Raw genomic sequence first — 72,089 nt, 5'->3', positions numbered from 1 at the left:
AGTGCACCTGCGTATGAATGGTGTCTATTCCATGTGCCTCATCATAAAATCCATCGTCCACCATCCTGGAACAGTCTGCAGTAGTTTGAAATGAATGAAGTCGTACAAAACTTCCTAATTGTAATAGTGAACTGAAATCCAGTTGTGCTGCATTGTTGAGTTCAAGAAGCTCCATTACTGCTTGTGAGGAGGTATCAGCTGGAACCAAAGCAAGAGGAAGGGAGTCTCCATCATCCATATTCTGAATAGGAGAGTAGGAGAGAGAGAGATGGAGATGGGCATTGGAGGCCATCTGAGAGAGAGAGAGAGAAAGGGAGAGAGAGGGAGAGGTCCACGCGTGCTAACCGTTCCATGTATTTCAATCTGAGTACGTAGTGGATTCGTGAAGTCAGTTATCTTACCTATATTCTTTTAAAAATTATTGACTTAAAAGCCCAGCTATGGTGCCATCCATAGCATCATACTTGGTGTCCATGGACACCAAGTATTTAGACACCATTCTATGCTTTCACCCTTAACACTAATCAATGATTCATTCTCTCGCACTATGCTTATCTCTTACTTCTTATGATTTCCTATGATGCTTAGATTAACTAGATCTTAAATAATCAATGGTTAATACCTCTCTAATCTTGTGTGATTTCCCTCTTTTTCTTGTGTGTGCATATAGGTTTGATTGGAGTGTGGTGCTTGATAGATCTATGTGTGTGCACTTGTGATTAGTGTGTTGCATGATAGGATTAGTGTTGTGTACGTCTTGCAATCGTAGTGTGTGTGATTGGGTTGATTAGAGGTGAAGAGAAGTGGATATGGAAATTGCCCTTCATTGTGGCTGAGCTCCTCTCCATTGGCCAAGAAGCTCATCTCGTAGAGTTAACCATTTGTGTTTCCATAATTAGCTCACTAACCGTGTGAGTGTTTCCATGCCCTAGCCGGGTAGCTCATCCCTCCGGATTGATAAGTTTGTTGTTCATTGCAGCTATTGCAATGATGGAAACCCCAACATTTGGATCCGTTGCCGGGGATGATGACCTACGCTCGTGTAATTGTGGCATAAACGAATGCGTTTCCTCACTAATTTCACTTGTGTGTTTATGTTTTTGTGGATTTTGAATGTGTGTGCATGAAGCATTGTGTTCATAATTCCCTAATGTGTTACCATATCTTGCGAATTGTGTGTTTACACACTCTAATTTCACACTAACCCCTTGCTAATTTGACTAATTTTTGCTAACTTACTAATGTGCTATGAAAGATTGGAGCATTCGACCATTCAATTGATCTTCAATTGAAAGGTAATTAACGTGGTATTCTCAACCTCCCTAGAATCTAAGGATGTGTAGAATTGTGTAGAGATCCCACCATGATGCAATGTAATGCTATGCTATGTTGATGCAATGCAATGTGATGTTAGGGATTGAAAATTTTATGATTATTCATTTTCACGCCGTCGTAATACCGAAATTTTTAAGAATTGGTGGCGTATGATTTGACAAGTTTCAATGGCTAATTGGTGAATTTGTGTTGCTAATTGGATGCTTAATTGAGTTAATTGCATGCTTGGATGGTCAGTTTCAAATGTGTGTGCACTAAAATCAAGTGTGTGTGCATTCTAAATGAGTGTGTGTATGCCTAATTTTAGGTGTGTGCACTATTTTGCCGATGTTTGAGCACCTAGAAATCAATGTGTACGTTATGATTTTTCAATTGTGATGATTGATGTGTGTTGTGCTCATGCCCAACTAATGATTTGTGAAGTTACATTGCAAATCTGACAAGTTTAAGACATTTGTGTGCGCACCTAAAGAATGCCAATTTTTTAGTGTGTATGTGTGCGTAAAAAAGTATTTAATTGCATGGTTAATTCAATGTTTTGATTGCATAAATGATGTGTGTAATGATTAAATGTTGCGTTTTTGTGCTCAAAACAGTGATTTACACACTCTAATTGCGTCAAGTTTTGACCTAATTTTGTCGATAATTTTGCCGGTTTAATTGCCCAGTCTTCATTTTATTGATAAAAGTTTTGGCAATTGAATTGATCTTATTTTGGCAATTTTATTTGGCTGCACTATTCCCCAAAGTGTGGAGAATTTTTATAATCTTTTTGAGCATTTTTCGGATAAGTTTTGTAATTTTTGGTAATGTTTTGCTAATTTTTGTATTAATTTTTGGTTAATTCCTTTTTGATTGTGAACCCATGCTTAGTTAGGAGAATGATTGGGAACAAATGCTTAGTTAGGAAAATGACTCTTAGAATAGTTAGTGATTGAATCAAGAAGGCATGCAGGGCTCCAAAACTCACTTACCCACAAATAAAGTGAAATTTTTGGAAAAAAATTTATATACATTTAATCCCTAATGTAATCTAAAAACACTAAATCTTGATAAAATTATACCAATCCTAACTAAATTATATAAATTAGTAATTATCTCATGAATTTTATGATATAAATAAATAAATAAAAAATAGCTATTTTTTTGTCAACCAATAATATTTTAAATAAATAGAAATCTAATACTAATGTATATTTCTGTAATAAATAATTAAATAAAAATATAATTATTTTATATAAAGTGATACATAAATAATCAAATATTGATTTTTTATTTATTTAAATTATTTTTTAAAAAGTTTACAAATGACGTGGCTATGCATGGATGACATAGTCGTCTATGTGGCAAAGGTGGTGTGGATGGTTGATGACATGGAGTGCATAGGTGGAAAGATGATGTGGTGGATGAGATCCTCTCATTTGTCATGTCATATGATGATGTGTCAAAATGATGACATGGAATGATTAGGTGGAAAAAAGGTAGATGATCAATTGGAGAGATGGTGATATGGCATGCTTGGTGGTGACGGGAGCAAAGCGAACCCCGAACCCCGACGGCCTCTAAAACACCGGGGACCGAATAGCGCGCCTCGAGCCTGTCATGGTAAAGAAAACAGGGGGCACCACCTAGCTTCAGCGGCTAGGACGCAAACAACACACCACCATAACAAAGTTTTCATCCAAGAGAGATGGATGCTTGGGAGTAATGATGAAGAGGAAAGGGAATGAGATCAAGTGAGAGAGAGAGAGAGAGAGAGAGAGAGAGAGAGAGAGAGAGAGAGAGAGAGGGAGGGGGTATAGCGGCTTAGTACTTAGGCACCACAAAAGGATGGCGAATCCACACATCCTTCACACATACACAAGCTCACTCCAAAACACAAGACTAGGTGGCGATTCCGCACACCTCACATGGGCAAAACATTGCAAGAAAACATACTCACAAAACCTCAAGCTTTATTTACAGAATAAGGCGATGAAATGGGGAGCATAGGCTAGGGGAATGAGAAGGGAGAGAGTGGTAGAGAACATGGCGGATAGGTGGGAGTTGATGGCGAAGACTCGCACGAGGATTATGGCCATCATCCTTCATTTAGTTTCCCTTCATCTTCCATAGCCAAGGGTGTAGAGGTCATGCTCAAGCATGGTGATTGCGGTGATGGTGATGGTGTGTGTGTGTGTGTGCACTAGGCACACACAGTGCATAGTGTGTTCTTTGGTGATGTTGTGTGTGTCTTGTGTGATGGTGACCCCTCTTTATATAGGGGAGGAGGGGGGGAGAAATTCTAGAATTTAGAAATGAAGAAATCATTATCTACATAGGCCATGTGACTATGGGCCCCACTTGTCTGGCTGTGTGTATATGTGCCAGAACTGCAGTCTCATGAGAGAGACTAAGAGAGAGAGATGGGTTGATGAAAAAAAAGTGAGAGGTGACATGGAGAATAAAGTAATTACAAGAGGGGAGAGAGGGGAGTGTGTTCAGAGGTGAATCTGTGTGTGAACACAAGAAAAATTAGGTAACCACCGGGTGGGGATGGGTCAATGGGCACCTTTTTCAGTGAAACTGTGTGTGTGTGAGTGTGAGTGTGGGGGAGGTTATTTAGCTACAAGACAAGAGACATAGCGCCCTTTAGAGAGAGAGGGGGATATTTGGGTCATGGGATATGATAGGAGAGAGAAAGAGGGGGTGGGGTATACTATTTTGGAAGATAGGGTAAGTTGCATGTGAGTTAGGGTGCATTATTGGTGAGTTATAATGCATTATTGGTGAGAGGTGGGGTAGCTTGAGGGGAGAGAGAAAGGAGAAAGGACAAAGGGAAGAGAGAGGGGGTTGACCTTTTGAATGGAGGAGAGGAGAAGGGACACCCAACGGGGCAACAGTGAAGAAAAAGGAGGCAAGGTGGGGATGGTCTACCCCGTAGGCATGAGGTGGCCTATTTTACCTTTCTTATATATTTACATAATCATACTTTATTTTTTCTTACTTTTTCCAATGCCTTTTATCACTCCCTCCATAAGAGGGGGTTTCCATGGGGTGGGGATGAGAGAAGAGGGGTATGGGAGCTTGGCTTGTGAAAAGCCCCCATCATTAGCCCTCCCCTTTTGGCTAGAGGTATTCATGTCTCTAGCTCATCTGTTTGATCATTATCGTCGGAGGTGGCGGCTGATGGTGTGTCCTCATCTGGAATGTCAATAGGCGGAGCCTGGTCAAATCGAAGAAAATAAGGTTTAAGTCGCCAACCATTTACCCTGGTTTTATGAAGTTTTCCATCAGCCTCCATAAGCTGGTAGCTTCCATTGGCATACTTTTTCCTGACGATGAAAGGACCTTTCCATCGGAGTAGGAGTTTCTTATCCTTGCGCGTGTCGAAGCGATTGTCGTAGCGGAGCACCAACATTCCTTTCTTCAATTCTTTTTTCTGGAGATGCTCGTTAAAGCTAAGCCGTCTATGCTCTGTTTGTGCTGCATAATAATTTATTGCTTCTTCTCTGTCCAACTGCAGTCTTTCCAAGTTGATGATGTGATCTCTCAAATGCATGTTGGGTTGTTGAACCTGGCTTGCCATTACTCTGAGACTTTGTAGTTGCACTTCAATGGGCAAGATTGCTTCCTTACCAAATACTAGATGATACGGTGTGAATCCCAAGGATGTACGAAATGAAGTTCTGTAGGCCCATAAAGCTGGTAGTAGATACTTATCCCAGTCTCCAGGATGATTGTTTACCTGCTTGGTAATAATTTTAGAAACCATTCCATTTACCTTTTCAACTAGGCCATTACATTGAGGGTAATATGGTGAAGAGTGCCTCCTTGTAATGCCCAGTTTCTACATTAATTCTCCTACCAAGTCTGCTCTGAAACCTGGACCTCTATCAGAGATGATCTCTAAAGGTGTGCCAAACCTACAACATATGTGCTCGTAGATAAATTTAGCTACCTCTACCGCTGTGATTCTAGTGGTGGCTGTAGCCTCTGCCCATCTAGTCATGTAGTCGACCCCCATGATAATGTAGAATTTTCCTGAGTTGGCCCTAGGTAATGGCCCAATGGCATCGATACCCCATTTTTCAAATGGGCCATATGAGAGAATAGGTGTCTGTGGTTCAGGCATAAGTGACCTAGTGCCGGCCTTTTGACACAACTTACATGTTTTGCACCAGTGGTGTACATCACGGTTGAGGCTAGGCCATATGAAGCCTGCTTGCAAGATTTTCCTACTTGTTATGTCTAGGGCAAAGTGACCACCACAAACCCCGTCGTGACAGCTAGCAATTACTCCCGTGATTTCCTGAGAGAGAGGGACCTTCCTGAGTATTTGGTCCTTACCCTTACAATACAAACCGTCATTGATGAGTCGATACCTTGTGGCCTTCCGCGTCAGCCATTGCTTCTGTCCCTTTGTTAAATCTGATGGGCATTCCCCTGTTTCCAAAAAATGCATGATGTCAGGCAAGGCATCACTGCCTTGAAATAGAGGGAGCATTAGTTTTATTGCTCCAACCACCACTTCCTGTAGTCTTTCACTTGCTAGGGCATCTGCTTCTTGGTTTTGAGCCCTTGGGATATGGTGTATTTGAACTTCTTCAAACTTACCCAACAAGGTTTTTACACCACTTAAGTGAGTCCTTAAACTAGGATTCTTGCATGTCCATGCTCCATTTACTTGCCTTACCAGAAATAGAGCATCCCCAAATACATTAAGGCGTTGTACACCTTGCGAGACGCACCATTGTAGACCCTTGGTTAGTGCTGCATACTCAGCTTCATTGTTAGAATGTGAATCTAACAATTGGCCCAACGAAAATACCTTTGTCCCTTTAATTTGTCATCAAAGACCACTATGCCTGCAGCTGCTTTGTCGGACGCTCGCTTGTAGGCTCCATCAAAGTAGAGAGAGTATGCTCCTTCTACCATCGGTGGTACTGGAGGTAATCGGACTTCTCCTTCCTTAGATTGCTTCTCCTTCCCTTAAAAGACTTGGTAGGTCATGAGTCCCCCCAAACTTGCCCTTGTCGTGCTTTCTACCTGTACCGTGTAGTCAAACTCTTGCAGACGAACTAGCCATTTAGTAATTCTACCAGACACATCCGTGTGTTGTACAACATAGGGAAATATTTCATCCGTGGTTAGAATCACAAATTGCTTAGGCAGCAAATATGACCTAAACTTTGTAGTTGCAAATCTAAGAGCTAGGACTAAGTGTTCCACATGGGTGAAACCTTTCTCTCCTGCTGTCATCATTCGACTAGAGAAGTAGATTGGCCTCATGAAAGATGTCGTCGTATCCTTTTGGAGTAGCACAGCCCCCAATGAGTCATCACCAACACTTGAGGTGACATAGAATTTTTCATCCCACTTAGGTGGTGAAATAGTTGGCAGAGTGGCTAAGACCTCCTTTACCTTGTTGTAGTGATGTTCACTTTCCTCGTCCCAAGCGAAAGTTGATCTTTGAGTGAGTTGTTGCAGTGGTAGAACAAGTTGTGATAGTAGATGTATGAATCTACTTAAGTACCTCACCTTCTGTAGAAAAGAGACCAGTTGACGTGCGGTCGTTGGTGAAGGTAGGGCTATGAGTTCGGACACCTTACCTGGGTCGGCGTTAATACCTTTTGCTGAAATTTCATGGCCTAGTAGAATGACTTTACTCTCCCCAATGTGGAATTTATCCACATTTAATTGCCCACCTAGGCTCTGCAACGTGGACAAACCTTCAGTTACCTTTTCTAAATGTGAAATAAGGGAGCTATATATACAAAAATCATCAATGAACACTCTTATGGATGTTCCAAAGAACGGTTGAAAAACATATGTGACATATCTTTGGAATGTGGCAGGTGCATTTGTGAGACCAAATGGCATAACCCTGTATGCAAAACAACCCCATGGCATGATACAAGTGGTTTTTAGATGATCTTCCAAGGCTATGCGTATTTGAAAGTATCCTGAATAACCATCATAGACGGTATAGCATTCAAAACCCGCTACTTCATTCAGAATTTCATCCAAGAAAGGGAGAGGAAAGTGGTCTCTCTTTGTAGCTGCATTTAGTGGTTTGTAGTCAACACAGACCCTCCACTTACCATTCTTTTTAGGCATCACCACTACGGGTGACACCCATTCTGAGTTTTCTACAGGATAGATGAATCCCGCCTCCAACAGTTTCCTTACCTCAGCCAAGAGTGCCTTTTCTTGTATGATCCCCAGTCGTCGTAGCTTTTGCACAACTAGTTTTACCCCTTCCTTCAGCTTAATATGATGTTCACCACTGTAATGCCTGTGATTCTTTCATAGTTGTCAATGAACAGGTTAGGAAATCCCATCAACATTTACAAAAAACTATCTTTCTCCTCAAGTGTTAATTCCGTAGACAACATACCCTTCAACCTACTTCCTCCTAGGCCAGGTGATTTGCTCTCCTCTTCATTGGGTTGCCCTTTTGGTGATGGATCACCAGTTGTGCTTACCCTTTGTGGATCCTTCATAATGATACCCATCACATCAATGGAACTGTCACTTTCGTCGGTGGATGTGGTCTCCTCCTCAGAACTGGAAGATTCGCTAGTGGTTTCATCTGCCGATGTTTCCAGATTCATTTGCTTCTGCTTGCCAATCCTCATGTCGTAGTAGATTGTCTCCCCTTTCTTACCGGTCATGCGTAGAAGGCCAGTACCCCAGTCCTATTTTGCCTTCATGGCCATCAACCATGGCCTTCCCAAAATTAGTGGATAGCCCTCCCCCTTAGTAGGCATTACAAAAACATCTACCTCTACCTCAGTGTTGAAAGCTTTGATTTTCACGGCACTTACCACACCCACACACTTTACTTTTGCATTGTTTGCCATCTTTGCCTTGCATGGAGAAGGCCTGTCAACCTCGAGCCCTAATCGAAGCATCATAGCTTCGCTCATTACACAGATTTGTGCACCTCCATCAATGTAGGTGTTTCCAACCCTCTTTCCTTTTATGTTTACGTCGACAATTGGAAGGATGTCATCCATGTTGCATCCCGAAATTGCTCCGGCTACCTTTGTTTTGGAGCGTCTTGTACTTACCATTTTAGACCATTGTTGCCTTACTTTTGGTGCAAGATGTAGCAGCTGTGGCCATGTAATCTTTGGTCCTTGCTCTGCCACATCCAATGTTAGATCATAGGGCTTAGAACTTTCCCCTAGCTGGAAGTCGGTGATGCCCAATTTCCATCGTGGCCTGGATGGCCTCTTGCTAGTTTCTCCTCTCATGCTTCTCTCATCATCTGATTGTGTAGCTTTCTCCCTCCTAGATTTTTTCACAGTCATGGCTTCAAGTGGTTCTAAAAAGGTTACCTTCTCCTTACCCTTGTCCCTCTCCTTTTCTCTGGGTGGATCCACTACTACGGCTTTTCCTTTGTCTTCTAGCCTTATGATGTTTACAGGGCGATCAGGTGGTGGGGCTGGTGGAAGAGGTGGGATGGATGCTTGTAGTGGTGTCTGGGGTGGACGTAGAATTTGTGTTGGTGGGGGTGGTGCTCGGGGTGGGGGTGTTCTTTCTCTAGGGGGTGACAATTGGTTCCTCCTACCTCCTCTATTATAGTTTTGTCGTGGTTTGGGACAGTAGTACATACCGTGACCGTCTTCTCCGCAGTTGTAGATTTGATACTCCCTGTTTTGTCGTCGTGCTCTTCCAGGGTGTTGATCTCTTTCTTGACTCCTCCCTTGTTGTATTAAGTGGACAGACAATTTCTACAGTTGGTCAGTAATATGGGCCAACATATCTTGTTGGTCATCTCTTACCCCAAGAGCCGGTGGTGGTGGTGGAATGGTGGTTGTTGTAGTTGCTGGTCGACGCGATGTTCCTGATTCTGTTGACTCGGTTTCTTTGGCTTTCATTCGCAGATTCTTGTCTTTAAGGCGAGCAATCCCAACGGCTAACTCGTACGTAGCCGGGAATCTACCTTTCACCTTCTCCTTGAGAAGCGGCCATAAGCCATGCGTGAACCATTTTTTTTTTAGGAAATCGGGTGCAACTTCCCCCCTAGCCAGTGACTCAACCCACCGTTCCCACAAATCCACAAATTTGGACTCATAGGTGGCATATTCTAAAAGACCCTCCTGCTTCAAGTCTCTCAACTTGTCCCACAACTTTTCTGAAGTGTTACCTCCCCCAAAGCGCCTCTTAAAAGCGGTTTTTAAGGGTTCCCAGTCATCCTTGGTTGCTTGTGGAAGTGCATTGTACCATGATCTAGCTTCTAGCTTCATGAGATGCTTAGAGATTCTAACCCGGGATTCATCCGTATCTTTGTTGCTCACTACACATGCTACTTCAAAGTCATCTAGGAAGTCTGTTACCAAATCCTCCCCCTTCTTTCCTTTAAATGTTGGAAATGCTACACTTGCCATGATTACTGAGAGAGAGCTAGAAAGACACACTGCTTAACTTGCAAAAGTTTTTTTCTTCTTTACAAGGAGGCATGTATACCCTCTTATACTAGGACATAGATTAAAACTTCAAAGGGTACATTGCCTTGTACCAAAGGTAAGACAAATGGTTGCTCTGATGCCAGAACCTCAAAAAATCGCTCCCCACCCAGCATGGTGTCAATGACGTGCTGGTAGTGAGCCTTCAAATCCAGTATTACCTTGATTGAGCGTACATGTGTTGGTATGTGTGATTTGTCTTGAGGTAGGTTGTACTGATTCATGTGAAGCTTAGAGGTGCTTAGTCACTGTCCAAGCTTGTGGGAGAGGGTGGTGTTCTTTCCTGAAACAAACTCAGTAGATCCCTAGTTTCTCTAGTGAGAGTGTGAGCCAATGCTTCCGTTATCTGTGCTGCAGCATCAGGTGCGACTTGAAAACTGACTGTGGTAATTACCTCGGTGAATTGAGTTACCCGATTCTCAAATTAGAATAGTGTTGATTCTCTATTTTGTAGAGCTCCTTCTATTTTGTTGTTGTGGGTTGGTTGTAGGTTGCGGACATGGTTTCGACCTTCTCCTTCTTCTTCTTGGCACTTGGCCTATGTATATCCACTGGGTTTGGCGTGTTGGTTGACTCTCCCACTGCAAATCGATTACCGTTACGCCTGGCACTCGAGCTTCGATGGAGATGCGGAGTTCGTCTAGTTGTGCTTGGAGCTCTTCTTCTTCTGTCATCCAATTAGCAAATCCTGCTAGCCATTCATCCATTCACAATAGTTTAGGGGTTTCAGTCTTGTAAACCGAAGGGTTTCATGAAAAGATCCTAAGTGGGGGCACCAAATGACGGGAGCAAAGCAAACCTCGAACCCCGATGGCCTCTAAAACACCGGGGACCGAATGGCGCGCCTCTAGCCTGTCATGGTAAAGAAAACAGGGGGCACCACCTAGCTTCAGCAGCTAGGACGTAAACAACACACCACCATAACAAAGTTTTCATCCAAGAGAGATGGATGCTTGGGAGTAATGATGAAGAGGAAACGGAATGAGATCAAGTGAGAGAGAGAGAGAGAGAGAGAGAGAGAGAGAGAGAGAGAGAGAGAGAGAGTGAGGGATGGGGTATAGAGGCTTAGTACTTAGGCACCACAAAAGGATGGCGAATCCGCACACCCTTCACACATACACAAGCTCACTCCAAAACACAAGACTAGGTGGCGATTCCGCATTCCTCTAACTCATTGACTCTTGCTTGCATGTGCAGATTCTTGTCTTTAAGGTGGTCTACTTCCACTACCAACTCATATGTTGCAGGGAATCTCCCCTTCACCTTCTCTTTACGCGGCGACCACAGGCCAGCAATGAAATGGTCCTTCTTCAAGAAATTAGGTGCTCCTTCACCTTTCTCTAGTGAGGCAACCCATCTCTCCTACAAATCCACAAACTTGGATTTGTATGTGGCATACTCTAGCATACCTCTTTTCTTTAACTCTGTCTAAATGGCTCCCATAACTTTTTTGAGGTTGTGCCTCCACCAAACCTCTTCACAAAGGCAGCACGCAGTAAGTTCCATGCATCCTTGGTAGCTTGGGGCAAAGAATTGTACCAAGACTTGGCCTCTACTTTAATCAGTAGAGGAAATATTTTTAGTCGTGAGGCGTCATCATCCTTGTTGGAAACCACACAAGTGATGTCAAGGTTATCCAAAAAATCAAGGTGATGTCTTCTCCCTTCTTTCCACTAAAGTGGGAAAAGAGATACTTGCCATGGTAGTAAATAAATGAGCAGACAATTACAAAATCTTTTTCTTTTTTTGGGAATGAATTAGTGATTCATAAAGGTTTATACATGGCTAGGAAACAGGAGTTGGAGCTAAGAAGAGCACAAGGCTAGAATAGAACATAGATGCTTACATCAAAAGAGTGGTAGTAATCAAGAATGGTCAAGATGATGGGATGCAAGAATCTAAGGATTTCATCAAGCAACTCTGCTCCAAATAGGAAAACAATCTTTTTCTGGTAGAGTATCTTTCTATCAATGTACACGTTTACATGCATGTGTTGTAAGAAGGGAAAAGGAAAAACTTCTAGCCTATTTTTATTATCCATGTTGGGTGTAGGGCAAGGCTTTGACCACTAGAGTTGCATTCCTTAAGTGTTGACAAGGTGAGACCTTCACCACAGGCCTCTACCTCTTGTTGAAGTCCACATAATCCTCCATATTGGGTTCAAAACAGACTGGGCGAGAATAGTCTACCTCAATCGGCTTTCCATTTTGCATGTGGTGACGATGCTTGGGCGGTCGTACTTGACTTGGACCCACTTGCTTCCACGAAATGCTTTAGGCTTTGTCTCTTGGACTTTATGGTTGATGTAGTTGACAACTTTTTTCTGACCGTTGGAGAAAAAACACTTAGTGCTACACAAAATCTGACTAATGTGAGAGTGCTGATGTGGTTCTCAAAAACAATACTCATCATTCTTTCTTCACCTCCTCTGTCAGAACTCATTGGTTGACACCAATGATGACATTTCGTATCCCTCCCTCTTGATGCTCTTGATTTTCTATTAGCACGAGCAATGCAAGATGTAGAGCTTACCTCGTGGATATCGACAACGCAACAACTTGGCAGTAGCACTTCGAGAGTCTTCTTTCTTTAAAAAAACTCCTTTGATTATGATAAATGTACCCTTTATAACTCAAGTCAAGTCCCTCTTGAGAAATTGATATTAACTTAGTATGTCACTAAAACTTTTACACACATAATTTGAGTTATTATCGTTACTCTTTTGGAAAATAAAGTTAGCTCCAAAAACAATTCCATTACTTAGTTGCCCTTGATTTATGGCATGTCCTTTATAAGAGTAATTCAGCTAAGAGATTAAAATTAACTTAAAAATCAATAAAAAGGTTTACATGGGAGAGTAAGGGATAATTAAGGATAAAAGTCACCATTCAATCATGCATACTATTTAAGTAAATATGATCTCTAGCCACCTATGGTTAAAGAGAGTGCTTTCTACTCTCTCTACGCCATTTTAGTATGGTAATCTAAGAAACTTGAAATAATGGAACTTGAAATAACAACGGGTCAGTGGTTAGCAACATGGTTAGTAAATATTAGAAAGGAGAAACAAATATAAGAAGTTATGTCTTCTTCCTGAGCAAAAAGGCTTGCTTATAGAAATGTGAGAGCTTAAGCATGAATTTAAGTACGCATTGAGAGGCGGAGGTGCAAAACACACCAGGTGGCCTCTACACCAAGACTATGCACAATGGCCTCATCATGGTAGGTACACAATAGGGGCACCACCTAGAAACATATGTGGCTAGGATGCATACATATACACAATCAGACATGCCATGGAAAACAATTTCAAGATCCATGCCCAAGAGTGGTGGGATGGGGTGGTCGGAAAACAAGATGATAGGGATGGTGAGTGAGTGAGAATGGGCTTGATACTTGTGCATGTAGTAAGGGAAGATAGTGAGGTAAGGGAAACATGCAAGTATTCTCACTTCTCATACCAGAGGTGGCAAATCCACACACCTTAAGATGAAAGTAGCAAGATGATAGGAATATGAGAGAGAGAGAAAGAGAGTGTGTATGGGGGCAAATCCGCACACCTCAACATAAGCAAAATGGAAAGAACAAGCATAAATCATACTCACAACGCACTGTATCCCAAACGACACAAGGTGTGGCACCAAGATGGAGTGTGTTGATTGCTTGCAAAAGATCAATACAATAGGTAGCATAGAGCAAGAAGATGAGAAGTAGACAAGACCGTAGGATGCATAATGGAGGGATGGGATTTGATGGCAAGGAATATCATGAGTGTAGCCATCATTCTTCTTCTTGAAATCATGCCTTCAACCCTTCATTTTACAAGTGTATGGAGATATGGTTCTCATTTTGTGCATGGTGATAGTGATGGTGATGGTGATGGTGTTGTCATTCTGTGATTAGGATTCATGCTACTAGCATGTAGCACAAGGGTGTGTATGTGTAGGTGTGTGGGAATGTGGGTATGGAATAGTGTGCATATGGGGTTGTGTGTGTGTGTGTGTGTGTGTGTGTACTGTGTGTAGTATATGCAAAAGAGGAGTCCTCCTTTTATAGGCCAAGAGAGTGATTATGGAAGAGATTATGAGCCAAAGGAGTTATTACAAAGTAACTTCAGTTAGAGGCATTCCCCCAATGGGAGAGATCCATGTGCCCTGTTTATTAACCAATTTCCTCCTAATTACCTTCATCATGGCGAGCTTTGTCTCCATGCCACCTTCCATAGCTCGAGTCCAAGAGCTTCCTTATAATATTGAGAGAATGTTGATAAAATAAGAGAAAATATAGCAATGACGGAGAGAAACCTATAAGAAATTGTGTGTGTGGAGTTGGATAATCGTGACTTCTTTCCATGTGGACATATAGGCTACACCATTTTGGCCATAACTCCCAAACCATAAATGCAAAAATTATAAAAAGATCAGCTCGACGTCTACAACTTTGCTGTTGAAAACTTTTTCCAATTCGAAATGGAGAAAATAGAGAAAAATCCCATAAAAATATGTGTCTGTCTTTTCCTTTCCAAAGTCTTCCAAGTGGTCTCCTCTTGACTCCATGTGCAAGCCTTGTTTCCACAAGTGAATTATGCTTGAATTTAATAATTTTTTGTTGAATCCAACTCAATAATGCATAAGATTCTCCTGCCTTTCACTATTGACTCTTATTCTTCACATGTAGTGACCATCAGGTAGAATCAACATCCCTTGAATTTTTTGTTTTCATAGGGTTTGTTCCTACCTCTCTTATTTTCGGGATCCAAATGTGTCGAAACCATAGCTATGTACAAAATAAATACATAGTTTTTTTTTGTGATTTTCATGCATCAGGTCCTTCCTCCTCTTAGGGTCCTTCAAGCCTTGCCACCAAGTGCATACCAAAAGAGAGGTGGAGAAAAATTTGAAAAGTGGCCCTCAACATGAAAGTAAATCACTTTCACGAAAGTGGAATAGCAAAAAACCATTACCTTAGTGTGTGTATGGTAGAGTCTTCTCCTCGCTTTGGAAGAGTAACGAAGAAGTGTGTTGATGTAGCCGGTTCTTTTCCGCTTCACTTTGCTGAAAGACCACCAATTTGGCTACTTGGAATGAGAGAATGGCAAGAAACAAAGGGAATTGATTCTTGAAGCTATGGAAAGCTTGAGAATTTGGAGAGAGAGGGGAGGGATAGTGTAATAGGAAGTTGGTTGGGGTTTAGGCCATGGCTTCTCTTGGAGAGGTGTGTGTGAAAGAGGTTTAGCTATGGCTGCACCGAGCTTATTCTCAAGTTTGCACTTCCAAAATGAGAAGAGAAGTGTTGAGCGAGTAGGGAAGCTTTGTTTTTATGCGTATTTTGACAAAGGCCTTGGCTTATCTTGATAGCTTTTCTTCTTTATCAAAAAAGCGTTTTTACTTGCCTTGATAACGTTTTCTCTTTTTCAAAGCTTCTTCAACAAGCTAATTACTCACCGGTATCCGTATCCTTATCTTCTCTTTCTTTTCTTCTTTTTTTGCTAATTTCCTTGAGAGGAGAAGTTAATTTCTCATGCATTGGTTATGACCCTATCCCCATGGCATAAGCCGTGTGAGGTCCCCATCCCGCCGTTTCCAACGGCGGATCTGATGGTGAACCCGGTGGCCACTAGATCTATTGCGGAAGCAAACAAAATGGTTCAGGGTTCGACTAGCGGACGATCTCTCATCACAAAGTGAGTCGAGTTCGAGCCTACTAGCAGGGAGATCTAGCTCCACCTCGCAGGGGAAGCCTACTTGAACTATCTAGCGATCCTAAGACCCACCTTCCAAGAGGAGAGAATCCTCGAGTGCCTTTTTCCCCATGTTTCAAAGGCATGTACTCTCGAGAATTCCCCACTCTAGGGTCAATGAGCATTACTAATATCGAGTAAGCACTATGGGGACAGAGAGTTCCCGACCAATCGGGACCACCCATCTCGTAGGCATTGGCAACCTGAGTCAAGCCCCCACTTTCCACCCCCACACTCACACTTCCTCATGTGACCTAATTACTAGCACAAAGGTTGTTCAACGTAGATATTCCTTGTTTAATTCCTAATCACATGGTTCGTTAAGACAGTCCTTCAACCAGTATTGCAAAAAACACCAAGACAGAATTCTAGTAAAAATTCTACTCAAACTTATTCATAAAAGTTCCAATGTTCTGGAGGTACAACATCCCCCCTCCAGCGAGAGTTCACTCCTCCCGTTGTCGCCTAGCTGCCCATACAACTAGGTATGTCCACCGCATAGAAAGCACGTCATGGACACTCCCACCGCATAGAAAGCAAGACGTTGGTTCCCACCGCATAGAAAGAAAGTCATGGATTCAAGAGCCCTAACGAGGAACTCTACCCCCTGTGATCAGTAGGGGGGTCAGGACTGATTCAACATTGGAAATAAAATGAACATGCCGAGCTAAATTTTCCCTAGCAGACATTCTTTCCTACTCCAAACAACATACCCATCAATCATTTCTTTCCTACTTCTAACACTTAATGTACAATGAATTAACATGTTCGGGAATATTTTCATTCCTAACTATCGTATGCAATGTTAATTTAAACAACTTGAATAAAAATATGATCTTCCTCTTCCACTTCTTCATCGATGGCCCGTGAGATGGCCGGTATTTGTTCCTCCATCGGAGCTTTCCCCTTTCCGTTGACATTACTCGTTCCTGCCTCGCGATCGTGGGCACCACCGAAGCGCGTCCTCTTAACCGGGGCCATTTCTCACTACTTTAAATGATTAGCTTGGAGAAAGAGCTAAGGTTCACAAGCATCATAACAGTCCAACGGATAGATTAGTGACATCAATTAATTTCTCTATATGAGAGGTCTAGATTTCTTTCATAAAGAAATCATTAAGGATGGCACATAATCCTATGGGAACCTGCTCTAAAGATAATTACTCAGCTTACGTGATTAAGAATAGTAGGATTTCACTAATGGAATTACCAGAGAGATGAATTAAGTATGATTAATCTCCTTCCTAGCAACTAGATGATGCAGATTTATCTTATGCATATGTGTGAGGAAAGTCAACTCGTAGAGACTTAATGACAAATTAATTTTTCCTTAATTACACCTTAATGCATAAAGGAAATGAATTTAATTTAGTTACAGTATTAATTGGTGATAGAAAAAGTGATTCTCTTAAATCTACACAATTATCGGCTTGCCGATTAATACTATGCTACCTAGAGAGAGAAAATTCTAATAATCATGCACTAATCATTAATTGAGAGTGAAGAATGGCTTGATAATTCAGCTATGGAATGATGATTACATAATAGATTATGAATAAGGAGAATTTAAAGAGTAGTCATAGAGAATTTTGACTAGGGATAAGCATAATGGACGAGGAATTTAGATGATAATGAAAAGAATTTACAGATGGCATTAATTAAACCGCGGTTACCGTGATTAAGGGCTGATAATCTTCTCGATTCTCTGATCTAATCGAGCTTCTTGAGGCGAAAATTCGGCAGCACCTCCCTCCTTGCTTCTCCTTCAAAAAGTGTGTGAATCGGCAGCACCTTCCCAGTGTGTGTAGGTGTGTGTGTATGCAATGTGTGTGTGTGTGAGCATAAGTGTGTATGTGTGTGTGTGTGCAGGTCTTTAAATAGGCTCCTACAGGCTGAAAATCGATCTGTGTTGCTAATTGCATCTGGGAGCTTCTCCAGTTAAGCATGGCAAGTCCAGTTCCCTGCCCACCAAGTGTCAGGTTGGCTTGGTTAACTAGTTCTGAGACTGAGTTGCTGGCTTGGCAGCTTTCCCAAGACTCCCACAAAGCAAGAGGGCGCCCCCTAGCTGCTAAAGCTGGTCTGGAGTGGGCTGGAACCTGTTCCGACACAGCCTCCGGCCCCCGGTACCTCCTCGGACAATTTTTAGGAAAATTGGTTCTAGGCTAAAACAGGTCACACGGATCGGATTTTGATGTCGAAATTTGCTATACAAAGCTCTCACTAAGATGTACTGGCTCGAGTACCTGCCATATTTAGTAGCCCCCGGGGTCTGAAAATACATTTTTCTCAAATTCGGGGTACGGGTGCAGTTTTTCGAGACGATTAAAACTGGACGGGTCGGGGAACCAAAACTTACTACTTTTGGAAATTTTTTACAAAAATTATTTTTATTTACATTTCGAAGCTTTAAAACATTCTAAACATCATGGAACTGACAGAATTTGAAAAACTGCTAAAAATAGTAACTTTTTCCATTATGTTCATTTCATGGTACAATGGTGCTCATTTGATCGGGGTCAGAGACCTTGCAACCTCCCCAACGTCAAAAATTTGAGACATCCTCATCTCAAGAATGTGCTTGGTTAATCCTTTATGAGTGTTGGTTCGTCCTCCCAAGTTGCATCTTCTTCAGGGTAATCCTTCCACTTTACCAGATGCTCCGTGATAGTTCTGTTGCATAACTTCCTTTCCCTTGTTTCCAGTACGTAGTCAGGTTGGAGCTCGAGAACTCCTTGTGTTGGCATGACTATCTGATCTGAGTCCAAAAATTGTTCAAGGTTAGGAATATAGGGTTTGAGTAAGCTGACGTGGAATACATCATGAACCTTCAAGTTTGCAGGTAACTTTAGCTTGTAGGCTTTGTCACTCACAACCTTAACGATCTCGAATGGTCCACAATACCTTGGGCTTAGCTTCTTATATCTGCCTAGAGATAAGTTGCTTTTCTTTGGCCGGACTCGCAGAGAAACCTTATCTCCTTCTTTGAAAGTTCTTTCTGAACGGTTCTTATCTGCATAGTGCTTCTGTCTATCCTGAGCGGCCTGAATGTCCTGGCGAATAGCTCTAGTCTGTGCTTCCATATCTTCTAACATCTTTCTAGAAGCTTCTACCCTGATGGTTGGATCTGAGAAGTTCATTGGTGCTAAGCATTCCTGTCCATAAAGGGCTTTGAAAGGTGACATTCCAATGCTTCTGTGTTCGGAAGAATTATAAGCATACTCCACCAAAGGTAGATATTGTAACCACTTCTTTGGCTCTTGTGAACAATAGGCTCTGAGAATGTCCTCGATGACTTGATTAACTCTCTCAGTTTGCCCATCTGTCTGCGGATGATACGCTGTACTGAAGGCTAATTGTGACCCAATAGATTGGAAAAGAGAAGTCCAAAATTTTGATGTAAACTTGGCATCTCTATCACTGACGATACGCTTGGGTAGACCATGTAACCTAAAAATCTCCTTGATGAATACCCGACTAATATCTGAAGCAATAAAAGTTGTCTTTACGGGTATTAGATGAGCCACTTTCGTAAGCATATCAACAACCAAGAAAACAGAGTCGTAACCTCCTGTAGAAGGTAATCCTGTAACAAAATCCATACCGATGCATTCCCATTTCATCTGGGGTATGTTAAGAGGTTGAAGTTGCCCTGGTAACTTGATTCTTTCGGCCTTTATCCGCTGACAAGAAATACATTGCCTCACATAGAGAAGTATGTCCCCTTTCATTCTAGACCAAAAATAACTCCTCCTGACAGCATGAAGAGTCTTAGCATAGCCTGGATGTCCCGATGTAGGGCTATCATGTGCTTCATACAGAATAGTTTTCTTTAGAGCTGGGTCTCTGGGTACACAGAGTCTATGTCTATAGTAAAGACATCCTCCCATAAGAGAGTAATCTTTATCTTCAGGAATCTTATTCTGTTGAACTAGAGATACTATATGTTGGTATTCTCGATCTACCAAAGATGCTTCTTTGATTCTATCTCAGATAGGGTTATTTGGAATAGAGATAGCTCCGAGAAAGGATTTTCAGCTAAGACCATCTGCAACTGCATTTTCCTTTCCTGGTCTATACTTTATGTCAAGGTCATATTCCTGTAAGAGCTCTATCCATCGTCGTTGTTGCATATTGAGAATAGGTTGAGTAAAAATCCATTTTAAGCTCTTGTGGTCTGTAACCAGTTGAAACTTGCGCCGAAGAAGATAATGTCTCCATAACATCAACGCATGAATAACTGCTAAAAGTTCCAAATCATGAGTAGGATAATTCTTCTCATGATCTCTCAGCTTTCGCGAAGTATACACCACTGGTCTTCCTTCTTGAGTAAGGACTCCGCCTAGAGCAAATTTGCTAGCGTCAGTCGCTACTTAAAATTCCTTGCTGAATTCTGGAAGCTTTAAAATAGGAGCCGAGACCAAGAACTCTTTTAGCTTAGCAAAGCTAGACTCGTGCTCGGTCTTCCATTCAATCCTCATTCCTTTCTTCAGGACTTCCGTCAAAGGTGCAGCAATACGTGCATAGTCCTTGACAAAAATCCTGTACCATCCCGTTATTCCAAAAAATCCTCTTACTTCGCTGACGGTGGATGGTTGAGGCCAATCAACAATGTCCTTGACCTTGTCAGGGTCCACTGAAATCCCTCCAGCCGATATGAAAAATCCAAGATAGTTGACTTTTGGTGAGCAAAAAGTGCACTTGCTCTCTTTAGCGTAAAGCTGATGTTCTCGAAGGAGATCAAGTACCTTGCGAACATGATCTTTGTGATCTGCTTCGTTCTTAGAGTATATCAGAATGTCATCAAAGAAAACCAAGACAAAATCATCTAGGTAAGGTCTAAAAATATCCTGCATAAGTTGATTGAAGCTTGCAGGAGCGTTTGCTAGACCAAAAGACATTACTGTGAACTCGTAGTGCCCATACCTAGTATTGAAAGCTGTCTTTGGAATATCTGATTCCTTGATCCTGAGTTGGTAATATCCCGATCTTAGATCTATCTTCGTAAATATTTTGGCGCCGTGGAGTCTGTCCAAAAGTTCGTCAATCCTTGGAATTGGATACTTGTTCTTGACAGTTACCTGGTTCAATCCACGATAGTCTATGCATAACCTTAAGGTCCCATCCTTCTTCTTCTGAAAAAGAACTGGAGCACCCCAAGGAGAAGTACTGGGTCGAATGAATCCTTGCTCAATGAGTTGCCTAAGTTGTTCCTTGAGTTCAATGGCCTCTGGAAGTGACATTTTATAAGGTCTTTTCGAGATAGGTTCACACCCAGGGATAGTCTCAATCTCATGATCTACCTCTCTGTGTGGTGGAAGATTCGTAAGGTCTTCAGGGAATACATCATCATACTCCCTCAACCAATTTGGTCAAAGTGAGGTATCTGATTGGTCCACCTTGTTGAGTTAAACCGCATAAATTTGTTGACCCTTCCTTAGTCCCTTCAAAAGTCTGCTGGCCTTAACTAGAGTAGCCCTAGGTCTTAACTTTTTCCATTATGTTCATTTCATGGTACAATGGTGCTCATTTGATCGGGGTCAGAGACCTTACAAGCCGGGTGAAAGTAACTCGCGGGTGAATTTGGAACTTGGATTTATCCCGAATTTATTTGAATATTATTATTATCATCATCCTTTTTTTAAGTAGAGGTGTCTTAGATGTGTTGGCCATGCGTAAGGTCTAGGAGGAGGCCCTTAGAAACTCCCCAACAAAAGGACAAAGTTTTCTTGAGCTTGAACAAATAAGGAAGGTGGTAAACCTTCCGCAAGCTACACTTTTAACTTGTAGGTAATTCTAATTCAATCTTTGCTAGCTGGCTCATGATCTATTTAAGGGGCAATCTATCCTCATCTCTTATAGTATTCTTACCTTCATCTTTTTCCTTTCTTCCCATCTCTTTGTCAAGAACTTCTTAGGATTTGTCTCTTTTAATTCTTTAGGGTTTCTCTTTGCTCATTACCATACTTTATGGATTGGTGAGAAGAGTTGGTTTTAAATGTGGCCATTCCTTATCTTCAACAAAGAAGTGAATCTGTGAGGAGAGATTTTGTAGAGCGATATGAGTGCATGCTCTTTCCTCATTTGGGAACTTTAGTAGCCCAAACCAAATGGTGGACATTTCGAGGTATAACAAGGGTGACACGTTGGGGTCGGGATCACTTTTGTAGTAATATTTGTTTGGATGTGGTTATTGAAGCTATGGGTTTCGGTCCTCGATATTACTGTGTAATGAGATCAATGCATTGAGGGTTTTTTATCAGTCTTTTTGCTTGCTCAATTTATTTCTTATCAAAAGATATATCTTTACCCTCACTTTGGTATACCTCTTAGAGGGCCCTTTAACTTCTCACCTCATACTTGAGAATTCAGTGCATCAATTTCACAGCAAATTCTTCCTTTGGATGAAAGGCCTAATATGTACCCTGCCTGTGATAGTTGCTTTTGTGATCGTGTGATGGACGAACTTATTGACTTTTTAAAAAAATATATCTTCATTGTATTTTTATATTTAACAGGTTCATCATATATTATGATCTTGGTTCTTGTCTTGAATCCTTCTTTTTCTAAATTTTTTTTACAAATACAATTAAATTCGTTCTTAATTTCTTGTATCTTGTATTTTGTAGAAGTCCCTAAGAGAATTTTGGACATAACTATATCTATTTATTTATTTATTTTGCAATTTCATATAGTGATCCGAGTTACAAAATTAAAAGGATAACACTAATCTCATTATTATGTAGCAAAAACAACCAAGTTACATTGCTTGGGTGACACAAAAGTTTAGTAAGATAGAGCTTGTAGTGGTAATTACATGGGCTGGTAGAGTTCATTTTGAGCACAAAAAGAGGAAAATTCTCATTAAAAAAGATGAGTAAATTGAGAAGTAAGGAATTCCCAATCTTCCTAGAAGTATCTTCAATGGGATAATCATTCCACCAGACTAAAACCTACCAAATTTTTTGGTGTCATAGCTTTTGCTCCTTCCAGGGATTTATATTTACATAATTACCTAAAATGTTGTGTGATCACAAGGTCGTTTTAACATATTTACATAGTCACACTTAACATGATCACAAACAAGCCGGTTGAGAGCAACCTAGAAATCCACAAAAAGCTCGTCGGGATTCTGTCTATCATAATTTGTCTTTTGGCATAACACACATTTTGAAACATACTCTTGTATGTCCACTTTTATGGTGGACCAATAAAAATATGTCTCTACTCCCCAAAGAGTAGGTTAAATCCCTCTATGCCTCGCATAGGGAGGAGCATGGGATTCATACATCTCTTTCTCAGAAGGGCACTGAGTAACACATAGCCTGTTGCCATGGAGAAGATAACCATCCTGCAAGGTGGATGGTTCCTCTTTCTTCCCCAAGGCAAGGGCTAACATTGTGACCTTAAAATTAGGGACAATAGCATACTCATCTATCATAGAAGATAGATCATTGTGAGTTGCTATAGACACTGCATTTGCCATTGGTCATCGTGATAGTGCATCGGCCACTTGATTATGCTGACCATCAATATGAGAAATATGAAAATTGAATTGTGAAAGAAAATTTTCTCACCTCATTTGTCGGAAAGCTTGATTTCTGTCACGAAGCACTTGAGACTTTGGTGGTCCATTCGTTAGATGAATGGAGTTCCCAAAAGATAGTGCTTCCATGTGTCTAGGACATGTAGATCATCTAGAATCTCTTTCTCATGTATGCCCAACAGTCGTTCATCAGTATTGAGTCTTTGACTTTCATATGTTATGGCATGCCCTTCTTGGAGAAATACTTCTCCAAGGCAAACTCCACAAGCCTCACATTGGACCTCAAATGGTTTTGAGAGATCCGGTAGTGTAAGCACTGGTTCGGAGGTTCATAACTAGATGTACCCTCAATGTGTCTTAGTTTGACTTTCAAACTATGTGCCCAATCAACCTGCACTCTGGCTACTTGTCCAATTTTGACCCATCCAAAGATGGTATAGATCAACTCTTGACCTGCTCCAAGTTAACCCTTATCTATGACTAGCTTGCTACAAAATTTAATGTGTGACTTGATTTTAAAAATGCCCAAAATTCATATAAGTTCTAATGCACACCGGTTACAAGTAATCAACCTAGGTCAATTCCCCCCCCCCCCCCCCCCCCAATAAATATGATACCAGGAGATAAATTATTGGGGGCCTGCACCTAACTTATATTCTTATGTAACTTGTTAAAAAAAACCCTCCCCTGCACTTACGTGGTACATTAATTTTTCCATGGTGAATCCCTCGGGCTTTGTCGAAAGAGGAGGAAGGTGAAGAAGAAGGAGAAGAGGGTGACCACTTTTGTGCCTTCTTCTTCCTTTGTTTCCTCTCTTCCCTTTTGGAGTGACGAGGAGAAGGACTATGGGTTGACCGTTTCCTCTTGGGAGGAGTTTGCAACTGTCTAGACCGTCGTCTTCATGGAGTGACATCTTCATAGGAACTTAGGGATTTGCTTCTTTCTCATTCTTTGGATTTCTCCTCTCTTATGGGAGAGAGTCTTATTTTTGGAGTCTCATTAGGAGGCCTCCTAAGCTCTCTCTCCACTTGGAGAGGAAGGGAAATCCCATAAGCACGAAGTTGTTGAGTGACTTTGGCTTGCAAAGGAGGGTTTCCCATATCTTGTTGCAACCTAGTAACAAGATAATGACAAACATGGGGGCATCATCATTAGCACCTCCATGTGCAAAATCAAAGTTGTCAATATTCATTCAACTCTCTTGGTTATTGTTAGCCATACTAATTAAACTTATATATAAATTACTTTGTACTTTGGTATGCTCAAAAACCTTAGTCGCTACTCTTCTTTACCTTTGAAAATTAGTTCTCAAGCAGCCACACTCGTCGTTTAGAGTCTGTTGATTGCAAAGACTAGTGGAGAGGTCTAACATTGCTCATTTGATTATGGTTCATGTTGAGCTCAACATGAACCATAATCAAATGAGCAATGTTAGACCTCTCCACTAGTCTTTGCAATCAACAGACTCTAAACGACGAGTGTGGCTGCTTGAGAACTAATTTTCAAAGGTAAAGAAGAGTAGCGACTAAGGTTTTTGAGCATACCAAAGTACAAAGTAATTTATATATAAGTTTAATTAGTATGGCTAACAATAACCAAGAGAGTTGAATGAATATTGACAAATTTGATTTTTCTCTACCGACACAGTCACGGCGCTTTGACACAGTTGATGTAAATAATTAGAGATGTTCTCACCTACAAGGCTGAGGTATATAAACCAAAGTTTTGTAACCTAAGGGAGATTCAATTATTAATCAAAGTGAGTTTTTGAGCGCCGTGACTGTGTCGGTAGAGAACATGACAATAGTTGTCAAAGTCCAATGAATTAGAGAACATGACAATAGTTGAGGACCGGATTTATGTGGAGCCGGTCCCCACTCCAATAGGCTTTTGTATTATAGACTCTCCCACCAAGAGATACTTGGTACAATTTAATCTTTGTGTTCCTTGTGACCTAGGTGATGCAATGAAGATGTAAAGATTCATGCATCACGAGCATAACATAATCATGTAAAAAGCATTAACCATCCCCGGCCTTAGTCCCAAGTCCTCAAACACCTTTGAAGGTGGAGACAGCTAGCAGGGAATGAGGGTAGCGAAGAGGAAGAAGAAGTAACATACAGGAAAGAGATAGTTCCTCACTTATCATCACTCTTCTTGCTTAGCATAGCATAATAGCATAGTAATGAAGATGGAGAAGATGGCAAGCTTAAGAGTTGAAGCATGGCTCTTGGTTGGATTCGCATTCCATAGCCAAGAGTGTTGGTGTAGGCTCTCAACTTCTCAGCAAGCTTGGAGAAGGAGATGGAGCTCTTGCACTTTGCACCTCACACAATGAGAGAGAGAGAGAGTGTATGTGTGTGTGTGTGTGTGTGTGTGTGTGTGGACGAGTATATCCCCCAAGCTAGCCCCTAGCTACCTTGATCCACCCCCCCTTGTAGCTCATGCTGGAAGTTGATTGAACCCCTTCCAACCTAGCCAATCACAAGCAGAGTGCATATCAAGTAACCATGCTAGCCTTGGAACAAGTGTCCCCCTTTCCCCTTTAAAAGAGAGGTGTTAAGGCGGTTACGCCGCTAGCGGAAGCTAAATAGCGAGAACTCAACCAACAACAGAATTTGTCAGACGAGGACGGAGCTTGACCCGCAGGCGCATGGAAACAACTAGGTGGGTGTCAAATCACCTACTCGACCTTCTAATGACAATCACTACTAAGGAAATCAAATCTAAGTTCTAAAACACGCAAGTGACTGAAATCCGTACTACGAACGAATGCTATACGAAACAGGATCTAGAATCATTGAATCGATCTCAAACTCAAGGGGAAGTCTATACACTAGGTAAGAACAACACCCTAAAGACTTGAACTGCAAAATCAACCTATAACCACTCCGTGCGGCAAACGCATATGAAGATAGGCCGAAAAATACAGGTGACCGAAACTTGACCCCGATGGTACTAATGTGTAGCTTTACTCGTTGTGGTTCTATAGATATGCTGCACGCTCTATTCCGACACACGAGTTGGAAGAAAAATCACACCGAAGCTCGTAGGAACTTACCACACATAGAAGCCGATAGCGCGCACTCTTGGTATCTGTGCGTAGCTCTCACCGTTGCTAACACAATGGTGGTGTCGCTTCTCCAATGGCGGCCCCGTAGCCCGCGTAGCAAGAAGATAAGACTCTCTCTCTCTCTCTCTCAGACACAGTCACGGCGCTCAAAAACTCACTTTGATTAATAATTGAATCTCCCTTAGGTTACAAAACTTTGGCTTATATACCTCAGCCTTGGAGGTGAGAACATCTCTAATTATTTACATCAACAGGTGAAATTACTTCGGGATTACAAGCTGGAAACTCAATTGAGTCCCGTTACTTAATGAATGGCTCAAATCAAAATTAATGTCGGAAAGACATTTATTACAATCAATGGTTACAAAATGATGGGTGTGAGCAAAAATGTGGGTGTGATCCTCTGCTGGCTCAAGACTCCCCCCCTCCGCGTTCATGTCGTCCCTGACATGACTTTTAGGCTTGGTCAATAGAGTCCTGTCGTCTTGAGCATCTGCAAATGTGATTCGTAGCGTAGGTTGCCGATGGTCAAGGTTGGGCCGAATATTTTGCTTTCGTGAGTGAAAAAGCCGGTGTAGAAAGCTTCTTCGAATGTTTGCATGTGGAAGCTAGGCAAAAACATAATTCTTTGGTATAAGAGATGTAACACCTTTGGTGATGGCTGCAATGAAAGATCATACATCATATCCGTCACTGTGTCGGCCGTCGATAGTAGACTCGAGGTAGTGGCTTTATATGGCGTGAACACTTCAATACATGCTAAGAGAGTCCTGCAGATTTTCTTTAGCATCTGACACGAAAGGTCAGGAGAGCCAGTAAAGAGTTTGATGGTGCCCGTTAGGGTTTTCACCATGTAGGCTTTACCTATTCTCTCTCCTACCTTTGGTCCTGGCATCCTTGGGTAATTAAGCCAATTTGGCTTCTTTTCTGCAATCCTGCCATGCTCTTTCCAGCTTCTGACTCTTGGCGCCGGGCAGAAGGTTGCATCCTCCCAAATCTCCTTTGGAGCCTCTACCAAGTAGATGAGGTAGGCTGGGTATTTGTTCAGCCAACCTTTCCTCCATCTAGGTTGAGAATCTACAATCTTCTTTGATTGTTCATCCTTTGTGATGTCGCCTTCGTAAAGAGCGACATACTGCTCCTCCTCTATTCTCTTTTTCGTCTTTATCACTTCAAATTTCATCAGAGGGAAAGGCAGGCTGGGTTGCATCCACTCTTCATGGAGCACTTTTGTGTCTAGACCTTGAAGTCTAATGGAGATGAGGAGTCTCCTTTCCCATTCCATTTCTGCCTTGGCACTTTCCTCTGTTGACTTTTCTATTTGGTCCTGTAGCCTTTGTTCTTCTTCTTCAGAGATTCCTGAAGTCGAGGCCACTTCTTGAACTGGGGCTGGATCTTCAATTGTGGTTGCCTCTCCAGTTTCTGGTAGCTCTATGGCTGCTCCCCCTGCTTCTTCTTGTGGTGGCTTTGTTTCTCTTCTTTGTTGCTCTTGTAGGTCTTGGAGCTGTTTGCGGAGGGCCTCATTTTCTGTCCTTAGTGTTTGGTTTTCTGATGTGAGCCTCTCCTCTGCAGCCAATGATCTCTCCGCCATGTGCAATCTTTGCACTTGCTCTAACCTTAGCTCTCTTTGCAAACTTCTGACCTGATCTTCCAGAGCTGGTACGAGGGCTCCCTCTTGTTCTGTTCCTGCTCTGTTAGCTCTAGGGGTGGTCCTGAGTCTCGTGATTGTCCTTTCTTGAAGTTCGACTCTTTCACTTAGCTCAATGAGCTCATCCTTGGCTGCCTCCAGCTCATCTTCTATTCGCTCCTTTGCTTCCTGTGAACTTGTTACCTCTCTTGAAGCTTCGGCTAGTTGGAGTATCAAGCCGTCTCTCTCGTTTTCTGCGTCGTAGAGTGATGCTTTATGACTCTCAGATTCAGTCATAGCATTCTCTAACTTCTTCTGCAACTCTGCTTCCTTTTGTTTTGCTGTCTCAATTGCTACTTCCTTTGCTCTGGATCTTTCTTTAATCTTGCTGAGCAGTTCATGCACCATGTGCATGTCTTTTTCATCTTCATCTGTCAACTTGACAGATCTTTCTGCCACCACCTCCAATGGCTTCGGCTCTTCTAGTATGTTCTGTTCATACATTTTCTCTTCACTCTCCATTGTACCTTTTGTCTTTTCCTTCGTCCCTTTCCGATCATCTTGTTTTCGTAGGGATATCCCATAAACTGCCTCCAGGGCCTCTTCTTCACTGTATCCGATCGCTACCAGATCCTCATAATCATCTTTCTTTTGCTGAAGTGGATCTATCTCCTTTCCCTTGGTCCCGGCCTCCCGCTTTTCCATAACTTCTGTTTCTATTTCTATTGTGGTCTCCTCTACAATAATTTCCGTCTTCTTCGGGCTTGGTACATCAGTAAAGGAGGGCTGATTGTCCTCAGTCATCTTGGCTTTTCCTTTGTTTGCTTGCCCGTCTTTCTCTCGAAGTTCAGTAGACTCATCTACTTCCTTCTTCTCCTTGTCGTCCTTTTTCAGCTCAGCTTTTAAAAGCTGTACTTCCTCTTCAGTATAAGGCTCGACAGGCTGCTGCTCCAGTATGGCCTCCGACTCCTCATAAGCTCTAATATATTGATCATATTGATCAACATGTGGCCTGGCAGAGCTGGTTCCGACTTTAGTGGGGTTTGGCACCCACATTTCTTCAAAGTCCCCCTTTAGAGCTCTTTCCGCTCTAAACTGCTCCACCAGCCTTTCCATTCTTGCGGCTTTTTGACTTTTGGTTTGCTTGGGATCAACCTTCTTCTTCGCTTTCTTCTTGAGCGGCTCGTCCACAACCTCTTCAGGTTCTGAAACTATTTCTAGTTTTCGGCGTGCTCTTGTGGACGCCCTCTTGGATACTTCTTGCTGTTCTTCCTCCTCATCGGCTTCTCTAAGCCACTCATTCTGGGAGGGAACCCGTGGCCCTTGATCTCTAGCTCCAATAGCTTCAGAAGCTATTCTTGTTAGGATTTCTCCTCCTCCTATGTACTTTGGCTTCTTGTTGTGCATGGCGATTACTTGCTCGTGGATGTATTGAGCGTAATTCACCTCTTTTGGCATATTGCTCTTCAATGCCCATGTGATGGTAGTTGCAATGGCATGGGGCGGTGTCGTATACTTTTGCGGTCTTTTACTGCACGCATGGAAAAACTGGTTGTATAATCGGCAAAGGGTTGCCGCTCGTTGATCTGCCATATCTCCGTAGGTTTTATTTTGTTTCTTTGATCCATAGACCTCTATGGCCTCCCTTCTTTCTCTGACAGAACTCCCTTTGTTGTGCAGCTTCAATGCATCTGCAATGAGCTGTGGAGTGATCTGTACTTCAACTGTTTCTCCATCCATGGCTGTCAACGTGGCTTTCCCATCCTTCTGAATGGATGTTGCCAACTCATACACTCTTCTTGTGTCTACACCTGATGGTCTCGAGGTGAAGAACCTGTGTAAGTCAGCCTTTTCCAGGTATCTGCTGATGTTCTCTGATCTTCTATAATCCACTAATTCTCGTGGGATCATAGGTACATCGACCGATTGCCCTTGAGGATCTCTGAAAGTCCCCTGGTAGATCTTTATTCCCTCTTTTTCTAGTACTGCTTCCTCCACCCAAGTCTTGGTTGGCTTGAGGGTTTCTGTTGGAATATCAAAAGGTTCTGCTTCTGCAAGAGCATCCTTGATGGTTGGTCTTTTTCTCTTAGTTGCCGATGACTTAGCGGAATCCATGGATCCTGTAACTCCAATTTCAGAAGTTAGCGTCTTTTTAGTATTGAAAGCCGAAATGAAGCTTTTAACTATTCAAATGACTTGAAAATTGAAACATGAGCTATTCAGGGCCTAAGGATGCAATGTAGGTGAAAAAATATGCAAATTGGGCTCAAAAACATGCTTGAGACATCATACGCGTATGATGTCTTTTGTGTCAGAATGACTTCATATTGGTTGTGCTTGTAGCTGATAGTGTATACATGAGTATCATATGCTTGGATTTGAGTTTGGATCCCATTTGGTCAAGTTTTGGCCAGTTCAGTCCAGTTCAGGCTCTTGGCAAAATTTTGAAAGGGAATTGGATTTTATGATCCAAATTGGATAAAACTTGGTGGTTCACCTTCAAATGGCATGTAGATCACTTCTGTTTGGTGGTTGAAGCCCTGAGGTGCCAAAATCACATAGTGAGACATCATACGCGTATGATGTCTTTTAGTGCATTTTTGGACCAATTTTCTCTATAAGCTTGGTTTTGGCTTTAGATAGGCTTATTCAGTGGATTTATCAAGTTTGGATAGAATTTGGACTAAAAATGGCTCTGGAGACATCATACGCGTATGATGTCTTTTTCATCAATTTTTCAATGGATTGGTTCTGTGGACTCTCCATGTGCTAGTGAAGGACTGTTTATACTCAAATCTTGGTTTGGACTTGAATATGTTGGATTTGGGACAAAAATAGGCTTTGTATGAAGGATTTTCTCTTAATTGGGCTAATGGGGTGATCCACCTGACCAAATGGTTCCAAACTTCATATGTAGCATGTATTAGATATATATAATGGATGTATGATGACAAATGAGCATTTTTTGCTCTGTAAGTGCAAATAGACATCATACGCGTATGATGTCTTTTGTGTCAAAATGGTGTTTTTTGGTTCGAGATAGCTTGTAGATGTGTTAATCAACAATCCTATAAAGTTTCAATGAGTTTGGAGTTATTTTGACAAAATTAGGACCAAAAATCAATTTTATGGCCTACTTTGCGTCTTTTTGGCTTTCCTTGGGCTTTCTAACTCCAATTCTCATGATACTTGGTTCATAGGATGTGATTAACATGTGGAATGAGGCTATGCACTCAAATGTTGAAATGGATGTGAAAATCATGCTGTGAGACATCATACGCGTATGATGTCTTTTCTTGAAATGTTGGTCTTTTTGTGCAAAGAATGCTTTGTGCTAGTGCCCTAAGCCCTGCTAACTAGTTTTCAACTTAAAAAGTCATCAGTTTAGCTAAAAAGCCCCCTTATAGGCATTTCAGTCTCCGAAGTCATCTTTTTGCCTTGGAGTTGAATTTCTTCAACTTTTCTTTTCGAGAGTTGCATTTCCAGCTCATTGGATATGTTGTGAAGCCACCTATTTGGTTGAACTTGACTTTGGCTCCCCGTTCTCCATCTTTCTCCATTTGGTTGCCCGAAAGCGTCTTTTTCACCATCGGTAAGTGAATCAGCTTTCTTTTGGATTTTGCTTGCAAACATAAGTCATCCATGTATAGTTGAAACTGCTCGTGCAGTTTCATGTCATTTGGTCGTCAATTTTAGCCGTTATGCCAAAATGACGCTTTGTGTGTCCGCAGCCGAATCGGTTGTTCCGACCTACTTTTGGTGATCCAAACCCGGAGATACTCCATGGTTGCATTGCCCTCGATGTTGTTAAGCTTCCTGAGAAGTTTTGTGTCGTTCCGACAACTTTTTTCTGTTTGCCTCTTGCAGGCTCTGTTGACCTAGGGTTTTTCCAGTCGTTTTTTCTCGAGCTTTGAGTGTTAGAAACTCATCTCCTATACTAGGGTAACCCACCTCTAAGTTCTTGCAAGGTTTGGTTAGGCGGTTGTGCCCCTACCTAGCGTTCCTCCCCATTCCCCGTCTGCTCTTGTTTCTTGGTTTTGGTGAGTTTTCGCGACAAAAGTTAACGATAAGCATCAAAAGCTTATGGCAACGAGTCTACCTCTCATGTCTGGTGTCCTCTGAGCTCTCGTAGCAGTCGTAGAAGGCGGTAGAAGGTCGGATGCTCCTGTGTGCTCTTTGCTCTCTCCAAGAAGGTAATATTGGAAATGAGCTTGATAGTGAAGTGAAAAATACTTAACTTCGGGCTTCCCGGATCACTTGTTACCAAATTTGACATGTGCTCCTATCTCGTCGTGAAATGCACTTTAGGATTTGAAATTTCTCAATTTGGACTCCGTTTGACCTGTTTCTGAGAAATCTGTCCACTTTGCCAAAATTCTGTCATTTCGGGCTTTCCGCAACTTTTTCAGAATTGTACCCAATTTTTATCCTGGGTTGCCCTTGTCATTAGGACCATCACCGTCTATTCTTTTCTTTTTTCCGATCTCATTTCACCTGCTTTTTTATTTTTCTTTTATTTTTATTAAGAAAATCATAAAAAATAAAGGAAAATAGCAAATTGAAGCCAAAAAATTCCAAACATACACGATAAATAGCTGGTAACCCTGTGTATATGAATATACACTTCTTTGTGATTTCTGGACTTGGATTACCACTTTTTTCCACTTTTTAGCTCCAAAAACACTCTTATTTAGTGATATTTACACATCTAGAGACCCAAATTCATCATTTGATCTCTTCTTGTTGCAAAACAAGGTATATAAGGGCATAAATGTTATCAATATCCGCAATCAAACATAAAAAATTGCAAAATCATGTAAGACACTACCCTTGTAATATAATTTTTGTTTTTCTTTGTTTTTTCCGCTTGTAGCTGCTTTGTAGCTCCTGTATACCTCCCCCCCTCCTAGTCTGAGTCCTCCCGGACGACTATGAAGTGTCTGTGGGTGAAGCATTGTAGTTGTTTTGGTCATAAGTTCCATATGTAATTGTAGAGCGACGATACAACATTCTTTCCAATAAAGCTGCTCTTTGTTTGATTGAAGGATTGGTGGTCGGGTTTTGGGTTGGTTTTGGCACTTCGGTAGTAGAATCAGTAGATGGATTCTTCGTTACCTTGTTGTCTTTTTTCACAATCCAAATCTGCTTCCGCTTTGCTTGTGCTTGCCACAAACTCTTTGCGACCCAAACCTGCTTTGTTCTGTGTGTTGATTTCCTTGGCTTGAAATACCTAGGAGTTTCCGTGGCTTGTACTGAAGGGAGTTCCTGTTTACAAATCTTTGGGATCCAAATTTGCTTGCTATAGCTTTGTGCCGTCATGAACTTCTTTGGAATCCAGATCTGTTTCACTGTCCTTGATTGTCGGGGATCACTCTGTTGTCTGGTATTAAAGACTCTGTTTGTGTTTTCTGGCACAACCTTTTTTGGTCTCCATACCAACTTTGACTCCGTTTTTTTCCAAGGTTGAGCTGTTATATTATTGCTTGTCTTCCTTATCCAATGTTGAGAATTCCTCGTCGAAGAGTAATCCGGTTGTATAGAAACTTTTGGTTGCCATTGCTTCTTCTTTTTCTCTGGTTGTTGTTTATCTTTGTCTTTGGATTCGTCCTTTGGAGTTGGCTCTTCTCCTTTGGTGAACTTAACTGATTGACTTTCACCTTCGTATTTGATAAGCACTGATTTAGAACTCCAGTCAATCATTGCATTGTATTGCTTCTGCCATGGTTGTCCTAGCATTAATGGATGTTGTGTAGCTTGGTCTTCAACCACGTAAAACATATGAGGATACACATACTGGTTAATCTGTATATGTAAAACTGTGCATCCGACAGTTTTGATTGAGTTCTCAGAGTAACTTTTTAACTCTTGCTTGGCAGTTTGTAATTTCGTGTCATTTGTCAATTGTCTATACAAACTGAGTGAAAGTAGGTTAGCTTGAGCTCCTGAATCCAATAGTGCTCTGGCTTTATTTGGTTGGTCCCTACTTTGCATTCAATGATGGGTTCTTCTTTGTCATTCCCCATTTCTGTTATACTAACTGCGTTATTCGTATTGCTCCTTCATTGCGCTGTTTCTGACGCAGTAGTCTTCTTTTCTCCATTCTTTCCTTCGCCTCAGCTTGCGCTTCCTCTACAATCTTTTTTTTTTTTTGGACACACAGCTTTTCTTGATGTATTTTGAGAAGCATGTCTTGTGTTAGCGGCAACAGATACTTTTTCACTCTGCATCCACTAATCCAATTGGGCATTTCTTCTCCGTCTAATGTAGCAAGCTTGACGGCTCCACTTGGTGATAGATCTTTAATCACCAGAGGTCCCATCCCTCGCTTTTTAAGCTTCTTAGCATGTTGTTTCAGAGTGTAAACTAGGACATAGTCCCCAACTTTAAACTCTTTAGTCCGCACATGCTTATCAAAAAATTCCTTTTGTCGCCTTTTTTGAGCGTAGATGGAAGCTACTGCTTTTAGGCGAAGCTCATCTAGCTTTTCCAGGTCATCTAATCTATCAGAGAGCTCGTGCCCTGTCCAGTCTAGATCCTTAGCCACCCTTAAGGTTGAAATCAAGAATTCTATTGGTAAGATAGCATTTAGCCCAAAAACCATGTTATATGGGGTTGTTCCTATTGATGTTTTATATGCTACCCTATATGCCCATAATGTTGAATGCAACTTCTGGTCCCAGTAAGTTCTCGACTCAGATACAATCTTCGTAAGGACCGTGCATATGGTTTTGTTTGTTGCTTCAGCTTGTCCGTTTGCTTGTGGATGATACGGGGCTGATTTCCTATGGATTACCATGAATTCATCTAGAAGGATTTTTATCACTTCATTTATAAAATGTGTGCCTCGATCACTCACAATTTCTATTGGCAATCCATATCGTACAAAGACGTATTCATACAGAAATTGTGCCGTGGTCCTGGCATTTGCTTTTTGAGTTGCCTTTGCTTCGACCCACTTTGTTAGATAGTCTGTAGCCACAATGATGTATTGTGCATGAGTCTTATATGCAGGAGGTGAAATGGGTCCGACATAATCAATCCCCCATTTTGCAAAAGCTCTTGCCCCCATCATTGGTCTAAGCGGCATATCATCTCTTTTAAGTGGTACTTTGGTCCGCTGACAGTCATCACACCGTTTAACGTATTCCTCAACGTCCATATGTAATGTTGGCCACCATATTCCTACGGCTAGGACAAGTTTTGCTGTCTTATCACTTGAGAAATGGCCTCCACCTACTCCTCCATGAGCTTGCTCCAGGATTATCACATACTCAGACTCTGATGCGCAAATCCTAAGCTGGTTGTCTTTACCTCTCTTATAGAGTTGATCTCCTATTAAAGCGTACTCTCTAGCTTCTGTCTCTACAGATTTCTGACGAGCTTTTGACGTTCCTTCTGGGAAAGTTCTATTTGTGAGATATTCAACAATATACTGACTCCATTCTAGAGCGATCATTATCTGATATAATGTCGAATACTCGGCTGGCGGTTTTGATGAACATACAATATATACAGTGACATATTCATGTACGCTTTCTTTCATTCCTGGCCAATAGACTCCCAATTGTAACAAGTTCCTATATGTGTTCCTTCTTGAACAATGAAATGCACATTCTTGAACATGTGCTTCGCGCAGGTATATACTATATTCCTCAGGATTGATGCATAGTCGTAAAACATGATCATTTCCCAATTGATACAACCTTCCTGCAACCAATTGAAGATTCTCGGATTGCTGAATAGCAATATGTTTCAGGTTGTATTCTCTTCTATCGAACTCTCCTCCATAGGTTAATAGGTTAACGACATTTTGAGACCACTTAGGTATCATTTCTATGTTGAACAAGTACGCATCTGGCATGTCGTCATCTACTCCTATAGGGTCTTCTCCATTCGTCAATCGCGAAAGATGATCATCTCTAAGATGTGTTTTTCCTTTCTTTACTACTACCGTGAAGTCGAATTCCAGTAAGATAATGAACCATCTCACTATTCTCCCGGTATTGCATGGTTTATTCACTAGGTAGAGCAAGGCTTGGTGATCCGTAAAAAACACAAACTTGTTGGCTAGAAGATAATGCCGAAATTTCTTCACAGCATAGATCATTTCTAATCCTTCTCACTCTGTTGTGGTGTAATTCTTCTCTGCATGGTTGAGCTGTCGACTGGCGTAACAGATAGGAAAATCCATGTTTCCTTCTTCTGGCTGAGCCAGAATGCATCCTATTGCATATGCAGAAGCATCTATGTGCACATGGAATATCTTCTCCCAATCTGGTGATTTCAAGACTGGAGCAGTAATGAGTGCCTCTTTCAATTTCTTGAACGATTCCTCACACTCCTCTGTCCATTCAAAGTTCACTATTAGCTTGTAAAGTGGTTGGCCTATTATAGCGTACATGTAAATGAATCGTCTATAATATCCACAATGTCCCATAAAGCTCTGTACTTGTTTCGCATTGGTTGGTCTAGGCATATCCACTATAACTTTTATCTTCTCTAAATCCGTGGATATTCCGTTTTGTGAGACAATATGTCCCAGAATTCTGCCCTGTCGGACCATAAACACACATTTCTCAGGATTGAGACAAATGCGATATGTCCTACATTTCTCAAATACTTTTCTTAGGTGTTCTAGATGCTCATCTCTCAGTAGAGAATGTACACATAAGTCATCCATGTATATTTCGAGAAACAGCCTTAAGTATTCTTTGAAAGCATGCGTCATCAGCCTCTGGAAGGTTGCGGGAGCATTGGTTAGACCAAAAGGCATAACCCGATAAGCATAAATTCCCCACTCCGTTGCAAAAGCTGTTTTATGTTGATCTTCCAGTGCTATGGCTAGCTGGTTATATCCTGAAAAACCATCAAGAAAGGAGTATGTTGTTTTCCCTGATACACGCTCTAGAACATGATCAGTTATCGGCAGGGGATAATTGTCCCTGATTGTTGCAGCATTCACTTTCTTTAAGTTGACACACACCCGGAGTTTTCCGTTCTTCTTAGGTACTACCACAATCGGAGATACCCAATCAGTGTGTTCAATCTCGTATATGAATTCAGCTTCCATTAGCTTATCTATCTCCTCCTTGATTCGCTTAGCAAAAGTATCATTATATGTGTATGGTCTCTGTCTGCTAGGCTTTGCTTCTTGTTTCAGTGGGATTGAGTGTTGGCATATCGATGGGTCAACTCCCTTTAAATCCTTATAAGATCATGCAAACACATCCCTGTACTCTCTGAGAAGACTCAAAAGTCTCTCTTCCTCGCTTGGAGACAAATCTGTGGCTATGTACACCGGTCTAGGCGTCTCACCTGGAGCTGCTAAATCAAATTTTTTTGCATCCTCCGATCCGTCATAAGATTCGTTCTCCTTCCTCTCTCGAATAGGTGGGGTTAATATCACCTTCCTATCCTCTATTGTGAATTTCCTATAGTGAGAGGGAACATCCATGTTTTCCTTGATTTTGACGTTTTCGTCCTCTCCACTCTCAATTTCTGTCGTCCAAACTTCCTTCAGAGTTTTCTTGAGCTCTCTGTACTTGTTTCTACGTTCTAACTTGGACTCCGTGTATTCTCTATTGCGCTTGTTCTTTTCTGATTTTTCTGTTTCAGTTTTCGTTCCATTCTTTTGAACTTGATTTCTTGAGCCTCTTTTGTCTTTTCGTAAGCTCTTTTGATCACTGCCTCTCATTCTTCCAGAAATCTTATCCTTAACACAATCTTTAGCCTTTACTAGCATTAGGAATTGATTTTTTCCTCTTATTCTAGGCATCGGATTGGTTCTAACCCCTTTTGTTTTTTTCTTTGCTCTATAGTGTTTCTGGCGTTGTTTAGTTTGGTTCGGAAAATCATAAAATCGGACATCCGTTATAGTTTCTTCGTTTCCGCTTGAATTGTCCGTTGACTCGTTGTCTGCTTCATTTCCCCACTCTGGATGATTAGGAATGTCGTGAAACACCTCTTCTTCATCTTCTTTTTCCAGTGTATCATTCTTTTCAGTTTTTTTTTTCGAGTACAGTTCTCAACATGAAATACGGAACCACGTCGTACCCGTCCTTGTCGCAAAATTTCGTTGTGGGACCATCTGGAATTGCACAAACATCTAGGGTTGCTAGAATGTGTGTCCATTCTAATGGTTCAAACATGTCCTCTGGAAAGGGTTCTCTTACATAAGTTTCGTCTTCGATAGCCCTTTCTAAAACACATTCTTCTCGTTTCAGACTTCCACATTTCGAAGCTCCATACATCCATAACTCCTTGGGTTTACCTAACCAAGCTGGAAATTCGGATCCCGCAAAAGTAGCTGAATCAAACTCCTCTACTGGTGTTCGGTTCACATCTTTGTAGCTATGGTCTTTCAGGTTCACACGTGTAGTGGTTTCCATATTTCTCAAGTATATGTGATCGTAGCCCCAATCTTGGACCATTTTCAACTGTCTCATGAATGGTCTTCCCAATATGATATCATAGTTATTCTCCTTGGCAAAATCGACAATAGCAAAAGTATGTTCGTATTCAATGCCGCAAGAAGTCACTACAACTTTCTCTAATAACCCCATAGGTTTCTCCATGTGTCCATCTGCTAATTGGAGTTTCAACCTAGTCTTCCTTATTGCTGGTTTCCCCCATTTTTTCCAGATTTCTTTTGTAGCAATGGCTACCCCTGCTCCGCTGTCTAGTATTGCCATCGTCTTCACTCCTTGGAATTCAACTGGTAAGGTTGTATTCCCCTCTTCACCTTCGCAATACTCTCCGACCTTGTTAAAGGGTACAGGCTTAGCGTTCTTTTGTGGCTTGCTCAGCTCCTCTGTGCTCTCTTGCAATCTCGATGTTGGATCTTTTATCCCGAATTTCTCCAAGCATTTTCCTACAGTGGTCCACATATGTGGTCTTAGCCTCAAAAGCTCAGCTAGAGTGATAGTGCATGTCACTGGTGTTGACAAAATCTCTATCAATCCTTGCAAGTCCATGGCTTTTTCTGATGAGATTTTTCGTGAGGAAATTGCTCTAATCTCGGATTTTGATTCATACTCTCCTAAGTATGAAGGTAAGGTTTTCAGTGAATGAGGTTTGCTCTCCATTGTTCTAACAGAGCCCCCATCTCCCCAGTAAGATTGCAGATCCAAGTCCACTTGAGATCCTGCCTCAAATTCCACTATGGGAGGATTCCTGATGTCCTTTTCCCAATTTGTCTGATTAGCTTGGCAACTTAGCTCGTTTGCAAAGTTTGCCTCTCTCACTTGTTTCCAAAATTCATTGTAATCCTCATCTTTTTCGTAAATCCTCTGTTTGACTGGATGAAAACTCTCTATCTCCTGATCGGTTGTGTTCAATACTATGCGGTCATCCTTTTGTGTATTTCAGGCTTTTGTGCACTGGGAGTCTTTTCAGCTACCCGTGAAACGATAGTCTCTTGCTGAATTGGGTTTTCCTTCCCACAATTCATTGTTTCTTTTGGTGGTTCTAATAAGGCTTGTGCAGTCTCGATCATTCTCTGGCACATTTCAAGTCTCTGCTTTTCCAATTCCGCGTTTGGGTATGTCATCCACCTCTGTTCTTGTGTTTGGTTGTTCTTTAACCTAGCTTCGTAAGCTCTCATCAGTGCGTCCAATGGTTCGTGTACTTTGTCGACTAGCACTGATCCCCCTGAGCTTAAGCTCGTTGTTTCTTTGATACTCTTTTGTTTCGTTCTTTCCGGGCTCATCTCTCGTTTCCCGTTTTGACTCTCAAGTTTTTCTAATCTAGCTTTAGTTTGCTTTAGTTCCTCAGCTAGAATAGCGTCTTCACGTTCTTTTCTCAACTTCATGCGTGCTTTTCTAGCTTTCCATGTGTTTTTCTGACTCCGCGGTCCTTGACTAACCACTTCAGTCGCTAACTTTCCATTCTCAGGTTCTCTAGTGGTTTTCTTAGCTTGAGCTCTAGTAACAACTTGCGTTGGTATCAGAGTTTCATTTTCAGACCCACTGCTGGTAGGAATAGTTTCTAACATATTCAATGTCGTCTTTTGCACTTTGTTTGGATTCTTTGAACAATCCTCAATGAAGTGAGTAACCCCACACTCAGTGCAATAAGCGTTAATTCTAATGATTTCCGTATGTGGGCAAACATTCATCAGATGGTCACCTCCACACTTGTAACAGGGTCCTAGTGCTGGTCTTGGTCCCATTTGATTCGTCCTTTGTGGATAGGATGGTCTTTGTCCTGTTAACCCTCCATGAGCTATGAACATCAAGGTTCTTGCGTCCATATTGTATCTCTCTTCATCAGAAACACTTGTAACTGTTGGTGTTCCAACATTCCCCATCATGCCCCATGGTTCTGATTGTTTGGGTTCTTCTGGTGGGTAATACATAGTTGGAGACATGTGTGCACCAGATTCTTCATAATAGGCTTGAACAGGCACTAAGGCTTGTTCTTCCTGATTCTCTAAGGTTGGTGCATATCTAATGCCCACTGGTCTTGCTCTTGGTAAAGGTGGTTGTTGTCCCAATACCGGTTGCGGTCTTTCTATCCCCATAGGTCCCGGTACATTTCCCGTTGGGTATGGAGGTACTGGATGTATCTGAGGTGGTGCTAATTGAGCAGGAGGTGCATACTGGCGCTCCCTTACATACCCTTTGTTGTAATAACACTCCTATGTTGGATGATTTGTCCATTTTTGCTCAATAGCACACCATTTCAGTGGTTTTGGCAATGGTTTTTGGTATGGTGCCATCCTTTTTAGAGCATCTTCTATCATTTGCTCTACATTTGGCATGGTTGTTGTTTGAACATTCTTTTTAGTGGTAGTCTCGCTCGCTACGGAGGAGGAGCTACTGGATGCAAAATCTGTATCCGCTGACACCTCTCCATAAACCGTACAGTTATCCACTAAGTACAATGCCTCTCTCGTTACTTTCTCGAAACTTGTACAAGCTTTCAAGTGCAAGTCCTTCTTGAGAGTGTCGTTCCTCAGTCCCTCAATAAAGAGAACAGATAGTCTGTCATCTTGTGGTCGTTCATGTACTGGACATCTCTCAATGTATTGTTTGAAGCGAAGTGAAGCTTCCTTCACCTTTTCGTGTTCTCTCTGTTTAAAAGCATATATTTGTGAGACCGTATTGTGCTTAATCCCTCGTTTTGAGAATTCCTCAGCAAACTCTCTTAGCAAATGGTCAATGTCATGGAATCCCCCTATGTTCATTGGTTGAAACCATGTCAATGCAGTACCTTCTAGAGTAAGACCAAATCCCTCGTATTGTGTATGGAAATCTGTTATCTGCTCAGCTCTTAAGACTTGCTTAAAGAGTGACACATGTGCATACGGATCTCCTGAACCACCATACTTCTTTGGCATACACTTGGCTACTTGAGATGGTCTCATACGTCTATGATCTGCTACCAATCTCATTGCTCCTGTGTCTCGGCTAAAGCTTTCTCTAGCATCCTGGACTTCATGGGTTACCCTTGTCGGTTCGTCTGCCCTGAATCTACTACTGGGAGGTAAATGTGATGGTTCCGCTTCAAACCTTGGACCTGGAGTGGTATAGGTGGGGATTGTAACTGCACTACCTCAATTCGTCTCCATTGACTCTCTGGAATGTAATGATCCCATTGGTCCGAGCTTCGAGTCCCAAGGTTGACTGAAAGAGTCAACAACCTGAGTTCTTTGTCCTCCTGTTGTCCTAGAGTTTTGCACTCCAGTTGTTGGTGCTGGTCTATGTGAGCTAGAAGTAACATAATACTGATGTAGTGGTCCCCCAAAGTATGTATATCCTTCTAATTCTTTCTTGCCCATTGTTGAGTATTGCCTGCCATACTTATCGTATGCAACAATTTTCACTTCCGATCCCTCTGTGTAGGTAAAGACATAGAGTCTTTTTTTGTCTGTCAACTCTCCGGTGTAGGGTTCTTCACATCTATAATAGAGATCTTGCTCCCCATTATTATATTTGTATAGACCCACATAGATGTTATCAGTGTTGATCCTTGTAGTTTCATTCTCTCTTCTTAACCTCGCATTAGGGAAGTTCATTATTGGTGCTGTCTCCTCGAGTTCTTCATCTATTTTGGCTTTGGTGCCCATCAATCCCCACTTATCCACAATGTTAGGGTTTAGGACTACCAAGTACATGGTACCCTCGTCATCTAGATATCTATCTCCGCTATAGCTCACAGGCACTAAGTCCTTGAACTCACTAGGTCTATCTTCTATCTTTACACAATAGCGGTCCATTCCGTCTTTGTAGATCTCTGCACCTTGGTCATTGTCGTACTGATATTTTATGAACAATAGCTTCATTGTGGCGGAAGGGTTTGATGATCCTGCTGCCATATTTTCTCTGTTGTTCCTGTTCGAGTGTTCGGTGAAAATCTCGTAAGACCTCTCCGAAGAAGTATCAGAAAAACTTCCTTTGAAGATCGGCTCTAATGGTTGCACCCAACTTTGGTTTACACTTCCCTCGGTTGATATGACACTTGCTGGTTCCCCTTGTTTTGGTTGATTATTCCGGAGATTCCTGCCCGATCTCAAATTCATCAATTCCCCTAAAGGACTGTAACTTTTTCATCTCGGCAATTTGTTTTCCCCAAGTTTTTGTGGTCAGAATTGATCCAAACTGACTGATACTTGGTCAATTGTTTAATCTTGTCAGTTGGACAACTTCTGTTTCATCAAGTGAGAATTTTGTCACAGTTATGCTGAAAAAGACATACGCGTATGATGTCTTTTTTCACAAAATTTGACTATTTTGGTTATGCTCACTCTCAGTGGCCCCTTTATGCTCTGTTCACTCACAAAATTCAGTTTGAACTCTGTTTGAGCAAGTTATGGCTAGTTCAGGCTTTTCTTGGCAATTTTCTGCTTTTGACTTGTTTTTGGGTCAATTGTTATCCAAATGGGATGAAACTTGAAATATAACCTCTAGACAGCTATTACAATGGATCTGTGTTAGCAAAGTATCAAAATATGTCCAAAATTAGGTCAAAGACATCATACGCGTATGATGTCTTTTTCATCAATTTGGGTCCAAACTTGATATTTATGCTTCTTACAGTGCCTGTAACAATCTTGTCAGGTCAGATATCAAAATTAAGCAGTGGATGTGCCAAAAGACATTATACGCGTATGATGTCTTTTTTCACAGATTTTGACTATTTTTGGTTTTAAGCCTTCTCCAATGTTTATAATTGAGTTTCAAGTGTTTTTGTCAGGTTTGAATGTAAAAACAAGATCTGAATCCAAAATTTCCTATTCTTTGCGTTTCTTGGACTCCGACTTGTCTTTTTGGGTTTCTTTGAGTGTTAATGCTCTTGTTTTAAGTTGATCTTAGGGTAAAACCCCCCTTCTAAACACTCTGGCAATGTCAAATTTTCAATTTTAGTCTCTGTTTAGGTCCTAAGACATCATACGCGTATGATGTCTAAAGTTGCAGATTATACGCGTATGATGTCTAAAGTTGCAGATTTCCAGTTTTTCAGCACAGAACTCTCCCAATAGCTCTTTTAAGTGCTCAGCAACAATCAGTTACACAGAAAATTTTTCTGAACTTTGTTTATTGCATATTTCACTACCAAAGCGACTTTTTCAGTGATCTAACATGCAATCAAACACATCAAGCAAATAGAACACCAATTGATAGCTCTGGATCAGGATCAAATCAGGCCCTACCTAAGCTACTTCTAATCATAAAATGGATTTTTTGCAATTGAAAATATAAAGAGATTTACTACCACACAAGGAGTAGCAAATGCTTTTTATGTCAACAACCCCTTAAACACCATAAAAAACAATCTAATCTAAGCTAAACTAAAAATACTGTCAACACGGAAGACCCAGGAATACCCCACTTCCTAGTATCTCTCGAGACCTTCGGAGTCCACCACTCCTAGATCTTTTCTAACTAAAGTATACAAAGTAGTTTATACGACTCACCTCCTAGGATTAGTCTAAGGTCACCTACTTAGGGCTCTCGTCCCCGGCAGCGGCGCCAAATGTTAAGGCGGTTACGCCGCTAGCGGAAGCTAAATAGCGAGAACTCAACCAACAACAGAATTTGTCAGACGAGGATGGAGCTTGACCCGCAGGCGCATGGAAACAACTAGGTGGGTGTCAAATCACCTACTCGACCTTCTAATGACAATCACTACTAAGGAAATCAAATCTAAGTTCTAAAACACACAAGTGACTGAAATCCGTACTACGAACGAATGCTATACGAAACAGGATCTAGAATCATTGAATCGATCTCAAACTCAAGGGGAAGTCTATACACTAGGTAAGAACAACACCCTAAAGACTTGAACTGCAAAATCAACCTATAACCACTCCGTGCGGCAACGCGTATGAAGACAGGCCAAAAAATACAGGTGACCGAAACTTGACCCCGATGGTACTAATGTGTAGCTCTACTCGTTGTGGTTCTATAGATATGCTGCACGCTCTATTCCGACACACGAGTTGGAAGAAAACTCACACCGAAGCTCGTAGGAACTTACCACACATAGAAGCCGATAGCGCGCACTCTTGGTATCTGTGCGTAGCTCTCACCGTTGCTAACACAATGGTGGTGTCGCTTCTCCAATGGCGGCCCCGTAGCCCGCATAGCAAGAAGATAAGACTCTCTCTCTCTCTCTCTCTCAGACACAGTCACGGCGCTCAAAAACTCACTTTGATTAATAATTGAATCTCCCTTAGGTTACAAAACTTTGGCTTATATACCTCAGCCTTGGAGGTGAGAACATCTCTAATTATTTACATCAACAAATGAAATTACTTCGGGATTACAAGCTGGAAACTCAATTGAGTCCCGTTACTTAATGAATGGCTCAAATCAAAATTAATGTCGGAAAGACATTTATTACAATCAATGGTTACAAAATGATGGGTGTGAGCAAAAATGTGGGTGTGATCCTCTGCTGGCTCAACAAGAGGACTTGATAAATGCATAAACAATTCACTAAATTAGCTAAATTATCATTGGACCCCTTGAGAGGCCAACCAATAGGTTTTAGGCACATCATGAGGGCAACATGGAGAGGAACTTGGCAAGTTTCATTGTTTGTTCTTTAGACCAAGCTTTCCTTGTGTGAGGGGGTGTGTGTTCTCTGTCATGCTCCTACAATGAGGGATCGCCCCCCCTTGAGTAGGGATCCTGTTGAATTTTTGAAACACCTTGAACCCCTTAAGCACCTTAGTCATGGAGAACCTTATCACCTTAGTCATTAAGAACCTCAATCACCTTAGTCATCAAGCATGACAAGCACCTCAAGCACCTTAGTCAGCAAGCACGACAAGCACCTCAAGCTTGGGTCGGGTTCCCACCTCTTGCACAACCCTAGCTTGCCTAAGGTCAAAGGAATTTTAACACTAACCTTTGGAGGTCTTTAATGAAGCTAACCCGAAGGTCTTTAAGCTCCATTAGCTAGCCTTGATCTTTGATAGACCATCTCTCGTTTGGACCATTTAACCTTTTCCCTATTGAGATAGATCCATAAGCACATGTCTATATTCTAACCCTTGCTCCCATTTATTCTCCCACATTAAATGATCAGTTTATTATGAGAAAATCATTTGGGTTGGTTAGGTATTAGATTTTATGACAGGCTTTTTGGCCCAAACATTCTTATTTCCTTGAAAGTAGCCTTGAGCACTGATTGCCTCATTTGATGCTACCCACCCGGTCACCTGTGGTTGTTGAGGTTTAACTTGTGGTTGGTGTATCCAAACTAGATCTTTGGCTTTGATGTGCTCTTTGGATACCAACAATTGGCTAATTTTCTTTAGTTTTTTTTGGAGGATTTTTTGTGATCAAAACTTTGGTAGATAAACTTTTTTCTTTGGTCTCTATTGTATTTTTTATCGTTTTTCTTTTGATGTATAGGCTATGGAGGAAGTTTGATGGAGATTTCTTGAGGGTAAAGTTGAATTGCATAGTTGATCTGCTTTGGTGTTTGCCTTAGCTTTACCTTTTTTTGTGATGATTGGATGTTTCTTCTTTGTACGGATTGGAGATGCTTCTGGGACTATTGTTGTTGTAATTGAAGCTTTCTTTTTTCAAAAGAAGATGTTCATCTAGATTTCTATCAAGACTAGACTTTACTGACTTATATCATCTACCTGCTCATCCAAGTGTGCTTTAGTGTTTCATGGAGGATTATTTTGATGTTGGATCATGTCGCCATGCTGCCAAAATGTTAGTTTCAAAATAAAACTTCCACATGCAACAAGCATCCCTACTAGATTGCACAAATTTTCTATTCTTCATGATCTCAAAGGAGGTACAATAATTGGCATATAGCCTACGGCATGAAGGTAGTAAGATAGTTTTATTTTCCTCTCACCCCTTTAATTCCTTGACCATTTTGTTTTCCTCTAGGATGTGCATCTGGGAATGATTGGTTTGCAATGTACATGGAGGCTCTAAAGTTACAAGCCGAAGGGAAGGTACTTTGGAGTGCCTTACCTTCATTTTTTTTGTTTCCCTTTTCCTTGTGTCCTTATTTAGATGATTGTTGCTTTTGAAAGGTTTAACATGTGCAACCAGATATTCCAAAGGCCTTGCAAGACATTGACAAGCTGGTTGGCATCATCATTCAAGATGATTGGATGCTTGAGATGTGTATTCGGTTCTCACAACATATTATGGTCCGTGGACAACACCAAGACAAACATTTATGATTTCCATTGTATAGAGCTATTTTGGCAAATCAAAATGGAATTGGGATTCCCTTGTGGGTTATGATGTGCACAAGTGACCCTGGGACATGTCGGGAGAGCATTGCCCTTGAATTGACCTACTCCGGATGATATTCTCAAGAATGGGCAACATTCGGCCGAATGCAATTGTAATAGACAAATACCCCCAGGAATTGAATGCCATATTGAGATCTATCAAAGATGATCTTTCTTGTTGGGCTCGACACAATGGAGGAAAATGAGTCCAAGTAGCATGTCACATCATGCTTTGTTGGTTTCATGCCAAAAAGGCTTGGGTGGAGAAACTTTTTCCACAAGTGCCAAGACACATGCAAGACCATGTTTATTCTTCAATGTGTTACTTGGTGTACTCTAATTCCGAGGATGAATTTGAAGCTCGCTTTCAATTCCTCTTGCTGGACATACTCCAATCATGCAAACATTCAGTGTTATGTCTCCAATGGATGGTGCTCAAAGTCATTTGTATGGCATGAGCACTAGCCAAAAATTTTGGACGTCTTTTTACCCATGGCAATGTGGACCCAGGAATTTGGTGGAGAGACTATGGCAATATGTCAAGTATACTCTATTGGATGTGAGGATAAATAGGTCAGTCTTCAATCTATTGCATGCACTTGTTGGCAATGCAAGGAGTCGAAGCTGGATGGGAGGAACTCTCTTGGAGTTATTCAAGCAAAATCAAGAGCTAGGTGAGCTCTTGTCTTTCTCGGTCAGCTTGGTGCTAGTAAAAGAGTTCATGGCATGTATATTGACAAAAAATTATGGATGATTTGTTGTGTATGGTTCAAGAAAGAGTGCAACAAAGGCACTAGCTACTGGAAAGAAGCTATGTCAATGATACATGACTAATCGTGATACTCTTCGGTGGTAAACAAATCTACATTAATCTTCAAGATTCAAAGCATGACATAGGACTCTTCCCAATGCAAGAATCTATATGGGCTTTGGTTGACATTTCAAAGCTATTTTCTAATGCTTTATGAAATTTTACCTATTGTGGATAGCGTGCATGCAATGGATGACCTTGCAGTAAGTGATGGAATGCAATGATGTGCCCAAGGCTTGGTAAAACGGAGTGGATGTGATGAAAAAGCACTAGATACTAATATGAATGGCATTGGGCTAGACTTGCACCATATTGACATGGAGATAGTCACTGACTCACTTATATCGACAAATATAGAGATTTGTTGCTATAGCTGGCTAATGTATTACCACAGTGGACATTGCAAAAAAAGGAGGTTTCTGTCAAGTAATTAAAGATGTCTATTGAGAACGTGAAGAATCTCCATGAGCTGGAGGAGATCAGCTTTCCAAGAAGGGGTAGCATCAAAAAAATCCAAGCAAGTGTCATACAAACGTGGCTTGGGCATGGCAGGCTATCGGGTATCATTGATGGCATTTGTGAGGCGCTTGAAGGCTTCCCCCAACCAGAAAAAAAAACAATAGACATAGTCTCCTTGAGTGTAAGCACCAGCGAGGGAAAATTAGGTGTGCTTTGAGAAATGGCAACGTGTTGATTGCCAACATTGTTGTAGCAAAACCCTTACACTATATTGCTTAAATATAGTGTGTTTCCATGCATGCCATTCTTTGCTCCCTTTACCTCAAAAGCACATCTATAAATTCAACTTCCCATATCATGACCACGTGGTCTAGTTATGGGATGGTGAGAACCAAGCCAATGGTTCTATCATAGCATGTGACCACGAGGTGTTGCATATTGACTATAATTGGCATCTTACTATGACGCTTGATGATGGGAGGATTTATGAGAAGGTCTATGCCAGAAAAAAATTACTTTTATGTGACATGCGTGTGGTTTATGATCATCCTCATATGTCATGCCTCGTTGGAACTTGGCAAGCTATAAATGTTTTGTAAAAATGACTTAAACAATTGCAACAGATGTGTTTTTTGTAGCAATTAGATTGATATGATGTGTTCTTCATACAGGTAGACTTGTTTGTAGCTATGTTAAAGTTCATTTGGGTTGTCTTAATCTTGTTGTTTGTTCTTATAATGACTTGTGCTTTGACTCGAGAAAACAAAAATCTCACCGTTTCATGCAGTTCTTTGAGGGCTAGTATTGTAGAGACATAACTTGTAAGATTGATGTTCAAGGCCCAACACCACACTCTACATCCGACATGTGAGATGATTGGAAACATTGGCATACATAGTATACCACAAACTTGGACAAGCATGCACCAGTTGTGTGAACACATGAACCTTTTGAGATGATCCAGACATGGCCATGTAAGTCGTGTCAAAAACCATATTCCAGACTCCAAATCCATAGATTCTTTCTTTTTTCCTCTCTTCACAAGAGAGATCACCTCATGCTTTTGCTCCTTTGAACCAACCAGAGTGCATCTATTTGAAGAGTGTTGCAGATCATCTCTCTTGTAGGCCATCGGGCTTGTAGGTATATCTAATGCATGACTTAGATGGCCTATCTACAGCCATGTACATACACATCTATTTTGCACAATTATGACATTGGAGATATCGTCTCTTTGATGTAGGTGAAGATAATCCATGTGGGTTGTTTGTATGCACCCCATTGAGGAAAGATGGCTTCTCTGTAGATCTATGCATATATGCATGTCTTGCAAGGGTGTTTTCGCCAAGCGGACTTACATTTGTGACAATGTACATCATCTCAAGATGATTAGGGAGATTCATGATGCTCATTTTGAGCCATAGGCAAATGAGTTCCATGCTCACTTTATGTGCAAGATGACACCTTTTGCAAGTCAGCTAGTTCTACTTGCACTGTGCCAATTTTATTTGTTTTTTCTATTTTTTCTAGGTGGTTGGTGCCAATCAGCCATATACATATGCCTTTACCAATTTTGGGATGCTTCAATGTTGGTTCATGTAGGCCTTTCACTCTCTCCTCCTTCTACATCTCTCTTAATCACTCTTAAGCCTTTGCAATGAAGTGTTTTTTCTCGGATCTCAGAAGGCAAAAGGAAACCGTAACGCATCAACACAAGGTTTTTACCGGGTAGTTGAGAGCAAGCTCATGGGATGATTTTTATCTAGCTTTTGCCAAGTCTTGCATCTTCCAGATCAGCCCCAAAATAGTCCTTACAATACTTATTTATGGCTGCAGGCTGAGACTGAAAGGGTCGATCATGCTTATGTTTCACCTGCGCCCCATGGGCTCACATCCAAGCCAGCTTGAGACATATATATGCATCACTTATGGGCTGATCTTGATGGCGATTTTGCTAGGTTTTGGATGCGTGTAGATCAGCAACGTACATATGCTTTTACCAATTTTGGGATTCTAATTTTGCTCTTGCTTTTGCTAGGTCTTGCATGTTCCAGATCAGCCCCAAAATGGTCATTACAATTTCCACACACAATGGGACCTTTCCATAATCTTGGGCATGACCATAAACTAACTGGTCCTCATCAAAATCTTGGCATAAATTGGACCTTGCTATAAGCATCAGTACCAACATGATCGTAAAGTTGCCTTCGCCATAAGCACACACACAACATGATGCTAAAACTCAACCTTGCCATAACACCATAAACTTGGAGTGGCCATAAACACAATCGAACCTTACCATAAACCTAGAAATGACCATAAATTGGGCCTCTCCCATAAACTCAACAAAAGCCAACAACTTGACCTCACCTTGGCATAACACCATAAACTTGGAGCTGCCATAAACACAACCAGACCTGGTAGTAAACCCAAAAATGAATATAAATTGGGTCTTGCCCATAAATGCGGTAGAATCCAACAACTTGACCTTGCTATAAATTTCATGACCAACTTGACCATAAAGTTGGCTTTGCCATAAACACACACCAAGAATGAAACTAGAAATCAACCTTGCCATAACACCATAAACTTGGAGTCTCCATAAACACAATTGGACCTTGTGATAAACCCAAAAATGAACATAAACTAGTCTTGCCCATAAACTCGGCAGAAGCCAACAACTTGACCTCGCTATAAACATCACGACCAATTTGGCCATAAAGCTGACTTTGCTATAAACACACACTTAGTATGATAATAAAAATCAACCTCGCCATAACACCATAAACCTGGAGGCTACATAAACACAACTGGACATTGCCATAAACCCAAAAATGACTATACAAGACCTTCCATAAACTCAACAGAAAGCAATAATTGGACCTTGCCATAAACATCACAAACAACCAACATGACCATATAAATTGAGCTCACCATAAACACAAACAATATGATGATAAAAACATCACCATAAATATAGACTACCATAAACTTGGAAAGGCACACATCAACCATGGGAACACATATAGCCACGAGGCCTCGTTTTGTGAGAAAGCCATTTGGGTGACATGATGTAACATTCTAATGGCCTAGTAACTTGTGTGTAGCAGAAAATAGCATGAACATAGTGAGCATTTCATTAGAATAGATTCCTAATGAGAATAAAAGAGTGCTTGGGTGGACAGAGCAACAGAAAGTATAACACCTAATTAGATAGCATGAACAATACTTCAAAAGAGAGAGAAATTAAGCTATTGACAACATTTGAGGACCAAATTTACATGGAGCCGGTCACCCCTCCAAAAGTCTTTGTATTATGGTTTCTCCCATCAAGAGAGACATTTTACAATACAATTCTTTGTGTTCCTTCAATACTAGCTAGTCCAATGAAGATGGAAACTTCATGCACTAAGCAACACACTTATCAAACACAACATCAATTCCCTCACGGTCTCAGACTTGGCCAAGACCTCACACACCTTCAAAGATGGTGAGAGCTAGCAGGGTATGAGAGTAGATTGAGAGGAAGAAGGAGTATTCTTACGAGAAAGATGTACATCTCCTCACATAATCACTCATATTAGCATAGCTTAGCTTAGTAATTAGCATGGTAGAGGAGATGAGCATGCATTGAAGCTTGTCTTTTGGTTGGATTTGCATCACAAAGCCAAGAGTTGTTTGTGTGGGCCTCCCTTCTCACAAGCTTGGAGTAGGTGGTAAGCTTTCCATTAAAGCTTGAGAAGGAGAGAGAGGGTCTTTTTGCTCCACACATGAGATTGTGTGTGTGTAAGTGATGATACCTTTGAAAAATCAGCCCCCTCTCTCTCTTGGTCGACCCCTCTTGCTATTTTCTCATGCTCACACCCTATTGTCCCTTTCAAGGCTTTTAGCCAATGAGTATTAAGAAGCATAAGTGATAGCCTTCTGAAATGTGTCCCCCTTTCCCCTTTTATGAGAGCTTTAGGTAATTAATAAATGCAACTAAACTCACATTGGACCCCTTTGCCTCCTGGCCAATAGGAATCAGGCAAGCCATTGGGCTGTTGAATGCTCATTGGATCCCTTGGGAGACTGTCCAATAGTCTTCTAGAGAGGTTAATTCTTATTGGTTATTTTATTAAGTGTTTTTAAATTAATTAAACTAGATTTACTCTAGCCTAATTCTCATTGGTCCACTGTTACGGAATAAGCCGCACATTGCGGTCTTGCGAATGTCTGGACATTGGGGACTAGGAGTCATGCGGCTTTGGGACAATTATTTATGGGATATCATGAGACAGGACGGGGTTTTGCACCGTTCCCGATCTACACTAGAGCAGCGGGTGTATTTGGGGGGCATACCACTCTTTGTGCATATCTCTTTTATGCAATCAATATATCCTTCTCATGTAATTTTGTGTTCTGTTACATATCAATGAAGAAGACGGTGTTCTGTTCCTGTGTATTGTCTTCCATTCTGCCTTTATATACCTTAATGTTTATATAATGTAAGGCAACATGAGGGTATCCATTCTCATAGTGCTTATTGCTCCATTGTGGGGCATTAGACACTACATCTGGAGACCACGATACGTGATAGGCGACCTGTTGTGAACATGCATGCGCACTAGGTTGCAGGGTCCTCCTGACCCTATGGTTCCAATTTTGGGGAGATGTCGGAGGCGATGCAGTTCTGATAAATTCGTTTTTTCTACATTGCAGGTTGAGGAACATGTGTCTCCTTCGCCACGCCCGGTACGTGGTAGGCATATTCGGCATGTGCGGCGTACTCCACGTAGTCAGTCATGTACTCCTGCTGTGCGCTCTCCCTCACCCACTCATGTTGCTCCACCACCAACTCTAGTAAGCAGTCTCATGGTTTCACCGCCATCGTCCTTGCCTCCTATTGTGTTCGACATCTTTTTGCCAGAGGGGGTACAGTTGGCCAAGGAACTATGGCACAGCCAGTTGGTGGGTGGTTAGATTAAGTATAGCCGCTTTCGAGGTCTTTCAAAGGAAGACCCTGATGCACATTTACAACAATTCAATAAAGTGTATGGATTGAATCATCCTGGCACTGTGGTTCCTCTCCATCAACAATCGGTGTTTGAATCCACACTTTTGGGGAAAGTTACAAAATGGTTGTCAGAGTATCCTGACGATCACTTTCAGACCTATGTCAAAGGGTCCAGAGCATTCTTGTGATGATTTAGAAAGGAAAAGACGATCCCTCAACATTTGGAAAAGCTTTAGATGCTATGTCGAAAGTCGTTTCCAGTGGAGGATTACGCTGCAAAGTTCCGGTTTCTTTTGCAGCGGGTACCTCGAGCACAATGGCCAGCAGTCGAGGTGTTAAATGATTATTTTCTGCGAGGACTCAATAAGGATCTCAGAACTGCTATGGCAACAATAGATAAGGTAACCACTCCACTGGATAATGTGATTGCAAGGGCTGTTGTAGTAGGAGAGGCTTTAGAGGATACGGAATCACCAAAGAAATCAAAAATAAAAAGGAATTGCAAGAAATCTCATCGTAAATCTTAGGGAAGTGGCAATGATAGTTTGGAGTCGGAGACTACAGACTCAGAATCCTCAGATTTAGGCAGCAGTGGTTCGGTGAAAGAATCGGAGGAAGCACCTCAAAAAAAATCATGTTCCATCCGGATCGGCGAAATCATTTGTGGTGGTTAAAAGTCTGAAGGAACTATGGTGTACTCAGTGCCGGAATCCAAAACATGTCACTCAAGGGTGTGCAATGAATCGGAAACAGTGTGCGATTTGCACAGCAAACACTCATAATACTGTGGAATGTTATTACAATGGTCGCGGTCGTTGAAGTCGGGATTCTAGTACATGGCAATCACAACAGTCAGGGCATGGACAAGAGCCTACGGTGGCGATGGCTCACGCTCATACATCAAAGGTGCCCTTTCAAGGACAAGCCGTTGGACGAGGCAAGGAGGGGGTTGCGGTCGTGGACGAGGTGGCCGAGATTCTAAGTGACCCAAGACCTGCCTTTTCTATTTGGGAGATGGTCATTGGTGGTCTGAGTGTTCAGAGGCTATGGAGTATGATCGGAAGAAACAGGAACATGTTGCTGGAAAGCAGTCGAGTGCGGTTATGGTTCAGATTGAGGGGCTGGAGAAATCAGACCCAGTGGCTTCGCTGATTACTTGTTCTGGTAAAAATGTGGAACCAATAGCCAATGTTAAGCTTCCGGATTGGGAAACTCAAGATAATGTACGTAAAAAGACTGTAACTTGGATGCCACATTTAGTACTGACGGCCGGTTCTCCAAACCGTGGCTGTAAGAACCAACCCCAAGAAGAGGAGAGCCCATTACCAAGAAAAAATGATAAAAAGTAGTTTTTTTTAACATTCACCACTCCTCTAGGCTTAACCACTGGCGGGCCGCCACCAATTTGGCCACACCTCTCTCCATTATCGCCAGAAGAAAGAGGCCTCTCTCTCCCCTGCTCGGCTCCGCCAACTCTCTCTCTCTCTCACTTGCCCTGCCTCTACATCACCTGGCCTAATGGGCGCATAAAACAGGGTGCCACTGTCTATATTCCACCAGCGGACCGCCACGCTTTTGCAAATTCTCTCTCTCTCTCTCTCTTTCATTATTCATATTAGCACTCTATCTCTCTCTCTCTCTCTCTCTCTTACCCCTCCTCGCTCGCCCATACCTCTGACCAGCGGGCCGCCATCACCCCCCCCACCCCCCCTCCCTCTCTCCCCTCTTGTTTTCTTCCCACCATCAGGCCATCACTCTCTCTCTCCCTATCTTTCCCTCCCTCAATTTTCTCACACTCTCTCTCTCTGAGTAAGCGGCCTCGCCATGCATGAAGTAGAATATCTCTCTCTTTCTCTCTCTTAATTCACCCCCACATACCCTCTCTCTATCTCTCTCTCTCTCTCTCTCTCTCTCTCTCTCTCTTCCCCTCGATGTAGGAACCTGCCATGAAGCATACTTCTCTCTCTCACTCTCCACACACACACACACCCACACATCACCCTCACCCCCCCACAGGTGGGCCTCCACCCTTGCATAATATGGTTGACCTCACACCCCCCCCCCCCCCTCGTTTCCATGGGCAGGCCACCCAGGCCCTGTCATACGCTATCTTTCTCTCTCACGCTCTCGTCATTCTTCGCAGGCCGCGCTGGCACAGTGCACGCTCTCTCTCTTGTAATCCACACACACACACACACACACTCACACTCCCGCTGCATCACTCTCTCTCTCTCTCTCTCTCTCTCTCTCTCTCTCTCTCTCACACACACACTTTCAGCATGTGCAGGCGCCACCAACAGTGCCGCTCTCCCTCTCTCTTATTCACACACACAAACACCCTCACACACTCCCTCTTTGACTATCGCTCACCATCACCGTCTCCCTCCCTCGCATTCTCGACAGGCCCGAAGGCACCAGCAATAGTGCCGCTCTCTCTCTCTCTCTCACACACACACACACACTCTCTCACACACACACATGCACTCACACACACTCTACACCCTCCCCTCCCTCCATACAGCACCCGCTCCTTCTCTCTCTCCCATTCTCGTCCTCCCTCTCTCTCCACAGTAGGCACTAGAAAAAGAAATTAAAAAATTTATATATATATATATATATATATATATATATATAAATAACTTATACCCCCGTTCCCACACACACACACTTATACACACACACACACCCCCCTATAAACACAATTACATACACACACCCACGTGCATACGTGCACTCACATATCCACACATACACGCGCACGCCATACACACCCAGCAAAGAAAATAGAAAAAAAAACATGAAGGACTCGACGGCATCGACATCATCAACAAAAAGAAGACGGCCAAGTCGCGCGTTGCCGACACCGAAACAAGAAAAGACGCCGAAGGCATGCCCCCACCGACCTCGAAAATGATGAATGTGCTACACCAACGGATTAGCTAAGGACTATGTGTCACCGGCATCACATCCACGATGCCCTCTTCAATAAAATCTATAGGTTGTCATCATTTTTCCTAGTTTTCAAACCAAATCTTGCAAAAAAAATCCCAATTTGTAAATTATCACCTCTCTCTAGGTGATGGCTACAAAGGCCCACCTAGGGGTTTTCTTTTATAATATTCCCCGAGAAAAATCAAGGGTCAACCATCTAGGACCCACCACCTTGCTTTGTCTCCCTTGATTAGAACCCCTAATTTAATCAGATTACCCTAATCTAAAGCAGCCAGCACCTATAAAAAGGCATTGAGAGGTCATTATCGGAGGGGGGGGGGGGGGGGGGGGGGGGATTTCATCAGAGGTGAGTAGTACTTGGTACTATTTTGGGGGGAGGGATTGGAAACACTTGCATCACGAGAGAGGGGACTTGGTGTAGCAATTTTGGGAATTTTCACTATGTAAAGAAGCTATGTCTACATCATGAATCCAATGGTCACTACACACACACTCATGCTAGCAAAGTCCCCGTGTCTATGAGTTATCTCTAGAGAACGCACTACTAGGCTCACTATCTCTCCCTCTATCTGCCACCTCTCCAGAAATAAGGTTGTTTTAAGTATTGCAAGAAAATAATTTTCCCTCACACCCCGAGGGTTTTCATCACCTGCGTATCTCTCTCTCTCTCTCTCTCTCTCTCTCTCTCTCTCTCTCTCTCTCTCTCTCTCTCTCTCTCTCTCTCTCTCTCTCTCTCTCTCTCTCTCAGTGTGTAGAGTTTGATATCTCCAATCACCATTGTCTGCATCCTAGCCACTCAAAGCTAGGTGGTGCCCCCTATTCGCTTCACCGCGGCCGGCTCGCGGCGTGCATCGGCACCTGGTGTTTTGAGGCCATCGGGGTCTTGGTCTCCCTTTGCGCTCATCATTTGGTGCCCCCACTGAGGAGGGCTACTCAGAAACCTTCAGTTTACAATGCTGAAAACAACATACATCATCAACCATGGATGAATGGCTGAATGAATTCTCCAACTAGAGAACAGAGGAGGAGGAGACTAAAGAGGCACTGACCGCCTTCATTGAAGTAATAATGCTAGGCTGTAGTGTTGTCAGTATTCAAGAGGTAAGCTCCCCATCTCGTGTTGCTTGTTCTAACCGCAAATTGAGAGCATCAGGTGGGAAGGCTATGAAGTGGCATCACTGTTGTCAACCAAAACACACTGTCAATGAGTGCCAGCAAACGAAGGTAATGAAGGGGCTGAAATCATCTACATCGACATTCACCGCCAGGAGGTCGTCCATATCAAGGGTGGAAAGAAAATGGTAAGGCCCCTCTTCCCCAAGGAAACTGCAAGCAAAGGTATAACCTCTACTCCTAAGTGGCCAAAAGGGGCTGCTCGAGCCAGAGGTAAGGAAGGGCTAAGCGAGTCTGGAAACACATGACCCCAAAGGAAGAAGCATCTGGCCACGCGAGTGCTTCAAGTTTGAAAAGCTGGGTCGTACCCGATTTGACAAAAAGAAGGTCATCCGAGGCTAAGCGGCAGAAGGTCCCCTATCGATTCGCACGAGGCATGTGAGTATTGCCATTCCATTTCGACAATCCTGAAGCAGAAGTGGTGATAACCAAAAATAACATGCCATATGGGGTGGCCTCTACACAACACATAGCCTGAATATCCCCAAGCATCATCTCAAGGTAGGAGTAATCCTATAAGTAGAGAGGGGCACCACCTAGCATAAGTGTGGCTAGGACGCAGACATACATGACCTAGGGTAGCAAAAGTGAGATGCCCTCTAGGTAACCAACATGAAATGGTGATACAGCAAACATCCACATGTAGAAAATGCCTAGTCAACCGCCGTTAGGAGTGTCTGTACAAGGGAGGTATGTGGCAAGGTCGGAATGGAGCTTACTGACTAATTGGAGAGGTCGCATGTGATGGAGAACAAGCAGAGTGATATACAAGAGACGAAACATCCCGCAAATGTGGGAAAACAAAACTAAGGAGAACAGAGAATGGACCCCGAAGATCAAGACAACATAGCACCCTTTTATTGGCGATGATGATACTTAAAAATGGTGGTCTTGATGGTTACAAACCTGGCTCTTGGCACTAGGGATGCGTCATGGAATGAGAGCTCCATATGGTGCATATCGAAGTTGGAGTTAGTGGGAAGGTAAATCGAGAGAAAACATCAAGACGATGTAGCCACCGACGACGTCAATCACCAACATCGAGAGCGGAAAAGGTAGCATGGTGTCGATGCATTCAATCCAAGCGTGGTCATGTTGCCTCACGGGAGAGTAGTGACTACCTTATGTGCATGGAGTGGTTGTAACTAGTAACTTAACCATGGTGTGGTGGAGAATGGGAAAAATAGTGATGTTGCCAATGCTAAAATGCCCAAGCTTGCAACTCAACATGATTCCATGAGCTCTCTAGCTTGGGGTGCATAATGTGCTTAGTGGTTCTTACAATGTAGAGTGCATGGAGCTACTGTATTCCTCCTTCACTTGTGTCCCTTTCTGCTTAGCGGAGGCCTCTTTATATAGGCTTGAGAGGTGGTACTTACCCAATGGTCCTTGCAAATATCCATTGGTCACTGTAGAAGGTCTAGATGCCTCGCTAGTAAGAGAGACTGAGAGAGAGAGAAGGTAGAGATAGAGAGAGAGGAAAGAGTGGGGTGGGGAGAGTTTTTTTTTTTAACAATCCAGTAGCCACTGGCTAGGTTATTAAGGAAAATTGGATTTTGGGGAATTGACAAGGGTTTTGTTGATGGTTCGGGTGGTCGTTGTGAGGTTTAACGGTACCAAAATTGGTATTTGTCACGGGAAGCCAAGATGCTACATGTTACTTCCTTTCGGTGCCGGCCGGGGTGTGCCTTCGGCACCACTTCTTGTTTTGGTGTTGGTGGCGCACGACTTGGCCGTCTTTCTTCTCTTTGGCATCACTGTTGATTATTCCTTCGCTCTTTTATTATGGGTGTGTATATGCGTGCGTGCAATGCGTGTGCATGTATGTGTATATGTGACGTGCGTCTATGGGTGAGTTTTTTTAGGCGTGTGTGTATATAGGTGACTGCGTGATTGTGTTTATGTGTTGTATATGTGTGTGTATGTTTACGTGTGCATATGCACAGGGTTGTGGTTTTGTAGGGGGGTGTGTGTGGGAACGAGAGAGGGGGGGGGTATTATTTTATGAAACGTGTGTGTGTGTGTGTGTATATATATATATATATATATATACTTTTTTAATTTGTGGCAATGGCAACACAGAGAGAAAGAACGAGAGTGAGGGTGGGAGGGAACGCGAGCGCAGGGAGAGATAGGAGGGGGAGAGTGTGTGTGACTGCATGTGTGTGTAGGTGTGTGCGTTACCTGCACCTGCGGGCCTTAACGAGAGAGCCAGAGAGAGAGTGTGAGAGCGGTGCCTACGGGCTTGAGCATAGAGCGAGAGAGGGAGGCCGGGGTGAGGTGGCGAGGGAGGGAGAAGGTGAGGGAGTGGGATTTGTGGGTGTGGATAAGAGAGAGAGTGTGCATTATTATGCTGCTGCGCCTTCGGGCTGGTCGAGAGAGCACGTGAGAGGAAGAGAGAGAGAGAGAGGGAGGGGGGGTGCCTTCGGGCTGCTCTTGGCCGATAATGAGCATGGAAGGGGGGGGGGGGAGTTAATGAGGGTCAACAGGGTGGGGTAATAAGAGAGAGGGAGAGCATTATTATTAGCTAATCTGCGGGCTGTTCACACCGCAATAGAGAGAGATAATGAGGGGAAGAGAGAGAAATAGGGAAAGAAGAGAGAGAGACAGAGAAAGAGAGAGAGAGAATGTGTGAGTGAGAGAGAGGGAGGAAACACGGCCCACCGTTGGGAAGAAAACAAGAGGGGGCCTTTTGACACAACTTACATGTCTTACACCACTGGTGTACATCACGGTTGAGGCTAGGCCATACAAAACCAGCCTACTTGTTATATCTAGGGCAAAGTGACCACCAAAAACACCATCATGACAACTGTCAATTACCTTCGTAATTTCATTAGAGAGAGGGACCTTCCTGAGTATTTGGTCCTTACCCTTACAATACAAACCGTCATTGATAACCTGATACCTTGTGTCCTTCCGGGTAATCCATTGCTTCTATCCTTTTGTTAGATCTAGTGGACATTCCCCTGTTTCCAAAAAATGCATGATGTCAGGTAAGGCATCACTACCTTGAAATAGAGGAAGATTTATCTTTATAGCCCCAACCACCACTTCCTGTAGTCTTTCGCTTGCTAGGGCATCAGCTTCATGGTTTTGAGCCCTTGGGATATGGTGTAATTGAACTTCTTCAAACTTACCCAACAGAGTTTTTACACAGCTCAAGTGAGTCCTCAAGCTAGGGTTCTTGCATGTACATACTCCATTTACTTGCCTTACCAAAAGTAGAGCATCCTCAAATACATTAAGGCACTTTACCCCTTGCGAGACGCACCATTGTAAACCCTTGGTTAGTGCTACATACTCAACTTCATTCTTAGAATGTGAGTACCTTGATACCTTTGTCATCAAAGACCACAATGCCTGTAGTGCTTTGTCAGATGCTCGTTTGTAGACTCCATCAAAGTAGAGGGGTGAAAGCATGTTAACCTGTCATGCTTTTTCATGTCCCGGACAATGCTAACTAGCACAATTTTGACATATGCTAACTAGTACAATAACTTCAGCTACATCTCCAAGATCTATGACATATGATATATCAATAGAAAGCACTTGAAACAAGGAATCCAAATGTACAAACTCTGACAAATTTTGATGTTATTTGTAAAAAATTTACTAGATGCCCAACTTTTCGAAGATGTGCTAACTTGAAACTGCTAACTAGCACAAAAAGCGCGACAGGTTAACATGCTTTCACCCAGAGGGAGTGTGCTCTTTCTACCATCGGTGGCTCTTGAAGTGATTGAATTCCTTCCCCTTTAGATTGCTTCACCTTCTTCTCAAAGTTTTGGTAGGTCATGAGTCCCCCCAATCTTGCCTTTGTCGTTCTTTCCACCTGTACTGTGTAGTCAAATTCTTGCAGATGAACTAGCCATTTAGTAATCCTAGCAGAAACATCCATGGATGTGTTGTACAACATAGGGAAACATCTCATCCATGGTTAGAATCACAAATTTCTTAGGCAACAAATATGACCTAAACTTTGTAGTTGCAAATCTAAGAGCTAGGACTAGGTGTTCCACATGGGTGAAACCTTTCTCTGCTCTGCTGTCATCATTCGACTGGAGAAGTAAATTTCATTCAAAATTTCATCCAAGAGAGGGAGAGGAAAGTGGTCTTTCTTTGTAGGTGCATTTAGTGGTTTGTAGTCAATGCAGACCCTCCACTTACCATTCTTTTTAGGTGTCACTACGACAGGTGACACCCCATTCTGAGTTTTCTACAAGATAGATGAACCCTGCTTCTAGTAGCTTCCTTACCTCGGCCAGGAGTGCCTTTTCTTGTATGACCCCCAGTTGTCGTAGCTTTTACACAACTTGTTTTACCCCTTCCTTCAGCTTAATATGGTGTTCCACTACTATATACTTGTGATTCTTTCATAGTTGTCAATGAAAAGGTCAGGAAATCCCTTCAACATTTGCAAAAAGTTATCTTTCTTCTCAACTGTTAATTCCGTAGACAACATACCCTTCAACCTACTTTCTCCTAGTCCAAGTGATTTACTTTCCTCTTCATTGCGTTGCCCTTCTGGTGACGGATCGTCAGTTGTGCTTACCCCTTGTGGATCCTTCATGATGATACCCATCACATCGATGGAACTGAAACTTTCGTCGGTGGATGTGGTCTCCTCCTTAGAAGTGGTAGACTCACTAGTGGTTTCATCTGCTGATGTCTCTAGGTCCATTTGCTTCTGCTTACCAGTCTTCATGTCGTAGTAGATTGCCTCCCCTTTCTTACGAGTCATGCATAAAAGGCCAGTGCCCGAGTCCTGTTTTGCCTTCATGGCCATCAACCATGGCCTTCTCAAGATTAATGGATAGCCCTCCCCCTTAGTAGGCATTACAAAAACATCTACTTCTACCTCAGTGTTGAAAGATTTTATCTTCACAGCACTTACCACACCTGTACATTTTACTTTTGCGTTGTTTGCCATCTTTGCCTTGCATGGAGAAGGCCTGTCAACTTCGAGCCCTAGCCGAAGCATCATAGCTTCACTCATCACACAAATTTGTGCACCTCCATCAATGTAGGTGTTTCCAACCCTCCGACGTCGACAAATGGAAGGATGCCATCCATGTTGCAACCCAAAATTTATTTGGCTACCTTTGCTTTGGAGCGCCTTGTACTTACCATTTTGGACCATTGTCGCCTTACCTTTGGTGCAAGGTGTAGCAGTTGTGACCACGTAATCTTTGGTCCTTGCTCTGCCACATCCAATGTTAGATCATAGGGCCTAGAAGTTTCCCCTAACTGGAAGTCGGTGATGCCTAATTTCTGCCATGGCCTTGATGGCCTCTTGCTAGTCTCTTGTTTCATGCTTCTCTCATCATCAAATTATGTAGCTTTCTCTCTCCTAGCTCTCTTTACAGTCATGGATTCAAATGGTTCTACAAAGGTTACCTTCTCCTTACCCTTATTCCTCTCCTTTACTCTGGGTGGAGCCACTACTATGGCCTTTCCTTTCTCTTCTAGCCTTATGATGTTTACAGGGCGATCATGTGGTGGTGCCGGTGGAAGAGGTGGAATGGGTGCTTGTGGTGGTGCTTGGGGTGGACGTAGAAGTTGTGTTGGTGGGGCTGGTGCTCGAGGTGGGGGTGTTCTCTCTCTAGCGGGTGATAGTTGGTTTCTCCTACCTCCTCTATTATAGTTTTGTCGCGGTTTGGGACAATAGCAAATACCGTGACCATCTTCTCCGCAGTTGTAGCAGTGATACTCCCTGTTTTGTCGTTGTGCTCTTCCCGGGTCTTGATCTCTTTCTTGATTCCTTCCTTGCTGTATCAAGTGGACAGACAAATTCTGCAGTTAGTCAGTAATGTGTGCCAACATATCTTGTTGGTCATTTCTTACCCCAAGATCCGATGGTGGTGGAGGAATGGTGGTTGTCGTGGTTGTTGGTCGACACGATGTTCCTGCTTCTATTGACTCGATTTCTTTGGCTTTCATCCGCAGCTTCTTGTCCTTAAGGCGAGAGATCTCGACGGCTAACTCGTACGTAGCCGGGAATCTACCCTTCACCTTCTCCTTGAGAAGCGGCCATAAGCCATGCGTGAACCGGTCCTTTTTTAGAAAATCGGGTGAAGCTTCCCCTCTTGCCAGTGACTCAACCCACCGTTCCAACAAATCCACAAATTTGGACTCATAGGTGGCATATTCTAAAAGACCCTCCTGTTTCAAGTCTCTCAACTTGTCCCACATCTTCTATGAAGTGGTACCTCCCCCAAAGGGCCTCTTAAAAGCAGCTTTTAAGGGCTCCCAGTCATCCTTAGTTTCTTGTGGAAGTGCGTTGTACCATGACCTAGCTTCTAGCTTCATGAGATGCTTAAAGATTCTAACCCGGGATTCATTTGTATTTTTGTTGCTTACTACACATGCTACTTCAAAGTCATCTAGCAAATCTATTACCAAATCCTCCTCCTTCTTTCCTTTAAATGTTGGAAATGCTACACTTGCCATGATTATTGAGAGAGAGAGCTAGAAAGACAAACTGCTTAGCTTGCAGTCAAAAGTTTTTTTCTTCTTTTTCTTTACAAGGAGGCGTGTATACCCTTTTTATACTAGAACATAGATTAAAATCTCAAACGGTACATTGCCTTGTACCAAAGGTAAGACAAATGGCTGATCTGATGCCAGAACCTCAAACAAGCACTCCCCACCCAGCATGGTGTCGATGACATGCTAGTAGTGAGCCTTCAAGTCCAGTATTACCTTGATTGAGCATACTCGTGTCGGAATGTGTGATCTGCTTTGAGGTAAGTTGTAATGATTCATGTGAAGCTTAGAGGTGCTTAGTCACTATCCAAGCTTGTGGGAGAGGGTGATGTTCTTTCCTAAAACAAGCTCAGTAGATCCCTAGTCTCTCTAGTGAGAGCGCGAGCATGTGCTTCCGTTATCTGTGCTGCAACATCATGTGCGACTTGGAAACTGACTGTGATCATTACCTCGGTGACTTGAGTTACCCAATTCTCGAAGTAGAATAGTGTTGATTCTCTATTGTGCAAAGATCTCTCCATCTTGTTGTTGCCGGTTGGTTGTAGGTTGCGGACATGGTTTCAACTTTCTCCTTCTTCTTCTTGGAACCCAGCCTATGTATATCTACTGATTTTGGCGCGTTGGTTGACTCTCTCACTGCAAATCCATTACCCTTACGCCTGGCACTCGAGCTTCAATGGAGATGCGGAGTTCGTCTAGATGTGCTTGGAGATCTTCTTCTTCTGTCATCCAGTTAGCGAACCCTGCTAACCATTCATCCATCCACAAAATTTTAGGGGTTTCAGTCTTGTAAATTGGAGGGTTTCATGAAAGTATCCTCGGTGGGGGCACCAAGAAAATGATAACCGGAATTGACATGCCATATGGGGTGGCCTCTACACCACACATAGCCTGAACATCACCAAGCATCATCTCAAGGTAGGAGTAATCCTATAAGTAGAGAGGGGCACCACCTAGCATGAGTGTGGCTAGGACGCACACATACATGACCTAGGGTAGCAAAAGTGAGATACCCTCTAGGTAACCAACATGAAATGGTGATACAGCAAACATCCACATGTAGAAAATGCCTAGTCAACCGCCGTTAGGAGTGTCTGTACAAGGGAGGTATGTGACAAGGTCGGAATGGAGCTTACTGACTAATTGGAGAGGCCGCATGTGATGGAGCACAAGCAGAGTGATATACAAGAGACGAAACATCCCGCGAATGTGGGAAAACAAAACTAAGGAGAACAGAGAATGGACCTCGAAGATCAAGACAACATAGCACTCTTTTATTGGCGATGATGATACTTACAAATGGTGGTCTTGATAGTTACAAACCTGGCTCTTGGCACTAGGGATGTGTGATGGAATGCGAGCGCCATATGGTGCATGGCGAAGTTGGAGTTAGCGGGAAGGTTAATCGAGGGACAACATCAAGACAATGCAGCCACCGACGACGTTAATCACCAACATCAAGAGTGTCCAAGGTAGCATGGTGTCGATGCATTCAATCCAAGCATGCTCATGTTGCCTCGCGGGAGAGTAGTGACTACCTTATGTGCATAGAGTGGTCGTGACTAGTAACTCAAACATGGTGTGCTGGAGAGTGGGGAAAATAGTGATGCTGCCAAAGCTAATATGCCCAAGCTTGCAACTCAACATGATGCCATGATCTCTCTAGCTTGGGGTGCATTATGTGCTTATTGCTTACAATGTAGAGTGCATAGAGCTAGTGTATTCTTCCTTCACTTGTGTCCCTTTGTGCTTAGCAGAGGCCTCTTTATATAGGCTTGAGAGGTGGTCCTTACCCAATGGTCCTTGCAAATATCCATGGGTCGCTGTAGAAGGTCTAGATGCCTCTCTAGTAAGAGAGATAGAGAGAGAGAGAGAGAGAAAAGGTAGAGATAGAGAGAGAGGAAAGAGTGAGGTGGGGAGAGTTTTTTTTTTACAATCCACTAGCCACTCGTGGCTAGGTTATTAGGGAAGAGTGGAGTTCGGGGAATTTACAAGGTTTTTGTTGATGGTTCGGGTGGTCTGTGTGAGGTTTAAAGCTGCTAGAATTGGTACTTGTCGCGGGAAGCCAAGATTCTATGTGTTAATTCCTCTCGGTGCCGATCGGGGCGTGTCTTTGGCGCCACTTCTTGTTTTGGTGTTGGCGGCGCACGACTAGGCCGTCTTTCTTCTCTTTGGCTTCGATGTTGATTATTCCTTCGCTTTTTTTATTGTGGGTGCATATATGCGTGTGTGCATGTATATGTATATGTGTACATGCATCTATGGGTGAGTTTGTTTAGGCGTATGTGTATATAGGTGACTGCATGATTGTGTTTATGTGTTGTATATGTGTGCATATGTACAAGGTTGTGGTTATGTAGGGGTGTGTGTGTGGGAATGAGAGAGAGGAGGGGTATTATTTTATGAAATGTGTGTGTGTGTGTGTGTGTGTATATATATATATATATATATATATATATATATACTTTTTTAACGTGTGGCAATGGCGACACAGAGAGAAAGAACAAGAGTGAGGGTGGGAGGGAACGAGAGCGCGGGGAGAGATGGAAGGGGGAGTGTGTGTGTGTGTGTGTGTGTGTGTGTGTGTGTGTGTGTGGGTGTGTTTGTTATGAGAGAGAGACAGAGGACTGTTTTACCTCCGCCTGCGGGCCTTAACGAGAGCGCCAGAGAGAGAGTGTGAGAGTGGTGCCTGTGGGCTTGAGCACAGAGTGAGAGAGGGAGGCCGGGGTGAGGTGGCAAGGGAGGGAGAAGGTGAGAGAGTGGGGTGTGTGGGTGTGGATAAGAGAGTGAGTGTGCATTATTATGCTGCTATGCCTTCGGGTTGGTTGAGAGCGCGTGCGAGAGGAAGAGAGAGAGAGGGGGGGGGGGGACCTTTGGGCTGCTCTTGGCTGACAACAAGCGAGGAAGGGGGGGAGTTAATGAGGGTCAGCGGGGTGGGGTAATAAGAGAGAGGGAGAGCATTATTATTAGCTAACCTATGGGTTGTTCACACCGCAAGAGAGAGAGAGAGAGAGAGAGAGAGAGAGAGAGAGAGAGAGAGAGAGAGAGAGAGATGGGGAGGGAGAATATTATTCTGCATGGCGGGTTCCTACATCGAGGGGAAGAGAGAGAGAGAATGTGTGAGTGAGAGGGGGGAAAGATAGTGAGAGAGAGAGAGGGAACGCGGCCCGCCAGTGGGAAGAAAACAAGAGGGGAGAGAGGGGTGTGTGTGAGGCCAACAGAGTGTGGAGGAGAGGAGAGGGTGGTTGAGGAAAATAATGGAAGAGAACAGAACGACAGCCCGCCATGGAAGAAAGTAATTCTTTTATGCGCCCTTCGGGGTTTTGGCGGCAGTGATAATAAGAAAAAAAGAGTGGCAAGAAAACAAGAGGGGAGAGAGGTGTGTGTGTGAGGCCAACAGAGTGTGGAGGAGAGGAGAGGGTGGTTGAGGAAAATAATGGAAGAGAACAGAACGACAGCCCGCCATGGAAGAAAGTAATTCTTTTATGCGCCCTTCAGGGTTTTGGCAGCAGTGATAATAAGAAAAAAAAGTTTTTTTGTGGTTTTCTTTACCTCCGGCTCCCCGAATGGTTGATTCATGCGGTCCTCGGCTTCAAAAACCAAGAACTTTAAACTCTCAGGCCGGTCTAGAGGGCGGTGCGGCTAACCCGATGCCAGTTTGGTAAGAAGGTTTCCATGCCCTAAGGAGGAGTGGTTTGGCTATTTCTCTCGCTATTTTGGAGGACGAATAGAGGGTCTCCCTCCTCTCCCCATACAACTCATCCTGAAGAAGCTCTCCACCACGGGTGAAACCCAGTGGGCTGGAGAAGAGTTACAGTTTAATGGAGTGGAGTTCATGCAACACGCCAACTACGGTAATTATCTACAGGTGTTGCTAGCTAAAAGGCTAGGAGTAGTCAAACGCGTCGCCATCACCCCTTACGTGCTAAGAGACGAAGGAAAAGTGGAGCCTATGAAAAGCTCCACTTTGACTACTCCTAGCTAAAAGGCTAGGAGTAGTCAAACGCGTCGCCATCACCCCGTACATGCTGAGCGATGAAGGAAAAGTGGAGCCTATGAAAGGCTCCACTTTGACTACTCCTAGCTATAAGGCTAGGAGTAGTGAAACGCGTCTCCATCACCCCGTACGTGCTGAGCGACGAAGGAAAAGTTGAGCCTATGAAAGGGGACGACCTCCTATGGATGTTCTGACTCATCAACACCGGCATGGTAAGAGTATAAGTAAGTGCTCCACCCTCTATGCATGATGGAAAATGGATCATCAGCGTTCCCGTTTAGATTTTTGCAGCACATGCATGTGAATATTTATGTAGATAGGAAAATCTTCTAGCAACAGAAGATTGTGTATCTTTTTGGTGTTGCGGTGCTAGGAGAAATCCTTAGCTCCCCAAACCGTATCATTCTTCCCATATTGGATTACCACCACTCCTTGAATGTTTCCATCTTTATTTATCATGTTTTAATCTATCCACCCAACTCTGTAAAAAGCCGCTATGAGCTGCTAATGTCATTAATGTTATTAAAAAAAAAGGGTTTGTAATTTCCTGAGTTACTACCATGGCAAGTGTCTCTTTTCCCACGTTCAGTGGAAAGAAGGGAGCAGACATCACCACCGACTTTCTGGATGACTTCGACATCTCTTGTGTGGTTTCCAACAAGGATGACGATGCCTCACGGCTACGAATTTTTCCTCTACTGATGAAAGTAGAGGCCAAGTCTTGATACAATTCTTTGTCCCAAGCTACCAAAAATGCATGGGATGTACTACGTGTTGCCTTTGTGAAGAGTTTTGGTGGAAGCACAACCTCAGAAAAGTTATGGCAACTGCTGACAGAATTAAAGCAGGGCGGTCTGCTAGAGTATGCCACTTACGAGTCCAAGTTTGTGGATTTGTGGGAGCGATAAGTTGCCTCACTGGAGGAAGGTGAAGGAGCGCCTAATTTCCTGACGAAGGACCGTTTCATTGCTGGCATGTGGTCGCCGCTTAAGGAGAAGGTGAAGGGGGGGTTCCTTGCAACGTATGAGTTGGCAGTGGAAGTAGCCCGCCTTAAAGACAAGAAGCTATGCATGAAAGCAAGAGTCAATGAATCAAAGGAATCGAGGTCAGTCTGACTAACCCCAGTGACTACAACAGCCGCTCATAGAGCCCAACCACAGGAGGCATCAGAAGAGCAGCAAGACCTGCTGAGTCGCATCACTACTCTGCTCGAAAGTTTATCCGTGCATCTGGTGCAGCAAGGGCATGCACCTATCAGAAATCCAAATCAAGGGAGAGGACAACGAAGGAAAAACCAAGAGTACCACTACTATAATTCTGGGGAACACGGACATGGCATGTATTACTGTCCACATCCAAGGAGGTAGAATTTCAATAGAGGAGGAAGACAGAATCAGATCTCTCCACCAAGACCACCACCATCCAGGCAACCAGGGACGATTCCACCGGTCCAAATCCTTTGACCACCTATACAACAACCACCACCACAACCTTTCATTCCACTGCTACCCCCACCACCTGGTGTAAACCAAGCGGTGAGTGTTATTAGCTTGGAAGCTAAAGGGAAGGCAAAGGTAGAAGAACAAGTCCGAGAGAAGCACAAAAGGAAAGAAAAAGTAGAAGAAGTGGATGCCATGGAGTGAAGCGTTCCAAGCACGAAGAAGCCTCTCAAAAGGAAGTAAAAATGAAAGGAAAAGACGAGTCTAGCAAGCAAGCATCTAAACCTCAAGGGAAGATCGACATCGTGGATTTTTCATTGGGTGAGTATGCTAAACCATATGACTTAGTTCAGGATGTGTTGATGCAGGGTCCAAAGATAACTTGGCCCCAATTACTCCATCTTGCACCAAGGATGAGGAGAGAATGGACGAAGATGGTAAGTACAAGAAGATCAAGACCAAAAATAGCTGGGGCTATCTCTAGGAGGGACCTTGACGACATCCGACCAGCCATGGACGCCCACATCAAGGGGCAACATATCTCAAACGTCTACATAGATGGTGGCACACAGATATGCAGCATGAGTGAGAAAATGATGCACCATCAAGGCCTAAAGGTGAGTAGGCCGGCACCCTGCTGAGCCAAAATGGTAAATAACGTAAGAGTGAAATGCATAGGCATTGTGAATGCAGTCAAAGTAAAGGCATTCAACACAGAAGTGGAGGTAGCCATTTTTGTCATGCCACACAAAGGGGAGGGATACCCTATCATTCTTGGAAGACCCTGGCTCATGGCTATGGAGGCTAAGCAAGACTGGAGTACCAGAATGATTCAGATGAAGGACGCTAAAGGGAAGTCCATATTCTACGACATGACGACTGGGAAGCAGTGCAACATGATCGTGGAAGCTTCGGAAGATGAGTCCACCAGTGACTATTCGTCCACCTCAGGAGAAGAGACAACAACAACTAAAGAAAGTGACAGTAGCATCGAAGTGATGGGGGTCATCCTTAAAGACCCAAAAAGATTGACACGATCTAAAGCACCACTGACAAACCAAGAGGGACCATCAGGTATGTAATCCTTAGAGGATACAAGTAAGTTACATCGGATGCTCTCAAATGAGTTAACATGTGAAGAGAGGAAGAAATATGTCTCCATGCTAGGTAACTTCACCACATTGTTCATTGATGGTTATGATAAGATCACAGGAATCACAATAGTACAACACCGCATAAGACTCAAGGAAGGAAGTAAGCCCATAGTACAAAATCTTAGAAGGCTTGGGGTAATCCAACAAGAGGCACTGCTCAAAGAGGTGAGAAATTTGCTATAGGTAGGTTTCGTTTACCCCGTGAAAGACTCAGAATGGGTCTCTCCAGTAGTAGTCACACCAAAGAAGAATGGAAGGTGGAGAGTCTATGTGGACTATAAACCCCTCAATGCGGCCACAAAGAGGGATCACTTTCCCCTCCCATTCCAAGATGAAATTCTCAATGAAGTGGCAGGTCATGAGCGCTACACAGTATGTGATGGCTACTCATGCTACTTTCAAATTAGTATTGCAGAAGAAGACCAGAAAAAGACAACTTTCATAACACCCTGGGGATGCTTTGCTTACATAGTGACACCTTTTGGCCTCACCAATGCTCCGGCCACATTCCAACGCTATGTGCCTTTTGTCTTCGAACCATAGTTTGGAACGTCAATACGGGTCTTCATAGATGATTTTTCATCTATAGTTCACGCTCCCTCCATTTGAGCAAAGTCTATGATGGCCTGACCATGCTGCAAACCTTTGGTGACCAGCTCAATGTGGACAAGTGTCACATTGGTGAAAACAAGGTCACTCTCCTTGGCCATGTAATTTAAGCAAAAGGGATTGAGGCTGACCCTAGGAAAATTCAAGCTTTGGTATCTTTGTCATCACCCACCACAGCTAAGCAGTTGGTCTCTTTCCTTCAAAAGGTAAGATACGTAAGCAGGTTCATTCACTTCCTATCTCAAGTGGTTCTCCCTCTACAACAAGTCACCCAGAGAGATGTCTTCTCATGGAGTGAAGAAAATGAGCAGCAGTTTATCGAGGTGAAGAAAATCCTAGCCACGCTTCCCACCATTTCACCCCCCCTATGGGACGAGCCATTTTTATGTGAACCCCAGTGTAGGAAGTGATACACTTGGAGCCATACTAATGCAAAAGGACCCCCAAACTTCTTTCATGCGTCCTATCTACTTCTCTAGTCATGTCATGACCCCATCAGAAAAGGGATTCACTGCAGTAGAGCACATGGTGCTCGCATTAATGTTTGCTACTATAAAGTTCCGCTCTTATCTGCTGCCTAGACCCTTTGTAATTCTGATAATGGAGGAGGTTTTTCCGTATGTAATGCGACACATGGATGTCTCATCTAGGACCTCTAAATGGCTGGTTAGATTACACGAGTTTGACTACACCATGCAAGTAGAAAACTCCACCAGGGATAGTCTAGCAGGTATTCTTACTCATCGTCACTATGAGAAGAAGCTGAAGGTCAACACGGAAGGAAAAGAAGAGACACCAATGGTAGAAATTCCTAAGCTAGAAAGAGCTCGCTTGCTTTTCTTTAATGGAGCATACAAGAGAACAGTGGACCAGTCTATAGATGGCATCATCATTTTCAATGAGCAACAAGAGAGGGTATTCTCCATTGTGCAGCTGTTACACTCCCACTCCAACAATGAAGCAGAGTATGCAGCTTTAATTCTTGGGTTAGAACAGTGTATTTTGCAAGGGATTCAATGCCTAAACGTGTTTGGTGATGCTCTGCTTTTGATAAAGCAGATAAACGGCACTTGGGTTTGTAGAAATCAGGTTTTACTTGGTCACTACGCCAAGTTAAGGATCTTTTAAGGAAGTTTGAAGCAGTACAATTATTTCATGTACCTAGGATAGAAAATCAGGAGGCAGATGCTCTAGCCAAGGAAAGAATACAAGATGTTCCCATAGGAGCAATGAAACTAAAACTACCCCTCTTTCAAGGTAGTGATGCTATGCCTGATATCATCAGCTTCTTAGAAGCAGGAGAATGTTCTGAAGGGTACACTAAGGGCCAAAAACACTGGCTGGTAAGGAAGTCTACAAGATGCCTCCTTGTAAACAACCACTTGTATTGTAAAGGCAAGGATCAGATTCTCAGGTGAGTACCAACCTCCACTGAGATCACGGAGGTACTCTCAAGTTGCCATGATGGTGTCTCCGGTGGTCATTTTGCTTTAGATATCACCAATAGGAAGATTCTACAGGC

This window comes from Adiantum capillus-veneris, chromosome 20, assembly GCF_014529385.1.
Source record: "Adiantum capillus-veneris isolate H3 chromosome 20, ASM1452938v2, whole genome shotgun sequence".
In the NCBI taxonomy this organism is placed as follows: domain Eukaryota; kingdom Viridiplantae; phylum Streptophyta; class Polypodiopsida; order Polypodiales; family Pteridaceae; genus Adiantum; species Adiantum capillus-veneris.
Note: the sequence above shows the minus strand (reverse complement) of the source record.